A 70,767-nucleotide genomic window follows, 5' to 3' on the forward strand; every position below is an offset into this window, starting at 1 on the left:
TAAATGTCAAAAATAAGCAATCAGTTTATTTGTTATAAGATGAAGTCAACAAAAAGGTTGTTTTATTGTTTTTGGTTAAGATTAAGATTTTTTATTAAAAGCTGAACCTGAAAACAATTGTTTAAATGCTTTGATCTGTTTACAGAATACTTACCTCACAGGAGCCAGGCTGCAGTATCTGTAGAGTGACAACTAGTTTCACAGCTTTTCTAAACCAGGGGTAGAACATAGCATAGATCAAAGGGTTTAGACATGAGTTTAAACCAAACAGATAGGCCACAAAAGAAGCAGATGAACTATTGATGAATTCTTCTCCTACAAGAGAAACACAGTAATAAGGGCAGAAACACATTAGAAACACAAGAACAAGAACACCCAGAGTCCTGGCTGCTTTTAGTTCAGACTTTTTTGTTAGAGTCACTGGAAGGTGACTTGTGACAGCTGTAACATGAGAGCGCATAGCACGGGCCTGAGACACAGCCACCACAAATACTCTCATATACAGAACTATGATGACACTAACTGGTACAATGAAGGTTAAAATGAGGTCAACAACTCCTGCAATGTATTGAACAACAACTACACATTTTCCATAGCAGGAATTTTGTTTTCTTGTTTGATGCAGGTCATCTCTTACAAGGAAACAGCTGAAGGCAATGGAGCAGAGCCAACACAGACAAACACAGAGTTGAACTCTTCTGTCAGTGATCCTGATGGGGTAATTCAAAGGGTCACAAATAGCCACATAGCGGTCAGCTGATATCAGCACCATAATGCCCACTGAGGCAGAGGTAACAGTCAAGGACACAAAAATATACATTAAACATGTGAGCTGACCAAGAAACCAACAGGCTGTACTTCGGAGGATTTCTGCAGGTGACAATAGGAGGCCAACAAGAAAGTCTGAGACAGCCAGAGAGAGGAGCAGGATGTTAGTGGGTGTGTGGAGCTGCCTGCAGGGAGACAGAAAAATAACAAGTCCTCAAACCTCTATAATGAAACAAGCCAAAGAGCTATTAAATGTCATACAGCAGCATATTATCAACGTTAAACTGATTCAGAACATAGTATTACTTATAAGACAATGAGTATAGTATGTTTTCTGGTATCAAAGTAAAATTGATGAAATGTAAATATTCTCAAGTATAAATCTGTACATGTGAAGAATCTTTTATTACTAGCTCAAATATTTGAAATACTAGAATAGTGTAGCTAGTAAAAAAAAAAAAAAGTTGTTTCTACCTGAAGTGGGAGACTGAGATGATGACAAGCAAGTTGAGAGCCACCGTCAGAAAAGAAACTGAGGACAATACAATATGAAGGAACACAGCTTTGGACCGAGCAATTGCAGGCTTTTTGCAGGACATGTTGAAGAGTTGTGGAAAGCAGAGCTCAGATTTTTCCTGTGTGCCCATTGTCACAGACTAGTGAAGAACTGCAGCTCTGGTCGCAGCATTATGAACAAAAAATAAATTTTATAAGTAGCTGATACTCCTTCTCTTAACTCCACCCTTTCTTTCCCCCATTGCTTGTTGAATATTTATGCCTCCTCCCTTCAGACATCACACCTATAATATTCTTTTTACCCACAGTCCTGCCCCGTCACTGTTTCTCTTTCTTTTTGTCCTACCTCTCTATACTTTTAGCTAAGATATATGAGTAACTAACTCTTCTCTTCATTATGAGTCGTGCATTTAGGAAGAGAATCCAAATGTAGGACTCACAAATCCCAAAAATGTTTTATTAGTTGGAATGCAAAATTACATAAACAAATAAAACAAAACCCAAAATGGTAAAACAAATTTAAATCATTCAATATAAACAATGAAGATGAGATGTTAGGTAATATCTGACAAGTTATGTCTAACGTGACAATAATCACACATTGTAATCAAGGAAAGTTGACGCAGGAGGATAACAAGACACAGCTGAAACTAATAAAGGTAATCAGACAAGCCAAGTAAAACTACATATAAGACACAGGAGATATACACAATAAACATCAGCAAGAACCCTAATCCTAACCCATGAGACACAGACTCAAAGTAAAACAGGAAACATAACACAGAGACGCAGACCTGACAAGGGGATACAGCTGACAGGAGAGACAGAGCAACTATGGAAGCCTGGATCAGAGACAGAAACCAGAAGACTAAGAACTCTTACACTGAATCCAAAAGATGAGAAATGATAAATACTGACAAAATCAAAGTTCAATAATAATGCAGCACTCAAAACACTGGGTCAATGACCCAGGTACCCTAACAGCTAAAGAAAGGAGGAAAATGTGGATTTCTGCATCAGCCTGAAAGAAGACATAAGTATGTAATAAAATATAATTAAAATAAAAATCGCTCAGATCTCTAGACTAACACAACCCCAACCCAAACAGCCATTACAAAAAGTGTAAACACACCACAGTGTAAACACTAGTCTTCAAATATTATATTGTGCAAAAGTCTAAAGTTTAATATGTATGCTATGAATGCTATCCACCACATGGAGTCCAAAGATACAGTTAGCTTCCACAACAACCACTCTCAACACAAATTAACAGGTCTTGCAATAGACTGATAACCACAAAGGTCCTGATGGTAATAGACCTGTTATTACTCACAGCTGCTTCATAAACGCACAGGAGGAAATGTCCAATGCATGGTAAGCCTCGGAATCTCCAGGTACATCGGCCACTGCGCTACTGTGGCTGGAATGTCAACAAGCCATGTGATGGTGATTAACTTTTTCGCCACAAGGTGTCACTGCTAGGCTTCCAGACAGTGCCTTTCGACCTGGAAAGTTTCTTGACTTTTACTATTGCTTTTCTAAAATTGCATTAACATTATTCAGCAATCTCCAAGTTTGGAAAAATGACTGGATATAGTTTACGTGTTGATCCGTGTGATTAGATGTATTGTCTTGTGATAAACACTAGTTATTTCAGTCAATATTACCTCATCTTGCTGGCAGTTATGTTTGCCTTTGAACAGAAATGCATCCACATACCAGCTGATTTCTTCTTTCTTCCTCCTTTTTTTTAGACTGATACGTGTCACCTCATATCAGATTCTCCTCTATGTTAAACAGGAAAAGACATCTAAAAAAAGGCAAATGACTAATAATGATTTTCATCATATTCTGTCAAAATCTGCTCATTTTGTCCTCTTATTGTCTGGGTTTGGTGTAATATCAGCATACATGGTGACAGGTGGGGGCTAGACTCTATGTGTGCACATTTTGATTGATCAAATGTTGAGCTTTTGGAGACGATATTCCTAGATTCTACATAGCCAACTAGATTAGATCCAGAGTTGAGAAAATGGCCATGTTATCTTAATTCTGAGGACTGTAGAGCTCATCAAAAAGCAGAACCCTGTGTAAGTTTGTCAGACATAACTGAAAAATAAATAAAATTACACTGCAAAATGTATTTTTGTAAAACAATTCAATTGAAAATAGAATCAAAACTCCATTAACAGCTATTACCCTAGGAGATAATTTTACTTCTGTTTGTTAATTTCAGAACTTTAACCTAAAGTATTTTTGTTCATTTTGTTACATTATGTGCACCTCACAGAAGCAAGCCTGCACTATCCAGCATTTGTTGCTGGGACACAAGTCTCTCAATCCAGCATTTTTTCCTACTTTTCATTTTCTTGTAACATTAAGGGAAAAGTGGACATAATAAACTACAATTATAAAATGAATATTTATATTATAAAATGACAATCTAAATTAAATATAACATTAAAATATTTCGATAATAAAATTATTATTTTATAATCAATTTATTATTATTGAATTGTCATATTTTGCCCTAAATATTCTAAATACAAAATAAGTTTACTATTATGAAATTGATAGGACAGAAGAATTGTCACTTAGTTTTGATTATGATAATCTTTTTAGAACAGATTTCTTTCTTCTACAGTATGTTGGCCTCACAGGAGCCAGGCTGCAGTATCTGTAGGGTTACACTTCATTTCACAGCCTTTCTAAACCAGGAGTACAACACAGCATAGATCACAGCATTTAAACAGGAGTTAAAATAAAACAGATAAGACACAATGTATGTGAATAACTATTGATTAAGCTGTAACCTAAAACGGGAACATAGTAATACTGCAAAAACACAAAATGTCCTGGCTCTTATAATGCCGATTTTTGTTGTTTTTAGAGTCACTGAGATCTGCAGTGAGACAGCTGTAACATGAGTGCCCATGGCATGCGCCCTAGATAGCAACTCTTGCAATGAAGTCAACACAAAATATACATTCTCCTGCTAACTATTACCATTTTAGTACCCCCAAAACCTGATGATGGTGCTAAATGTTTAGTGCACTGAAAACAGAAGAATAATAAAGACACAGAATAGGACATACCAATTAAAAAAATTGAGCAGGTATGATAAACAGCAAGTATAAATAACAGAAATAGTAGAAGTTGCACAGAGAGCCAGGATGAATAATCTAAAGTAATGCGCATCACTGAAAAAGGCAAAACGGCTTGATAAAAAAGATTTAGATGGCCAAGCGGGGGAGGCAGCTAATGTTTAATGGACTGGGAGCCCAGAAATTTGAGCAGGATTTGATTATTTAGGATGCCTAAAAAAACCTCACACAAGGTTCACAAATTGATTATCCTGCCCATGTCATGCAATTCCACATACAGTATGATAAGGCCTTTATTCAAATGTGTGATAATCTTGGACCCTGCCAACCAGTACTGTCCATCATATCCAAAGAATGAAGAGGGATGATCATTTTAAAAGAAATGGTATGAGAATAATCCATGGCTAGAGTATTCTCCAAGTGCTGATGGTATGTTTTGTTTCAGCTGCCACAACTCACAAAACCTGGGAAACGGGTTAAATCGGTGGAGAAGGGCTTTAGAAAAGATTAAAGAGCACAGTGCCTCAGAGTCTCACATGTGTGGTATGGTGAGGTGTAACTCATTAAAAAAAAAAAAAAAAAAAAAAACCTTGAAGGCAGCTTTTAAAGTAGCTAACCAAGTGTCACAAGCTGCAAAAGACAAAGAGAGAGGGAGAGAGAGAGAAATGTTGTCTTGTGTCATAGCCATCATTCTTTACCTAGCAAGACAGGGTACGCCTTTCAGGGGAGATGAAAATTGATGCTTCTCAAAAGCATCAATTTTGAATTCATCCTGTGTCTGGAGATCACCTGTCCCAACTTCCAAATGAATGCTACTGCATCTGATGCATTGCAGAAGAAAGACATTGACCTGGCTGCAGTATACAAGATTGTTGACGGAGTTCTGAAGAGGCTGACCCACAGCAAAATTCACAGGAGTTAGAGGCCAGTTTTGTAAATAAACAAACATATTTTAACTTTGAACTGGATTCTCCTGTACAGGGATTTGAGTTTTAAAACAACTACAACAGTATCTACAATCATTCCAGAGCATTATTTCTGATGGCCAGGGGTGTTGGGTTTTTCCAAGAGAGAAGACAAAAAGTTGAGTTTCGTTCTAGTTTTTGTTCATCTATGTCTCCTGATTTATGAGTCTTTTCCTGTCCTCTATGTAGTCCATCTTGTCCTCAGTGTTTTACTTTCAGTATGCCTGTGCGTTAGTCTCTCCCCGTGTTCCATGTTCTAATTGTCAACTTTGTGTTGTCATGTTGAATCTCTCCATGTTTCCTGTTTCCATGTTTTATTTTTTTCCCTGTGGCATTATGATCATTTGTGGCAGCTGTGTCTCCCCAGGTGTTTCCACTTCCCTTGTTACCCTCCTGTGTATTTAAGTCCTCTGTCTCCTCTGTTCAGTGTCGGGTTGTCTGTTTGTCTTGCTTCACGTTTCTCCAGGTTTCTTGCTCCTGTCCAGATTCATGTTTCTTGTCACAGTTTTCATAGTTAACCTTAATTTATCCCAGGATAGGTTTTAGTTTAGCTTTTCCCTCATTTTCCCTTGTTTTCTGTTCATGATATTCAGCCAAAATAAAGGCTCGCTTTTTCTTATACTGTGTTTTCTTCCATGCCTGCGTTTTTGGTCCGCTTTTTAAACACACGGCGATACCTGCTGTCAAAATCTGTATCAGAATACACAATTCAAGTCATTTATTATTCAGGAACTAAAATTAACATCTTTAAAATAAAATCACAGATCTTTTGTTTCAAAAGGAAAGGGGGAAAAAATGTAACAAAACAGACTGGATTTCTGCATACCTTAAGGCTACATTCAAACATACACAGGTATTTCTGAAAAAAAAAAAAAAAAAAAAAAATCCCATCCACACGTGCAGTTTAAAATTAAAAATATCTCTGTCCACATGAAATCGAAGTCAAACGCTGTCAAGAACATGCCAAATCCTAACCGTGTAGATATGTTGGACAATCACAAATCTAGAAGCCTGGGAGGAAAAGAGTAAACAGGGTTTTGTGTCACACAAAACCTAAAGTACTTCTGAAAAGTTTTTGTGTTTTTCTGGAAAGGCAGCTAATTTTGTGTTACTTTTCAAGTGCCTTCATCATTTTAAATGTAAATAACTAAAGACAGTATTTTGATTTTTGTCTCACTGGCTCGCTTGGCCAGATTCATAGCGCTCTGAGATATGGCTGGTGTAGACTCAACTTCGAAATGGACAAAATGCATACAGCATGAATTTAATGTTAAAAAAAATATTAAATTTATTCAAAACCGAAGATGAAGTTGCCGTTGGGATTTGGGTTGTGAGAGTGTCTGTGCTGAATGTAGAAGCCACATCTGAAGTTCACTCTGACGCCTCCGTCTTTCTAAACGGAGGGACAGTAACTGTGTAAGCATGCAAACACTGCAGAGAGTAAGATTAACAGCAACAGTATTTCGTCTCTATCCGCCATTGTAGAAATTTATCTCATGTGAACAATACCATGGCACACACCTTTGACGTTGCGTGACTAGATCTCAGTTTTCCTCATCCACATGTAAACGCAAAAACTGGGTTTTAAAAAATCTTTGTTTTCAGTGACCCGAAACAACGTTTACGTTAAAGCTGTATTTTAAGGAGTTTTTTTTCTAACAGATGTCCATACCAAACTAAGATAGAGAAAGCAAAGAGGATGGCAGTGGTCATACACTTTTGAAATAAAAAGTAAAAGCTTAACTTTAAGGGCTAAAACCTTAGGACTTCTCAAATGGGCTTCTATGACGTTTTATCTTCTAACTGCAACTTAATGAAATTAATGAATGAAAACTACAAAACAAAAAAAAAAAAAACACACAGCACGGTAGACGGTAGATCGCGACACAGACAAAGGAAAACACAGGGCTTAAATACACAGAGGGAGGAATCAGGGAATGAGAGACAGAAGGAAAACAAGGCTGGGGCAAATCAGGGCTAACGAGACAGGGGAAGCAAAACCAGACACCTGAGACACAGACTTCAAAAGTAAAACAGGAAATAAAACACGGAGACCTAGACTTGACAAGGGGATACAGCAGACAGGGAGACAGAGCAACTAAGGAACACAGACAGAACCCAGAAAGCAGAACTCAAAGAAACCAAAAGATTAGAAAAGATAAATAATATCTAAAGCAAAGTTCAATAATAATGTAAACTCAAAACTCTGTGTCGACGACCCAGGTCTCCTGACAGTAACTTTAACTGGCGGACAGTACAAACCTGAGTCTTCAAGGTTCTGTAAAAAGTCTTGGAAGAAGGTGAATGTAGTATTTTCTTTTGCATGCGTTGGTGTGGCGGTGTGTGGCTTGGGCACAGCTGTGCAGGGGAGGCTGAGACACACCGGAGCTCCATCAGCTCATCACGCCTCCCTGCATAAAAGGTTGTTGTCGTCCGTGGGTTTATGGCTGAAAAGCTGCAAAAGAGTGTCATACACAAGCATCCGGTTCAGAGCGCCAGATGCAGCTTGATAGTAAGTCTGGCAGCTCGGGTCGGTTCCTGGCCAACACCGGCGTTCCTCGACCACGTGAGAGGGAGGCGACCACCACACCATTCCAGAGGTCAGTGCATGGGAAGCATCCGCTCAGTTCGAGCCAGAGGTCAGCTGTCTGGTCCTGCCTCATCTGGTCCTGCGCGCTGACCGCCTGCCAAGACAACTCCACAGTGAACACTGTTAAGTTGTCTGCCAGTTCCATTTATAATCATATAGCATAGCATAGCATCTTTATTTATAACGCACTTTACATCCAACAAAGTGCTACAAATATAAAACAAAGAGAAAACAGTTTAAATTACATTTAGAATATCTTAATATTAAAAATAATATAATTTATAAGAAACACATTAAAAGACATCAACAAGTCCTGCTGTGCTGAAAGCCAAGGTAAATATGTTTTAAGACATGATTTAAAAACAGATAAGGAAGGTGCCTGTCTAACATGTAAAGGCAACTCATTCCACAATTTTGGTGCTGCCACAGCAAACGCCCGATCCCCTCTGAGCTTATAATTTGTCCTGGGCACGCTCAGGAGGAGCTGGTCTGCCGACCTGAGGGACCGGGAAGGTATGTATGGATGAAGAAGCTCAGAGAGGTACAGAGGGGCAGCATTTGACAAACATTTAAAAACAAATAAAAGCAGCTTAAAATGGATCCTAAAATGCACGGGCAGCCAATGAAGTGAATATAAAACTGGGGTGATATGCTCGCATCTACGAGTGCCAGTTGAAAGACGTGCAGCAGCAATCTGAACTAGCTGCAGTCAAAAAAATATACACACAGGACAAAAATAATAAATTATTTGAAGTTTTTAAAAGTAGATAACTATACACGCACAAACACAATCCGCATTTTCACAACTCTGATGCTCTTCGGCTCGCCAAAGACGATGTAGAATATAGCCTTCTAATTGAAAAGGTGAATCCTGGAAAGTTTCTTTCATCAGGAAACTTTGCAAATACAGCTCATGGTGATGGACCTTCCTGTGCAAGGCTGACTGAAAACACTTCTGCTGCAGTTCTGTAAGACACAAAGAAATGTTTAACATGTGTCATACACTACATAATGCTGGGAAATTTATGAAAACAGACAAACTGTATATGAATTTGATTTGGCTGTATTCAGTATCTGAACTGTCAGTACAAACTACATAGCTTTACCAGTCAAAAATTCTTTGCTTAATGCACCAGTATTAAATCCTGCTTCTCCAATAAAGGCCAACTGATAGAAATCCAACCTGAATAAATCAGCCAACGTATTTGCTCTTTTTCTACTGACTCTGGGAGCAGTGTGACAAGTACTGACTTAGTTGTCCTGTGAGTGGAAGTGTCCTCAGATCTAAAAATTAAAAACAGTTCAAATTAATGTCTCAACATTTCACAGAACGGTAATGATAATACTCTTATCAGTACTAATATATGAAAAATTAGTACTGTCATTTGCATACCTTTGCATACCTATCACTATCATTTGAGATAGAAAATGTTTTTTTTAATGTACATGCATTTCTCTAATATAAGTTAAATTAAATTAAAACTGTGAGACCATTGTGTGGCTCATATGATCAGTCAAGATGAGGGACCTCTTTCCCAGCCCTGCTTGGCTCAGCTGCAGCTCCTCAGGAGTGTTGGTACAGCCCTTATTCACTACATCTATATACACACCAAATGGCTTGCTGGATTTAGGCTTCAGCAGACTACTTTGGAGTGGGGAAAAGCAATTTTCACCCCTTTTGTGATTAAAAAAGTCCTGGGAATTACCTATATGTGAGAAGCAGTAAAAACTTTTCAAAATGCAGGAAACTGATTTTTTTTTTTTTTTTACAAATCAAAATAATTAAAAGTATAATTTTCCCATTAAATTACTAACCTTCCATCTCCTCTTACACTGTCTGTTTTAGGGTCTGGGCCTGTCCATCCCAGCGCTCATGAGACTGCTCTGCATTTCGCTGCACTGCAGTATGAGGTTGCTGAATACTTTGTGCTAACCTGTTCATAAGATCTTGTTCCGCTGCTACAACATTGGCCTCTTACTCCCAAAAGACACTAAACTAAGCAAATATTAACTGCAGGTTAGCTTGCTACAATGACTAGGCTAATGTTAGCATTTTACCACAACTTGACCAGATATAGCTAATAAAAGCTAAACTTATGTCCAGTCCAGTGAAATAGCAAAGAAGGATGATGAAAAATGGTTACTTACCTGCGGTTTAGAGGGTCCACCTGAAATTGAAGTAGCCACTGCATATTTTTAGGCAGGGAAAGCGAAAACGATGGCAGTATGGTCTAGTGATGGGAATTCTGGCTCTTTTTAGAGAACCGACACTTTGGGCTCAACTCACTAAAAAGAGCCGACTCTTTCGGCTCCCAAGCGGCTCTTCAGGTTGTTTTGTTGCTTTAATTAAATTATTATCAACAACAATATAAAATTATGTACAAACTGAATTACTAATGTAAAAAATGTGTCTTTTATTTATATATGTTTATTATATAAATATTCTTTTATTTATTCACACCACACAAAATGTAAAAAAATAAATTATAAAATACAAAAAACAAATATTTACAATTCAACTTTTAACTATTTAAATTTTCAGATTTTTCCTTTTGAACACATTTAAAAGGAAACAACACAAGGCACTGCAAACCACAACACAATAAAAAATTTATTAAAATATGCAAAACAAAAAGAAAAGAAAATGAACGCTCCTCTTTAATTAAGGGAAAGGTTGTGCCTCAGCTTTGAGGAGCTGATCCGGCTTTTTCTGTCAGTAATTATCTGTCCTGTTTTGGAGAAGATTCTCTCAGAGGGGACTGATGTTGCCACATGCACAGTCCCCATGTCATCACCTGGGTAAGACGTGGATAAATTGAAGCCTTGGTCTCCCACCAGCTCAGTGGGTAGACACACTGGCACCCTTCACTTATATCACACTCAACTGACTGTGTTTTATCTTCCCATTGCACTGATGGGTGGACAGTTCTCAGGTGCCTGTGTTTGTGGAGCCGGCTCTATATGATACTCTTCTTGCAGACTCTACACTCTGCCTTTGTATTGTCAATGAAATTTTTCCAGATTTTGCTTCTTTTCTGTGACAATGTTGTCTCTTGTTGTTGCTCCTGGCTCTCTTTCTTTCACTCTACCTTCTGCTCTTTTCGTGTGCTACTGCTGTTGCGAGAGCCTTGCGTTTGCGCCCCAGTTACACTAGAGGGCGCACACGCAAGGCTTTGTTTGTGCCCCTCCTGTCTCTGCTCAGCACAAACACAAGGCTGAAGCGTGAAGCGAAAAAGGTGAGAGAGAGAGAGAGGGCAAGAGAAAGAAAGAAAAAAAAAAAAACCCACGGCTCCCAATAAAAGAGCCAGCTCTAAGAGCCATTTCGTTTGCGAACGACACATCACTATTACACGCGGGAGACAAAAACAAAGTCCACCATGTTGTTGTTCAGAGTCACGGACGTGACTGAAAGAAGTGACACAAAGTTTAATGTGCAGCCTCGGCACAATGAAATCTAATATTGAATTTATTAACTGTAGTCGTAGCGTGGTGCTGCTGCTGTCTGAGGTGGCTTTACCTTCCAGATGGGTTTGTCTTTATCTGAATAAATTCAGATCTGAGATCAGTGACTGATACAGCTGAACTCTCACATTCATGAGCGACGCAGTTATGCTCAGTGTAGGGACTAACGCGTTACAGTAACTATGTTGTTATTATTGTGGTAACGCGCACGGTAACTAGTTATTATGCCAAAATCAGGAAGGCGTTAATCGTTACTGTGATTTAGATAGGATCGTTATTCGTTACTTCGTGTGTTGTGTTCGACTTAAATCGGAACACGGACCTGGGAATGATGTCACACCCGAGTAAACGGCGTTCTGGTTAGCCTCGTCAGAGAAGTCGGGATTCCAATATGGCAACGCCCACGAAAACGGTTGATTTGGTGGATGGAAAGGTGGTGGATTGGCCAGATGCTGGCAGATGTGTAAAAGTAACTCTGTTTATCTCCCACTTTGCGCCAGAAAGAAGAAAGCAGCGGAAGTTGCATTAAACAACAGCAGCACGTTTAAACTTGATAAGCTGTTGTTAGAATTTATTTAATATTACCTTCTAGTATCAGCTCATGTTTGTTGGAGCCACAGCTGTAAAGCTGGTGGTCACAATATCGGTTTGGATATGTGGTGAGAGGGAAACATGAAGATGAAACCAGGAGATGTCCTTACTGAATCGTCAGAGCTGAACAGGTGATGGAGAAACAGGGTTACCTTTTAGGTGACATGAATGAGCTGAAGGGAAGTTATGAACTGTTTCTGAGAGACAAATAACACCAGGATCCTTTTCTACGTAGCTGACAGCTGGTAACTGTGCAGGGGTGGGTCTAGCAAAGTTTTGCTAGTGGGCCAGTTAGGGCATTAACAGGGAAAGGGGGGCACAAAGAAATACTTCCTTATTCTCATTTCATATGTCTCGCTTTTAATAAATAATTATCTGAATCTTACAACAAATGTTTTCATCTGATGTAAAATGTATAGAAATCCATTATTGTACATAGTAATTTTTTTTTCAGGATCCCATCATAATTTCTTCAGAAGTACTGTATATGATGCCAGTATTTTCCCACATTTTCTAGATTCTGTACCAGTACTGTGTGTAAAATGCCATCAAAAAGTCAATTAAGTTTTATTCTTTCTCACCTGTCTTTCCTTCTCCTTTCATTTTTTAAAGGTTGCCATATTAGAAAAAATATTTTACCCTGCCATGCTGTTTATTGATGTGGTAAATAAATAGTTTATGAAAATATCAATAAAGCTGTCATTTATTAATTTTAATATTCAGTAATGATCATGTCTGTCAAAAGAAAATTGTGTATATATGATCAGCTACATGAAATGTGCTCTTTTATTAATCAATAATGTTACGTTCTTTGTCTAGGCGTGTATTGAACGCAACAAGAAATTGGCCCACTCCCGCTCCACCAAAGCAAGAACCCAAACAATAGTATCTTCTAAAATGCTAAGCAGCCATTTATTTGCTTCAGCAGTGAGCAGTGTCAAAAATAACAAACAAAACTCCCTAATGGTCCCTACGCTTTCCTGCACAAAACGAAAACCAAACAAAAGACAATTCACTTACCTAACTTTCTACATGAAAAACAGGCGAAAACTTTATCAACAAAAATGGCTTCTCACGCCTACTAGGCTGCTGCAGTGAACAATATATACAAGGTGAACAAAATACACAATTGCTACTTTACAAATCTATTTACAAAATTAAGATACTAACACCAGACACACACACACACACACACACACAGGGTTATACTTGCAAATCACTGGGCACAGACACTCTATGAAACAACGACTCAAACACACATGCTCTTTGTTGGATGGTGGAGGCTAGTAGAGAGGGAGGGGGCCAGGTGGCTGTCATCTGGTGGTTAAATACTGGAGGTGATCAACCAATTATCCAATCCGAGGATAGGCAGAGACTCCACCCAGCTACTCAGCAGGCACGCCCAGATGTCCACCACCTGAGAGAGAAAAGGGGAAGAAACCCACAGCCATCCTCTGGTGGGAGGAGTCACGCATAAAACAAAACACTGACAACATTGGATCATAACATTTCCCCCCACCCAAAAATCAAACATTTAATCCCAAATGAAATATTTGATTCATGACCTAGAGAGGACATCAGCCATGACGTTCTCTAAGCCCTTTTGTACCGGATTTCAATGTCGAAGTCCTGGAGGAGTAAGGACCAGCACATAAGGCACTGGTTGCTGTTCTGCAGGCAACGCTGATGGCTGGACGGGCTCCTCGAGCCCTCCAGCCGGAGCAGGCTGCTGAAGCGGTCCCTCGGACCCTCCAGCGAATACAAACAAAGGCCGGACGGGACCTCGGACCCTCCAGCTGAGATGGAAGCGGTCCCTTGCACCCTCCAGCGGAGACAGAAGGCTGAAGCGGTCCCTCGGACCCTCCAGCGAAGACAGACGAAGGCTGGACGGGCCCCTCGGACCCTCCAGCTGAAACGGAAGGCTGAAGCGGTCCCTCGGACCCTCCAGCAGAGACAGACGAAGGCCGGACAGGCCCCTAAGACCCTCCAGCTGAAACGGAAGGCTGAAGCGGTCCCTCGGACCCTCCAGCGGAGACGAAAGGCTGAAGCGGTCCCTTGGACCCTCCAGCGAAGACGGAAGGCTGAAGCGGTCCCTCGGACCCTCCAGCGAAGACGGAATGAATCCCGGACGAGCCCCCAATTTATGTTACGTTCTTTGTCTAGGCGTGTATTGAACGCAACAAGAAATTGGCCCACTCTCGCTCCACCAAAGCAAGAACCCAAACAATAGTATCTTCTAAAATGCTAAGCAGCCATTTATTTGCTTCAGCAGTGAGCAGTGCCAAAAATAACAAACAAAACTCCCTAATGGTCCCTACGCTTTCCTGCACAAAATGAAAACCAAACAAAAGACAATTCACTTACCTAACTTTCTACATGAAAAACAGGAGAAAACTTAATCAACAAAAATGGCTTCTCACGCCTACTAGGCTGCTGCAGTGAACAATATATACAAGGTGAACAAAATACACAATTGCTACTTTACAAATCTATTTACAGCTATTTACAAAATTAAGATACTAACACCAGACACTCTATGAAACAACGACTCAAACACACATGCTCTTTGTTGTGCAAAGAGGAAAGGGGAAGAAACCCACAGCCATCCTCTGGTGGGAGGAGTCACGCATAAAACAAAACACTGACAACATTAGATCATAACATTAAGCAAATGTCTACATGACTTCTGTCATAAACTCTTCTGTGATAAACAACTTACAGCTTCCTCTTCTTCTAAGAACACGCAGATTTAGAAAAAGGGGAACCTCAGCTCTGAGTTCTTAGAATAACTCTGTTTTATTTGTACACACACACACACAGAAAAGTATAAATAAAGCACGCAGACAGTGATGAGACGCAGGTGTTGCGTTCCATGACTGCCCCTCGCGAGTGAAAGACAGCTGCAGTGTTTGTGTTTTCTAACTCAGGTGTCTCAGCTGAAGAACTACGGGGTGATTTAAAGAAATCCCCTGTCAATGTTTCACCGCTAGTCTTCTCTGTCTTAATGTCAGGTTTCCACCATGTGTTGTAGATAGTTCAAGAGGTTAACTCGACCAAGCAGCCTTTGGGTTTTGGCTAAGACAGTGGTTCCCAAACTTTTTTTGCCAGGCCCCCCTTTGTTTTACAAGAAAAATGTTCGCGTCCCCCCACAACCTAAACACCCCCCCGCACAAACACATCCTCCAAACACACACCCATATTTTGCTCCATTGCGCTTTATTTTACACCTCAAACATTTAGTAAATGATTAAGCAAATACAAGTAATCTGCAATAAATTACAGGTAGTAAGAAAATATACTACTAACTCTCTTACGCTACGTCCACACCTACACGGGTATTTTTGAAAACGCAGCTGTTTCTATGCGTTTGGGCCTTTTCGTCAACACGTAAACGGCGTTGCGATTCACCAAAAACGGAGATTATTTAAAACTTTTTTGCGTTTACGTGTGGACGAGGATTACAGAGTTCGTCACGCAACGACAAAGGTATGTGCCTCTTTTCACGTCACGCTGTGCGCCACGTTATTGTTTACATGAGATGAATTGCAGAATGGCAGATAGAGACAAAATACTGTTACTGTTAATCTGACATTGCTGCCAATACATTTTTCAAAAAATGCCTCTCTGTGCAAAATGGGTTCAAAAACAAAAACAGCTGTGGGATACTGTTTGTCCGTGATTTGAACCGGGGGGAACAAATTACGGAAGGATCAGTCTAATATTATTTGTATCCCACTGTAACTTTACTGCATAAAGAGCTAACATGTCCAAAATGTCAGGAGTAGTCATTACAAGAAGTGTTTGAACTAAAAATCAAGAATGTGGGATCCTGTTTGTCCGTGATTTGGAGAGCCCAGCGCGTGCTCCCGACGCAGGGAAACTAATTTTGCAGGGGAGACCTACCTTGGCACTTGTGAAGGTGAAGCCAAAGGGAAGATATGCTTCACCATATTTTCTAGTCTTTGGCTTGGAAGGAAGTTGGGTTGGAAGCATATTTGGCGATGCTTCATCTCCTGCTTTGCGTTTGTGTGGGGGCCCCGTCAAAAACCTGTCCATTATGCTAGCAGTGTCCAAGCTTTCTTTTTATTTTTTTTTATTTTCATACCGTGCCCCCCCTGCAGGCGGGCCCCACACTTTGGGAACCTCCTCTGGGCTAAGTACTGTTTAGAATACCAGAATAGGGAGGATGGTGTAGGTTTAAGTTTATTAGATTGATGCATATATGCTGTTATGGAAATTTTAACAATAACCTGCAACACACCCAATGAGCTTGATTTGAAGTGAGTTTAATAAACACATTGAAATGTGGAGAGAGCATCCTAGTGAAACACCAGGACATACAGAGACACAGACAAAGAGCATTCCACAAACTCTTACATGTTGGCCCCTCTCACGGGGGGCTATACCTTCTCCCTCAAAGAGAGAATTATGAACTTGTTTTCTGCTTGGCCGTCACCTAAGGATTTACATCCCTGATAAGCAGAAGGAGTCCCACTATCTGTTTAACGTCTCCCATTACAATGGCCTCACTGTGTTAACATTCCACATGCATGTAAACTAGTGACAGGAGTGCTCTTACTATAGTAAAGTGAGAAAGTGATATTACTATAACTAATGTGATATAATTAAATATGTGATTAATATATGAGAAAAGAAATCTGCCACCACAATACCAATATGAAAGTTTACATCACTGTCACAGCAGCGTTGGTTTTCATTCAAAGGCTTTATGGTTTTTCCTACAATGGTGGGCTGGTATCTAGTCAAAATGCCCGGGACGATTTTTTTGTCCCAGTCCAGCCCTGTATGCAGCTCATCTGCAGTCTGGAGTTACCTACATCTTCCTACTCGGAAGGCCGAATTTCCGAGTTCCGAGTAAAATCGAAAGCACCACGACTGCAGTTTTCGTGTTGGATGTAAAAAGTGCACGTGACGCTGTGATGTAGGCTAGAATCACGGCGGCAGTCGACTACGGTCCAGGCGTGGGATTTCTCTTGTGGAAATATGCACATTATTTTTCCTTTCTGTTGGTAGGCGGCACAGTGCACTTGTGGCAGGATAGTGCTAATATGCAAGCAAGCTAGAAGACTGACATCCTTGCTGGGTATCCAGTTAGGGAAGCAACACATTAATAAGAGAATTCTGAGTAAAACCAAAGTTACTTTCCCTAGTAACTAGTTACTTTGAAAGTAACAAGTAACTTGAAGTAACTGAGTTACTTTTGATAGAAGTAACTAGTAATGTAACTAAGTTACTAATTTAAAGTAACTTACCCAACACTGGTTATGCTGTAAAGTCCTGTTAATGTTTCTGTGATTGTGATTTCTTTCTTCTGTTCCTCCAGACGTCCCACAGCAGCATGTCTGTGAGGAGGAGGAGGTTCTCCCTGAGCAGCAGCTCTGGAACCAGTAGAGGATCTCCAGTGTGGACCAGGAGGAACCAGAAGCTCCACAGATTAAAAAGGAACAGGAGGAACTGTGCAGCAGTGAGGAGGGAGAGCAGCTGGGATTGAAGGAGGAGCCTGATATGGTGACTGCTGCTAAGGAAGGACACAACAGTGAACCAGGAGGAGACGGGGAGCAGCTCCTCTCTGATGATTATCCTCAAAGTGAAAGCACAGATGAAGAATCCAGCAAGTGTGAAGAGTCAGGGTTAAGTGAAACTGTGGCCTCAGTGCCAAAGAAGAGACAGAAGAGAGACAGAAGTCACGATGGTGTGGAGAGCTCAACTGTGTCAGAGAGTCCCTGCAATGCGGCCACAGGTAGAGAGTCTGAAGTTTGCCAAAAATCCATCAGGAATCAGTCCTAAAGAAAGAAACCCCACACTGATGTGAAACTGTCTTCCTGTGATACATGTGGTAAAAGCTTCAGAAATAAAGATAACTGGAAATGCCACCTTAGAATTCACACAGGTGAGAGGCCATATCCCTGTGATACATGTGGGAAAAGTTCCAGTCGAAGCAGTAATTTGCATACTTACATGAGAATTCACACAGGTGAAAGGCCATATCCTTGTGATACATGTGGGAAAAATCTCAGTCAAAGCGGTACTTTGTATGATCACATGAGAACCTACACAGGTGAAAGGCCATATGCCTGTCAAACATGTGGGAAAAGCTTCAGAAATAAAGGTAACTGGTAACGCAACCTTAGAGTTCACACAGAAGAGAGGCCATATCCCTGTGATATATGTGGGAAAAGTTTCATTCAGAAAACGAATTTATCTGTCCACATGAGAACTCACACAGGTGAGAGGCCGTATCCCTGTGATACATGTGGTAAAAGCTTCAGTCAATGCACTAATTTGTATAATCACATGAGAACCCACACAGATCGTATTCTTGTGAAACTTGGGAAAAGTTTCCATCAAAAAAGTAGTTTGATGGTCACAAGAAAACTCACACAGGTGAGAAGCCAGAGGCTCGTAAAACGTTTCAGTATGAGTAGGAATTTGATAGACTGCATGAGTACTCTCACATGTTGTTGTTTTCCAGAAATATCTGTCTTTTACGCTGTATTCGTGTTTGTGGTCAGCATTTTATTTGAGACTTTGAAGTTCGTTTAGAGCACGTTTTTTCTTCTCATGCGTTCATGTATTTTGTGATTTCATCCACTTGTTATTGTTTCAGCCTTCAGAGGTGATCCTAAAAACCTGTAACCTTATCTTATGTATGTATAACACATAAGGGTGAACTGAAACTGTGGAGTCTGTTCCAAAGATGATTAAAACACTGTACAATTGTGCATATCCTGGCAGAATTCATGATTTCTTAACCATTTGTCAGACAATGGTTGGCTGAAGCCATTTAGTATCAAACAACTGTGTTTACTCTTTTTAAATCACAATCACTACACGAAATACCTAAATGACCCTGATCAAAGGTTTACATACCCTGGTGAGTTGGCCTGATAACATGCACACAACTTGACACAAAAGGGTTAGAATGGCTATTAAAGGTAACCGTAGAAAGGACCGTGACCTGACACACTGTTCCTGTGTTAGTGTTCTCCTGGTTTGGCACATACGTCCACCGGCTTTCCAGCAGGTCGATGCGCTCTGAGGTCATAGCAAATTAGAACAAACATCCTACTGAGTGATTTTGCAGAACTACCTTCTCTTTATAGAGTTTCTCATTATTTGGCATTATTGCAGCAAACCAGCCTATGAAATGGATGAAACACATCGTGACTGGGTTCCAGCGCTACATAAGGGACCTGCTTCAAACATACCACCATGCCAATCAGATTACTTCTTCCATGTGAGGGTGAAGAGGTGACCCTTCTGGATAAGATGGTGAAGGTTTGCTGCGTTTGGTGAACAGTGTTATAGTAAAACCAGGGAAAATGAAACTTGCTCCTGTTAAATATTCTTAAGTCTTTTGCTGTATAAATAGTGGTATTTTTTTTTTTCAAAAGATACAGTAAATAATGTTAGTAGTGGGTGATATCATGTAAACACTGTCATGATTTTATGTAAACATTTTGTCTTTTGTAAACTATAAATGACATGGATTCTACTGATGTGATGTTCTATAAAGTGGTTTTAATAATAAAAAAAGAGGCAAAAATTAGTTTGTTTCTTTATTCAATTTTTGAACAGTGGTACTCAGTCAGTACATATTCAGTAAATGCAAATTATTTACATGGCAGTGCACTTCAGGCATAAATCTAGACCCCTATATAAAACATTATGGCATTATAGCAGTGACAACTCCTCCACAGTAGCAGGTGGGATTTTTCTTTTTGAGGACGGCTCCTTTTACCTTTCAATACGGATGGTCTGTTTATGTTTTGATCAAGAGCCTTTTTTGGGCAGCTGAAGAGGAGAAGTCTATCTTATGGCCAACCACTGACTATATCTTGGTCACATAACCCAGCAAAACCCAGTATGCAGGTTCATCTGTAACAGGCCTTGTGCCACAGATCCACACTGTTGCTTCTACATTAAACAGAAGAGCAGCGACATGGGTGCAGGTCTCCACGACCGGCCATACAGGTGCAGTGGGCGGCTTCAACCTTCCTGTGATGCTCACAGTGACCCATGGCTGCAATGCTGGTTCATTCAGTCTTTGAGAGTGCAGTACCTGAAACACACACAGACAAAGTTAATTTAAAGACAAGAACTATGAGCCAAGGCCGACATAAGTGTTTTATCTACTTTATCATAAATGTAACAGTGTTTAGAAAGTTAGCACATACGTGTAATTTTTCATTTCTTTATGTGTCCATCTATAGAACGCTGCATGTTCTATTCTAAATCTGCCTGTTCTCTCTGCAGAAAATGAACCTAAAGTATGTAATGCAAGGATGTAATCACTTTAGAGATGGAGAAAGCATAAAGTGACAATTATGAATCACTTAATATGATAAGGAGATTCTGCAGGTCATTAATCAATGTATAAAATTAAAATAAAGTGTATTTTTAGTGACACAAGATACAAATATTGAAGCAAGATCTATAATTAGAATTATTTATAATAAATATGAATAAATCATTGCAATTTCTTTGACCATAAAGAATAACTAAATCCTTCAGGACAATGTCACATCAATGCACTGAACTCACTATGTTATCCACCTAACAGCCTCCACATGTTCTCACTGTAATTTCCCCCTCATGAATGAATTTATGCTGCACTAATCTCAATGTTTGCAGGGAAATCAAACGCATTTCACACGCAGTACTTGAGCTGACTTACCTTTGTTTGAATGACGACTTGTACGCGCTGACTCCACAGATAAGGTACGAAAATATGTCAGGCTATAGCGGTTGGTCTTCAGGGTTTCTACTCCACGGCCGTGTTTCATACGGGTCCACATTTCCAATGCACGCTATTTTCTGCAAGTACCGCTGCTTCGCCTCTGGACGCAATCGGTCTCTATACCATCCGTTTTCTTTGGAGCTGCTTTTAAGCATGATTCTTGTCGTCGTCGTTCCAACACAGTGTCTGTTTTGATACGTAGACCCCGAACACAATGCATTGCGGCATGACGTCAACTCCAAAGCCGTGTACCTCCTCTGATGTTCTGTCAGCTTCCGACTGATTTACTGTATTTTCCGCACTATAAGGCACACTTAAAATCCTTTAATTTTCTCAAAAATTGCCTTATAAGCCACCTTACAGGGAGTGCAGAATTATTAGGCAAATGAGTATTTTGTCCACATCATCCTCTTCATGCATGTTGTCTTACTCCAAGCTGTATAGGCTCGAAAGCCTACTACCAATTAAGCATATTAGGTGATGTGCATCTCTGTAATGAGAAGGGGTGTGGTCTAATGACATCAACACACTATATCAGGTGTGCATAATTATTAGGCAACTTCCTTTCCTTTAGCAAAATGGGTCAAAAGAAGGACTTGACAGGCTCAGAAAAGTCAAAAATAGTGAGATATCTTGCAGAGGGATGCAGCAGTCTTAAAATTGCAAAGCTTCTGAAGCGTGATCATCGAACAATCAAGCGTTTCATTCAAAATAGTCAACAGGGTCGCAAGAAGCATGTGGAAAACCAAGGCGCAAAATAACTGCCCATGAACTGAGAAAAGTCAAGCGTGCAGCTGCCAAGATGCCACTTGCCACCAGTTTGGCCATATTTCAGAGCTGCAACATCACTGGGTGCCCAAAAGCACAAGGTGTGCAATACTCAGAGACATGGCCAAGGTAAGAAAGGCTGAAAGACGACCACCACTGAACAAGACACACAAGCTGAAACGTCAAGACTGGGCCAAGAAATATCTCAAGACTGATTTTTCTAAGGTTTTATGGACTGATGAAATGAGAGTGAGTCTTGATGGGCCAGATGGATGGGCCCGTGGCTGGATTGGTAAGGGCAGAGAGCTCCAGTCCGACTCAGACGCCAGCAAGGTGGAGGTGGAGTACTGGTTTGGGCTGGTATCATCAAAGATGAGCTTGTGGGGCCTTTTCGGGTTGAGGATGGGTCAAGCTCAACTCCCAGTCCTACTGCCAGTTTCTGGAAGACACCTTCTTCAAGCAGTGGTACAGGAAGAAGTCTGCATCCTTCAAGAAAAACATGATTTTCATGCAGGACAATGCTCCATCACACGCCGTCCAAGTACTCCACAGCGTGGCTGGCAAGAAAGGGTATAAAAGAAGAAAAACTAATGACATGGCCTCCTTGTTCACCTGATCTGAACCCCATTGAGAACCTGTGGTCCATCATCAAATGTGAGATTTACAAGGAGGGAAAACAGTACACCTCTCTGAACAGTGTCTGGGAGGCTGTGGTTGCTGCTGCACGCAATGTTGATGGTGAACAGATCAAAACACTGACAGAATCCATGGATGGCAGGCTTTTGAGTGTCCTTGCAAAGAAAGGTGGCTATATTGGTCGCTGATTTGTTTTTGTTTTGTTTTTGAATGTCAGAAATGTATATTTGTGAATGTGGAGATGTTATATTGGTTTCACTGGTAAAATAAATAATTGAAATGGGTATATATTAGTTTTTGTTAAGTTGCCTAATAATTATGCACAGTAATAGTCACCTGCACACACAGATATCCCCTAAAATAGCTAAAACTAAAAACAAACTAAAACTACTTCCAAAAACATTCAGCTTTGATATTAATGAGTTTTTTGGGTTCATTGAGAACATGGTTGTTGTTCAATAATAAAATTATTCCTCAAAAATACAACTTGCCTAATAATTCTGCACTCCCTGTATTTCTGGACATGCTGACGTTGTTGAAGTCCTGCACTTTTTCCGGGAACATTATTTCGGTGACTTTAACGAGGCAGCGTTTTATGAGGTCTCCATCTGAAAAAGACTTGCCATGTCTTGCGATGAGTTGGGCGACCTCATAGCTGCTATTGTAGCCTTTTCCTGGACAATTTGAGCACGAACAAAATACTGTTGCTGACCCTGCAGGACAGCTAGCATTTGCTTTAATTTCTGCTCTCGCTCAGCACCAGTGTAGGATGCATAGGCCTGATGTTTGGTTTCATAATGACGTCGTACATTATACTCTTTCATAACTGCCACAGTTTCAGTGCAGATCAAACAGACACACTTTGTCTTGAATTCTTTGAAGAAATATTCACTCTCCCACCGTGTCTGAAATTTTCTGCACTCACTTTCTACCTTTCGCTTCTTTGGTTCTGCCATGTTTAGTAACTTGGAGGTAAATTTCTTCTGTGATTGTCCTTTTTGGTAGAGCAACTGCCTTGATCATCAGTAGCTCCCCCTCGTGTTAAAACTAAGAAGTGCATTACACTCAAGCAAAAGTTGAAGTGCGGGCCATTTTCTATTTATAAAATTACTTGAGGGCCAAATAAAAATGGACGGCCCGCGGGCCGGACTTTGGACACCCCTGCAGTACACTGAATGTATTTACCTACAGTATGTTGACCTCACTGGAGCCAGACCGCAGTATCTGTAGAGTCACAATGTGTTTCACTGCTTTTCTAAACCAGGAGTAGAACATAGCATAGATTACAGAGTTTATGCATGAGTTAAAGTAGAACACATATATCACAATAGCTGCTGATGAGCCACTGAGAAAGTCGTCCCCTATGAGAGAGACACAATAATATGGACAGAAACATAATAGAAACACAACTATGAGAACACCCAGAGTTCTGGCTGCTTTCATCTCTGATTTCTTTGCTGTTAGAGTCACTGATTGCTGAAGTGTGACAGCTGTAATGGAGCAGAGCCAGCACAGACAAACACAGAGTTTCACTCTTCTGTGAGTGATTCTAGTGGGATAATGCAGAAGGTCACAAATAGCTACATAGCGCTCAACTGATATCAGCACCATAATTCCCACTGAGGCAGAGGTAAGAATCAAGGACACAAAAATATACAGTAAACATGTGAGCTGACCAACAGTCCAGCAGGCTGTGTTTCTGAGGATTTCTCCTGGTATCACCAAGACACCAACAAGAAAGTCTGAGACAGCCAGAGAGAAGAGGAGGATATTAGTGGAGGTGTGGAGCTGCCTGAAAGAAGACAGAAAAATATTATTAACCCTTTAACTACCACGGGCCCGCCGGCGGGCCCAGTTTACAGGCACTGTTTAAATGATGCTAACTCCGCCATCGTTTATGCTAGAGCGAAAATGCAAACGGTTTTGAAAAGAAGAGAAGCAGGGCTTTACGGGGATATGCGGTGCTTTACGCTAGCATGAAGCATACACAAGCTAATCCTGTTTGAACACGGAAGGAAAACTCAGCCTCCAATTTTACCAAGTGCGCATTACGCACCGTAACTCTTCAAGCTTTTGAACGAGTGAAAGCTGAGAAGACGAGCTTTACGAGACTTTACGAGACTTTAGGGGACTTTACGAGACTTTACATTGCAAAAGACTGTCCAATCTCAGACAAGTATTGGTGACGCACAGAGCAGAGAGACCATTGGCCACCTGAAGGATCCAAGGAAAGCATGGCAACCTAGGGAAGGTGAAAGTGCACTCTGTGCAAAAGAAAAACTCCCTGGCAGTGTGAGCAGTGCAGTGTGGGTCTCTGTCTCCAGGTGGATAGGAACTGCTTCAGAGTCTTTCACACAGGCCCAAAAACGCCTGGACATTTGTAATATAAAAAGGCCAAAAAATGAAAAACTGAAAGAGCAGGGCTAAACAACTTTTTTGTATATATTTATTATAGTTCATATTGCAAGTTGATGTTGTGTTATATTTTGTTCATGTTGACTATCAGTTTCCACTTAATTATAAATCTCAAAAAACAAAGTTCATTTTTGGGTTTTTTTCCCTTTAAACTGTTGTTCCATTGTCATAACAATAAAATAATGTAAAATGTCTGCCAGGTATTGAAAGCTGAGGTTATTCTGAAAAAAGGGGCAAAAGCATTCACTTATAGTATGATTTCTGGCCCTTTTACAGCCAAAAATTCCAAATAAGTCCCTTATTATCACTAGAATGAAAAAAAAAAAAATAGAAAATAGCTATAGGTACTATCTCATCAAGTAACACTTAAAACCTAGTGAGGTCACACTGAATTGGATCTTCAGATTAATAACAGGTAGAGGATTGTGGCCAGTGGTTTCTAGTTTTAAACTCATATTTGACTAGCACTGTGCAAAAATAGTCTACAAGTTAAAGTATACATGCAGTGTGCCCACTTGAGAAATCATTCATCACCAGTTCAAATTTGTATTTCTACAGTATCTTTGAAAAAAAAAATACAAAAGGTAATCTCTGCCTGTAGTGGGAGACTGAAATGATGACTAGTAGGTTTAGAGCCACAGTTAAGAAAGAGATTGACGACAGCACAATGTAAGAGAACATATGGACCGAGGAATCGCAGGCTTCTTGCAGGAGGTGTTAAAGAGTTGTGGAAAGCAGAGCTCTGCTACGTCCTGTGTGTCCATCTTCATTGACCTGCAGAGAGCTGCAGGTGTAGCAGCATTGTGAACAAAACCTACTTACGTAATTAACTCCTCCCTTCATCTTTCTCTCAGTATCTGTTGGATACTGATGCTTCCCTTCCTGCCTTTCTATAGACATGAGAATAATCTCAAGATAATTTTTTCCTGAAATTTTGTCCCTCTCCATATCTCCATCGCCTATTTCTATCAGAGTGGAGTACAGAAATGGAAGACACAAATGCCAGGCAAAATACTAAACAAAGGTCAATCATTTGTGACTAATCAGAAAACAAAATGCTATGTATAAATACGGCTGTAATTTCTTAACAATTAATTTAGTACTTTCTGTAAACCTTTGAATTAAACTGGAATGTGTGCACTACAATGGCATATTGATTGTTTAACTTAAATTCCCCTGTACTGATACAAAAATATGGTACTTTTCCAAAAATTTGTTAATCAAATTTGCCCCTTGTTGGCACTGTCAGCAGTGGACAGGGGTCAGCATGGACACCTTGAATGGTCTACAACTATGCAGCTCCATATGCAACTTCAGTGCACTGTGTCACTGTACCAAATGCTGTTTGTTCCCTTGAAATGTCCTGTTACACCTTTACTGCAGCCACCCTTAGTTGCTACTTATTTGTGAGTCTCTCTGCCTTATCGAGATATTTATAACTGTATATACAACTACTACATACAGAACAGAAATGCAAATAAAGCAAAACACACACACTTGCTATTTATATCTCAGTGAAGACATCTAATTGGCATAATTAATTGTAACCCTGACACTAAAACCACATTCTGAGCTTCAAAAATGCCTTCAAACTTGTGGGGCCTGGAATTTGGGCCATATAAGAGACTGCTGGTTCCTACAAGTATAGTAACAGTCAAATTTTTGGTCCTCACAAAGATGTATGAGTGTGAACACACACATACCCGTTTTTACTACCTGGTGGGACCACCTGACTGGGAGGGTTTTGGCGGGATCAACCTTTTCTACATGGTTTACAAAATTGATTTTAATTGCTAAATTCATGTAATTTTTTTGTAAAGAGGAAAATCACTTTAAATATTAAAAACACTCACATGAAAAAGAAAAAATCCTAAATTTTGCTATTCCCGTGGGGACCCTCCTATTTAAAATGAGCAACTTCGTTTTTCACCAGAAATTCCTACCATGTTAAACTGAACAGCTATAATACTACAGCAGCTATGCTGACAGTGTAACACAACCACACTTAAACTTCTCAATCCAAACAACAATTCTTGTGTTTAAATTCTTTATTTAAACACATTACCTCAGGAAAAAAAAAAAAAAAAAAAAAAAAAGCAAATGGCAGTTTTATTTCAAAATAATCAAAGGCCAAGTGTTCACTTAATCCAAAATTTTAACAATGTTAAAATTTTTACACTGCGCAACATTACAAACAGTAAAATACAGAAAACCAGAAAAGTACAGGAAAATAGGGCAGGTTAAAATGTAACACTGCTGTTATGTTTGTAGATTTAAAGCAAATTTAAACCGATGAGTCTTGAGTGAGGATTTGAAAAGAGAAAGTGGAGTAATATTTCTGATGTTAGTGATTTCCAGCTTAGTAGTGAGACCGGTGTGAGGGACAGACAAGTAAATAGGAAATACAATACAATACATCAAGACTGACAAACGTCCCAGGGTGGCAGGGGTGTCAAACTCCAGACCTCGAGGGCCAGTATTCTGCTTGTTTTTGAAATATCCCTGTCATACCTGCTGATTACCTGGATCAGGTGTGCTTTGCCATTAAGAAGCTACAAGGGCAGGTTAGTTGGAAAACGAGCAGGACAGCGACCCTTGAGGCCTGGAATTCGACACCTGTGCTGTATGGTGTTATGCAAATGCTGTAATCATTCAAACATACATCCAGAGCTAAATGAAAACCTGTACAGTACCATGAGAATCTTTGGACTGTGTTCAACAAACTTATCAACTGAAGATAAAATCGTTTTAGGCAACAAGGAACAATGAAATCATTGAACTGATTTACAGTCCCCTGCAAAAGAATTTGGACAGTTAGGCCAAGTTCGTTGTTTTTGAGTCAGTTGAAGAGGTTTGATTTTCTTTGCTGTGGACTTTAGGTTTCACTTCAAAAGATGAATATCAGACAGCAGATTTACCTGCCAGCTTTGGATTTCAGGTTTTTACATCGAGATCTGATGAACAATTTAAAAGATCACGGTTTGTTTAAACCCACCCATTTTTCATATAAGCAAACATATTGAACAGAAAGATTTAACATTGAATGAAGTAAATAACACTTAATATTTCATTGCATAATAATTGATATCGGCCCCGAAAAAAACATATTGGTGGATCTCTAGTTTAAACAAACGATATCATCTAAGTTGATTGTCTGATTCAGATGTAAATAACTGGAAATAAAAGCTGGCAGGTAAAACTCTTGTCTGATTTTCATCTTTGAAGTCCAACCTACACTAAAGGTTTTTGTCCACAAAAAAAAGAAAAAAAATATCACCATGGCTCTTGAGGTGTATATGTATTGTAAAAATACCTTTCACAAGAGTATCACTGTCTGACTCAGTCCGCCATGTTGTGAGCGAAGGGCCTGTTTAAAAAAAACCCAAACAAAACATTAAATTAGAAACTTCTCTCCAGACAGCTTAGACATTATTGACTATGTCTGCACTACTAATATCTCAAGTTACATAAAGGTAAACAAAATGAAACCGAAATCTATAAAAGTTAATTTTACAAAGAAATCTTTACATTTTAACACTGACTGCTAGACTGATCTAGCACACTTGATAACTTTTTGTTTTTGTAGTGGCGATGAACTTCCCCCTGTAGTCATTAAATATGGGTGGCTGTCCAATTAATTCTAATGTGTGAAGTGGGAGCAGTTTGAGTGAATGGATGAAAGAGCAAACAATTCAAATGTTAATTAGGTTTTGCAGAATGTGTGTGTGAGCCTCTAAATGCTGGATTCTGCTTGAAGATGCAGGTTCTCTCTGATGTCTAAAGATTCTGTGAGCTGAAAGGCTATCACATATTTCTGGATAAAATTGTTTACATTATTCACTTATAAAAATTGTTTTAAAAACTATATTATTAGCACACAATAGCAGCCATTTTTGAGAAGCACTTAAAGTGTAGTATAAAGTTTGGGAAATACAAGTTCTGGAGGGACACTTTTCAGGCTCCATTGTATTCTTTTTTTTTTCTTCACTCTGGTGGTTCCTGGTAATAAAATTAAGAGTATTTTACAAGATGTCAGAGAGAAAGATAAAAGCACTTCTTTTCCTTTTGGCTACTCTCCTCAGGGGTCTCCACAGCGAATCACCTGTCTCCATCTAATCCTATCGTCTGCATCCGCCTCACTCACACCAACCACCCTCATGTCGTCCTTCACTAAATCCATGAACCTCCTCTTTGGTCTTCCTCTAGGCATCCTTACTGGCAGCATGAACCTCAACATCCTTTTACCAACATAATCACTGTCCCTCCTCTGAACGTGCCCAAACCATCTCAATCTGGCTTCCCTGGCTTGATCTCCAAAACATCTAACCTGAGCTCTCCCTCTGTGTATGTCATGTCCCTCATCACTCCTAAAGAGAACCTCAACATCTTCAGCTCTGCTACCTCCAGCTCTGTCTCAGCATTTCTGTACTGCTCAAACTAAAAATAGCACAAGAGAGAAATTCACTTTAAATATTTCTTTTCTCACTGTTGCTAATATTAGATGGTATTGTTGGAAAGCATGCTTATTATTTCTGTGTGTCAGCAATAAAGCTGCATTTTGAGTTATTCCTGTGTGTTGTGAGTTCTGCATTTTGGGTCCTCTCGCTGCCTGCACACAGCCGAATCATGACAGAAGGACGCGACCACGAAAGGGACTCAGCAGACTCACGTTTTGCCCCGGAGGAGGAATGGTTAGAGCAGCTAGGGGATTACTACCGGAGGATAATCCACGCTGCAGATCCCTACAAGAGGCAACTGGAGGTAGTGTTTGTTGATCACTTCTTGTCGTCCACTATGTGTTCTGTCACTTTCTTGGACATTAAAGGATTAAAACAAATTATCACAGACTTGAGAGCAAGCCTCTGTTTTAAACTGTTTGGCATGGGTGGCCCAGGCAAGGAGGACTCAGCCACCCTTCTAAAAACCCTCGCAGCTTGGTTTGCTCAATCGTTAGCTTTGCCATTAGCCACCTGGCCTGTAACCCAGTTAGATGCCTGGCCTCCTGTTCAATCGCCCTTAGCAGCCCAGTCATTAGCTCTGCTACCAGCAGCTCAGTCTCTAGCGCAGTCATTTACTCAACCACCAACTCCACTTTCACCAGAACCGTCACTACAATCACTAGCTCAGGCTCCTGCTCAGTTGTCAGTTCAGTCAGCTGCCCAGCTAACCTCAGTTCAGTCACCTGCGTCTCCCGCAGCTCAGCTGCCCCTAGCTCAGTCTCCAGTGTCTCCTACTCAGCAATCAACTCCGCCACTAGCTCCATTTTCACCTCAACCATCACTTCAGCCACTAACCTAACCTGCTATTCAGCCTCCTGTGTTGCCATTAGCCCAGTCTGCTAATCAGTATGCAGCTCAACCTTTAGTTCGGCCGCCTGTGCAATCCCTCGCTCATTTGCCTATTCAGTCCATCGCTCACCTACCTGTTGAGTTCCTAGCTCAGTTTCCCGCGCCGCCGATAGCTCATTCAGTAGTTCAGTCCCCAGTAGCTCTGTCGCCCATCCAGTCTGCCACTTGGCTACATATTCAGCCAGGGGTCTCAATACCTTCTGGTCCTGCATCAGCTCCTGCTGGAAGCTCGACTGAGACAATCCAGTGTTCCGCAGCTCCCATGCCACTGTCTGTCGCCGCTTGCAGTTCAGGAGAACTGTTCCAGCAGCTTGCCCCCGCTGGAGGGTCCGAGGGGCCCGTCCAGCCGTCTCCTGCCTCCGCTAGAGGGTCCAAGGGACCCGCATCTTTTTTACATCTTCTGCGAAAGGAAGAAGCTGTGGTGTGTTCCAATTCCCTTCACTCAGAGTTTGGAGCGCATGTGATGAAATGCACACATCCCACTTCTTTTCCAGTAGACTTCTCGACCTCTTTATGTTTTCAAAAAACTGGTCATCAACATGCTCTGACATCTGTGTCTCAAACTCCAGAATCTTTTCAAGCTATGACCTAGTTTGAGAGCCAAAGATGGAGTTTTGTAAGTGTTGGTGTCATTATCAAAACCAGACACCTTTTTTACCATTTCCACAACCACATTGAAGTTGGAGTGTTTAAAAAAAAACAAAAAACTCCTCCATTCTTTGAATTTTACCCCCTTTTCTTGTGCGAAGGCACAGACTGAATTCGACTTCTGCCTGGCTTCTGTTTACTGCACTTTTGTGAGAGTCTGCATCGTAACATGTGTCTCCATAATGCTTTTCTTTTGAGCAATGCCTCACAGTTAATACAGTGCATGTATTCAGATGCATTCTCTGGTTTGGAAGCCTGCTCACTTGGGATCAGGGTATCACTTCCTTATTTAAAGACCTCATTATGAGCATGATGTCCTTTATTTCTGATGAGGTCAAAATGTAGTTTTCTTTGTTTTGATTTCAAAGGGTAACTTATTGCTTTTGCAACCGCTGTTTCAGAACTGTGCTTCCACAACAAGTGCCTTGCCATTTTATGGCAACTAATCGGACAATAAAGACGATAATGCTTCTTACTGTAAATTCTTCCACCATCCTCCTTTTCCTGAGGCTTCATGACAGACACCTTGCCTGTGTTAGTTTCCTCCTCATTCTCCGTGCTCCTGGAATCTTTGTCTGAGCAAGTAATCATCTGTTTGGCTCTTTTGGAAGTCCTTAGAGTTTTTTCTTTCTTTTCATTGGGGCCTAAGCAGGAACATCAACAGATCCTTCAGAACTGCTTTCCTCCATCAGCTCCTGTGGTCGGAGAAATTCATCCTGAGTCAATTCGATGCAGCTTGAAAGGAACTCAGATTTATCCGACACCTTGGATAGCTGGTCAAGGTAGTCTTGTAGCAGCTGGAAAATGTACAATAAAAAACCCCCACATTGTTCCAATTTTTTGCAGTAGTTTAGGTACAAACAATTAACAGGACCAATGCTCATGTTTGTGCAACAGTGGTAATTTAAAAAAAAAAATTTTTGAAAATCAAATTAAACATGTTTTTTCACAACTTAAAATTAAACAGTAGCGTTTGTAGAAGTCCACAGAGATGACTCAAATGTAAGACATGTTCAAACTAAGTTACTTTTCAACTCAAACCAAGGCCAACAATTATTTGACCTTGTATTCTAAATGCTAAACTTTAAAGCATAACAAAAACAAGGATGTTCAAGTACCAATTTAGCATTAACAGTATTTCATGGACTAGGCATTATATCTAAGAAAAGTAAAGATAATCCTGGTGTTGTATAGATGTCATAACGCAAACTTACATAGATGCTGTCTGTTCTCATCAGCGGGGGAACCTCAGGATCTTCCAGCACAGGAGGCGTGCTTCTCTGGTTACTGCCATTACATTGCTGTCAGAATCTGAGTTGTGTTCCTGTAGTAAGAAAAAACAAAACAGGTTACTTCAAGCTCAGAAAAAAATAAGCCTTTAATAACTTCACATTAGTTTAAAAATGTACTTTCATTTATCTGGCATACAAATTAATTTTTGAATCAAATGTGATTTTAAAAATGACTCCAAAGCAAAATTTGTTTTTTATTTGTAAGACATTTACTTTACCCAGTGTTGCCCAACCCTGGTTCTTGAAAGCTACTGCCTTGCTTGTTTTCCAGCTAACCATTAGTTAAAAACAGTGATGGTAAATGCCATTGAAGGTGGAGCGATGTCAAATATTTTGAAGTCTGTGATCACAAAACTAGCATGCAGTGTATTTTGCCTGAAACAAAAATTGTGGCAAACGGCTTATTCCTTGTAATCTATCAAGGTCTTCCTCTCTGGAGGATTTATTCTTTATCTTGTAAAGAAATATGTTTTTTTAAAAAGTACAACATGTCCTTCTACCTGAGCAAAAACATGCTACTGCTCTGGTGACCTGCACTGGGCAGCAGATTAGCAGTCGTGTATGGAAATATGGGAAAGAGGTGAGGCCCATTCAAAACTGTATGCATTGTACGCAGCTTTAAATAAAAACAAAACAAGCACTTTATTCACACATGAGCACATGTTAGAGCCTCAAAGAATGCAGGCCTCTGGATGAAGATCAGCTTTAAATCAAGCAAGCACCGCTTCAAACAGAACAAAACTTCTGCAAAATAAGCTTGCATCACTTTCTCAGGAAACATGAAGCTAAACCTACCTACAACTGATCAAGTGTTCTGTTGATTCAGAACACTAAAGCATGCAGTGGTATATTTCAAAAGTGACAAATATATTTAACGTATCTTATCAAATGAGGTCTTGTGGTCCAAAGCACGTACAAATTCCAAAGCATGTGTAACCTCCAAAATATGTACAAACTCCAAAACACAACAGAAGTGCTCCAGGATGCTAGGGGCAGTGTTGAGCTTTTGTTACCTAGTGGCTACACAAGCCAGGAACTACCAAGGACCGGATTTGTTGTGTGGTAGTAACAGGTAAATGACTTTTTTTTTAAAATTATTTGAATATATATATATATATATATATACATATACATATATATGTGTGAGTGTTTGTGTATAAATACACAAACAATAGACATATGCTTTCCACTGTGTAGTTTAAGTGATCTAGATAGCTCTGTTTTGGAAGTTCAGTTAATGCTAGTGATGTGTTTTGGAGTTTGTACGTGCCTTGGAGTTTGTACGTGCTTTGTCTCTAGGGGCCCCTGTATATATTTATATATAAACCTATATAAATAAAACCATGTTGTTGTTTTTTTTACATTAGTAAAAAAAACTGGTGTTGGCCAGAGGGGCCGATGGCGCGATATGGCAGCCTCGCCTCTGTCAGTCTGCCCCAGGGCAGCTGTGGCTACAACTGTAGCTTGCCTCCACCAGTGTGTGAATGTGAGCGTGAATGAATAATGGCATTGTAAAGCGCTTTGGGTGGCTTGAAAAGCGATATATAAATCCAATCCATTATTATTATTATTAGTAGTAGTAATTCCTTTTGTGCATAATTTTATATTGTTTTTGATATTAAATTAATTAAAGCAACAAAACAACCTGAAGAGCTGGTTGGGTGCCGAAAGAGCCGGCTCTTTTTTGTGAGCTGAGCCGAAAGAGTCAGTTCTCTAAAAAGAGCCGTAAATCCCATCACTATTAGTTGGAGCACGGTGCTTGTGGATCCATGTCTTTCCTGCCTCTGGCTGCTGGGTGGTGTTATTGCGGCTTCCCACCCTCATTTTTAAGTACATACTCATACTCGACACTCTTTCTCTTCCTCTTTCACTCAGACACACACCCCACAAGAACATTGTTGATTTGTGTACATGTGCAACTGAAATAACATAATTGGAAATTAAGAAATAAACAGCTAAAAGAAACACCTGAAGAAGAGGAGCCTATAAAGAATTTTTAGAGCTGGTCTTGGAAAAGCAAAATGTGTTTGGCACAACAGTGTATTCAGATCCTAATTCTGAATACAAAAGCTGCCAGACAAAATAGGATTAAAAAAAGATTTAAAAGTTCAAAAATTTCACCCCTTTTTAACATGTTCTAAAGCCATCAAGTAGGCTGGACTGGCAGCTTTTGCCAAGCCAGTTCTGGTCCCTGGGCCTTATGTTTGACACCCCTGCTCTAGACATTTGAGTGAATTGTGATTTTGGATAATGTGGTTTTGGGGTGGCTGTAGCTCAGGAGGTAGAGATACTAACCCCAAGTTGCTCTTCGATGCATCCATTGGAGTGTGAATGTGGCATGTTTAATAGAACGCTTTGAGTACTCCGGGAGAGTAGAAAAGCGCTATATAAGACCATTTACCATAACATTATTTATGTCATTACATTTCTTGAAGACTAGAACTGTAATTTAACTTCACAAACAGAGCTCATTTCACTGCATGTTGTACTCTGTATGATTATGTATATGAAGCTTGTTTGTTGTTATCCCACTCAGTTCAGTTCTGTGTAGTTATGTAGCACCATTTCACAGCACAACAGTTGCTTCAAGGCAGTTTTTTATCTCTTATAAAACAAGACAGAAAATATAGAGTCATGTAAACATCACTCCCACTGTTTAGCCATGGTTTTATCATATGCAAGCATTTCCATGCTAATATGTTTACTGTGTCAAGACTAATAAAATGTTTTCCAACACTTGGACAGGCCACCAAAGCATGTTAACAGTCACCTATGTATATTTTGTGACTTATTTTGGTTTTTTTTTTTCAATCCATGGACAATCTTATTTTCAGAGTTCAATTCAATTCAGTTGAAATCAATTTTAGTTATATATCGCCAAATCACAACAACAGTGCTTCAAAACAGTGCAGAGTTCATCTCTGCTAACAACCCTTCTTGTCATCAGCTGTTAAAGCCTCTTGTCTCTCTGGTCCACAGAGAGACAAGAGACAATTACTGTGTAGCAGTGGGCAATATAGCTTGAAAAGTATATCGCAATACTTACGCAAATTTGCAATATTGATAATTCTGATGATATACAAACAAAATGCTAATTAACAATGGGTGAGTTCAGATTACAGGTAGCAGCATTTAATAGTGCAAACATGAAAAACATTTTCCATCCTTATTTTCCAACAAGTTACTGTCATTGATGACACAGTGATACTGACACAGCATCATTTCCGGTGCCACAGAATAACCCAAATGGAAGCCCAAAAGTAGCCAACCAGTAGGGCAACAAAATAACTCAACAATTGTTCAGTGTACCTTTTATTTATTTATTTTTTTACAAAATGCTAATCTCACAGGAGCCAGGCTGCAGTATGTGTAAAGAGATTATGAGTTTCACAGCTTTTCTAAACCAGGGGTAGAACAGTGCATAGATCAAAGGGTTTAGACAGGAGTTAAAATAGAACAGATAGAGCACAAAGGATACAGATGAGCTATTGAGTGGGTCATCCCTGGCAAGAGTAACACAATAATAATATGGACAGAAACACAGTAGAAACACAACTACAAGAACACCCAGAGTCCTGGCTGCTTTTAACTCTGATTTCTTTGTTGTTAGAGTCACTGAAAGCTGCAGAGCAGTAGCTGTAACATGAGAGCGCATGGCACGAGCCTGAGACACAGCCACCACAAATACTCTCAGATACAGAACTACAATGACAGTAACTGGAACAAAAAAGGTTAAAAGAAGGTCAATAATTCCTGTAATTAAGTCAACAACAATTGTACATTCTCCATAGCAGGAATTATGCTTCCCTGGTTGAGTTAGATCATCCTTTACAAACAGGCTGCTATAGAAGACAGAAGAGAGCCAACACAGACAGATAGAGAGTTTCACTCTTCTGTCTGTGATTCTGGTGGGGTAATGCAGAGGGTCACAAATAGCCAAATAGCGGTCAATTGATATTAGCACCATGTCTCCCACTGAGGTAGAGGTAACAATGAAAGACATATAATTGTACATAGAACAGGTGAGGTCACCGAGAAACCAGCAGGCTGTATTTCTGAGGATTTCTCCAGGCATCAACAGGAGACCAACAAGAAAGTCTGAGACAGCCAGAGAGAGGAGGAGGATGTTAGTGGGTGTGTGAAGCTGCCTGCAAGAAGACAGAAAAATTATTAAATTAACAGTCCTCAAATCGCCAAATTAACCCTCTCGAGGCAGGCGTTGCCGATTTGCAACAGTTAAAAACTAACAACCTGATTACCCCACATACATATTTTATGAGGGGTTTTTTTTGATAATTTTGCCCAAATATCAGATTTTTCCTGTAACTAAAACTTAATTTGAGCCTGAGAGGGTTAAAGCAACCCAACAAACAGTTTTGATCATTTCTAATCGACCACTTCTATATCAGATGGTTTAATTGTAAACACCACTGAGGTCACAGAAAAATAAAAAGTTAATTAGCTTACAGAATGTATAAGCTACACACAGCTATTAAAAAAATAACAACAACTCTGCCTGTAGTGGGAGACTGAGATGATGACGAGCAGGTTGAGAGTCACAGTTAGCAGCGAGATGGAGGACAACACAACATGAAGGAACACAAATTCTGACAGAGGAGTTATAGGTTTCTTGCAGGAGGTGTTGAAGAGTTGTGGAAAACAGAGCTCTGCCACATCCTGTGTATCCATTTTCTCAGACCTGCAGAGGTCTGTAGCTCTCTGTAGCATTACAAACAGAATTAGTTATATAACTCACCCCTTCTCACTCCGCCCCTCGTCTTTTTCTCAATGTCAGTTGGATATCTGTGCTCCATCCCTCACTGTGGATTTCAATTTCTTTTCTGCAACACCCTTAGCAGTGTGTCTCTCTCCTATCTTTCTAACTGGTATACTCAGCCTTCTTCACCATTTACAACTTCTTTTTCTTCTAATAAGAATGTCCTGTCTGATGCCAATATTTTCAGACTGACTTCTTACATTTGTGTGTCTGTGATGCCTGCTGAGGAGCCCTACCACTTACATTACAAATTTATGTTTGCCAAGACCAGGGTGCAATTTGTGCCAGAGTTAAATCCTACTTCAAGTTGGCACTGTTTGCCAGCTGTGCCATTTGACTTACAATGAAATAATGTTGAATTTCAAAAGCAAAATTGTCTTCAGTAAAGAAAACCCATATCAAACTTGGAAAACAGGCTACTTTAATGGTGGACTATTTCTGCTTTTTATGGCATATCATGTGTAGTATCTATACTCCTCTTTTACCCATCTCTAAATCTCTGTACAGGAAGTGAGTAAAGTCTATTTACTGAGATCAGCAGCAGCAGCACTTTCAGAGTTTGAGAGCTACTAAAATTCAAAAACAATCCAGAACCTCATAAGTCAAGACTGATGTGGCCAAATAATGTCCTCTGTTTGAAAGTACGGCTCTTACATTATCTGATTTTTTTTCATTGGGCTGGGCAGAATAAATGTTCGCAATATTATTACAGCATCTAGAGAAAATGTAAAAGATAAAAATTAATTTCACCCATAGCATTTTTTTTAAACTTTGTTTATTGCAATGTTGGATGGATCAAGAGGTTTTGCCTGGGGCTATCTGAGCTGGTTAAACACATATTATCAATTGAAAATAAACAACTTAACAGAATGTGTTGTGTTCTGTTTGAAGGTAAAAAGATAAATTCTATGACGACCACCAAAATATCCAAAAATATGTTGAAATTCTCTACAGTCCTTTGTTTCTGCTTTTTCCAAAAATATCTTGTGTGCCCCGAAATCAGTTGTGATTAAAAAAAGAAAAAACAAACAAACAATGAACTGTAGTGGCTATATTCAGTGTTGGGGAATAACGGAATACATGTACCGGCGTTACGTATTTAAAATACAAAATATGAGTAACTGTATTCCATTACAGTTAAAAGGTGGTATTCAGAATACAGTTACTTTGTTGAAATAAATGGAGTACACGGGGGTCTTTTCCTGTTTCATATGTTAGTTTGTCCCCTCTCTATTTTTGGTAATTCCACGCCGGTGGAAACCCAAACAAAACACGCATTAAGAGGCTCTAATGCCTGTGACCATGTCACCTCTACTTGCGACCCGCATAATGCTGTGAAGAAATATTTTTTAAAATTATTGTTCAAAAGATTTTTTAATATGAAGGCAATAGGCAGAGTGTTACAGGCATAGCACTAAAGAATGTACCCTCATGGGCAGTGTAGCCCAGTTATAAGTAAGCTATTAAGACTCAACTGTACACTGTGTTCGTGTTTTCCTCCAAAACAATAAGTTCCATTGGAGCAGCCTTTCAATGCCTCTCTCTGTCTCTCGCTAGCAAAGTTGACCCAGACAACAAAGTAAAGCTAGTTTTCGATTACGAGCCCGACATGGAACCCGAGGTATTAGCTAGAGGTCCCTTTACTACGGTTCGGAGCTGCGGACCTGTTTTATATACAAGCAGAATAGTTTTCTATAGGAGATCGCTGCAAAAAGTGCAACCTTACCTAATGTCCACCCTACTGTTACTCATTTTATATTAAGATTTAAAAATCTAGTTGGTACTGTATGGCGAGTAACCTTCAGTGATAGTAATAAATCACACAGCAATAGTACATTCATGTACTTGTAAAAAGAATGATAATATATTAAGTAATCCAAAGTATTCAGAATATGCTACTCTCAATGAGTAACGGAATACGTTACAAAATACATTTTGGGGCATGTATTCTGTAATCTGTAGTGGAATACATTTTAGAAGTAACCTTCCCAACACTTGCTATATTATCCTTGCTGAGTTTTCACTTTATTGTACATTTATAATAATCACATTCAGGACAGACAAGCAACTATTTTTATGCCTCGGTTTGTTAGCAACAATGACGGTGAAACCATTGTGTAGGCGACTTGTTTATTTTCCAGATAAACCTTTCACAATAAAGCTCAACATCCTGTTGAGACTTTTCAAAATAAACTAAAATAATAACAAAAATATAACATATTCTCAAACATCAAATTTCAGAATATGCATCAAACAAGTTTCCTCAAGTACGAACATGAAATATAAATTTAAATGGCCCTTATACAATCAACCCAAGCAAACAAAACTGAAAAACATTTTCTCAGGCAGGCAGAAGCATAGAGTAAATTCATATGTCAGTTTGTGACTCGTTTCAAAGACAGTGACATGTACAAGCAAGCTAGCAGCTTTACCCTCTAATAGTAAGACTCATGTCAGTGGGAGTTTAGAATATGAGATCACATAGACTTCGGATAGTTTCCAGTTCTCCTTAGCAAGCAATTGGAATGTGTTTCAGAACTTGTTTCTTGGGTAATTAGTAGTTATTAAATACATTAGACGTACAAACCATTAAACAACTCAGGAGGGGAAAGCAGTACTCTACCTGCACTGTGTATAGTGCACGTGTCGCGCTGCTGACTTCGACTGTGAACATTGTCAGGTGGTGAAAAGAATACCACTGGCACGTCTTCTGTGGAGGAAGCAGAGTCTAGGGACAAGGGCGATGACTCGTCTATCTCCGGGGGTGAGGTCACTAAGGCAGTTAAACAACAACTCCTTGGTGGCAGGGCCCTTGGGGTTGATGAGATTTGTCCTGAGTTCCTGAAGGGTCTGGATATTGTAGAATTGTCTTGGTTTTTTGCACCTCTACAATGTTTTGTGGAGATAAGGGGCAGTACCTATTGATTGCCAGACTAGGGTGTTAGCAGGAACACGGGAGGCTGAGCTAGTGGCTGCTGAGCTGCAGAAAACACTGGAGACTGAGCTGAGGGCAGCCGAGCAGCTGACTGAACTGGGGGCAGCTGAGCAGGTGACTGAACTGGGGGCAGCCAAGCAGGTGACTGAACTGAGGGTAGCTGAGCAGGTGATTGAAGTGGAGACTGAGCTAGAGACTGAGCCGGTGTTTGAGGTGAAACAGGGGCTGGAACACTGACAGGCAAAGGAGTAGGCTTAACAAAAAAATTTGTGTAAAACTGGTTCCAGTGCGGTGCATTGAAGCAGCAGATGAGAAACAAGTCTCTGAATCCTCGGTCTTCAAATTAGCAGTCCTAGTTAGTATGTCTCCGGGCTCGAAGAGAGCAGAGCGAAAACAGTCATCAGAATTTAATGTAGCCCTGGAAAAGGCAGTCTCAGTAATTTCAGTGGCAGGGAAAACAGGAAATCCACTGTTATTATTACCACCTGCCACACAAAACACAGCCCCAGAATAAATTGTCCCAACATTGGAAGAGGTGGAAAAAGTGTCTCTTTCACTCACCACCACAGGAGTTTGCTCCGCAGCTGTGGGCGTGAGCGCCACTTTCGCCGGGATGGAGGAGAACCGATCCACGAACCTTCCAGCGGACCGGGCTGGAAATCTTCTGCTGGACAGGATAGTTTAGAGGTAGTGGCTGGGTGCAGATGTAAAGTGTTAAGGATGAAATCCTGTGCAATCTGGGGAAGCGAACCCAGAAACCACAGAAGCCCGGAAATAAGCCGCTGTAACCGGGCCTCCACAGCCCGACAAAACGCCTCCCCTGAATGATCCAGCCAGAGTTGGAGAAGATTCTCCACATTGTAGATAATGTCGTCTTTAAGCTCCTCAGAAGGATTGAAAGCTGCTGGGTCCATGGTGGCTGGTTCGTACTGTCACAGCTAGCAGGGCAAGCTGTGTGGAATTTAATGAAGGACCCAAGATGCAGGCAGCTTTCAGATGTGAGTGAGTTTTATTAGGGAGGTGAAACCACCCAGGAAAATGCAGGGAAATACACAGACGAACCAGCAACACACCGGGCTTAAATACACACAGGGCAATCAGGGAATGGAAGACAGGAGAGAGACACGGCTGGGATTAATTGATAATTGATAATACCGAGATAATAACATAACATAACATGATAATAACATAACATGATAATAACATAACGAGACAAGGGAAAGCGAAACTAGAAACAGACAAGAGAAATGTACCTTCATAATAAAACAGGAAACACACCGAAAAAACTCTAAACATGCAAACTTAACACAGACTGGGGAAACAGAACATAGGAACTTGAAACGTGGATCAGGAGAGCACAGAGGACACAAAACACTAGGGATAGTCTCAAACAACCCAAAATAAACAAAACCACAGAATATTAATAAACTTAAACATAAACACGGAGTCCACAGACTCCAGACCATGACAGTAACAGGCTTCACGCTGGTTGACACATGCACACAAAATCTATATCTGGATGCTCAATCATCCAGATAAGTAAATCCCAAATGGTTGATGCGGTTCATCTGGACGTAATGTTTTCATTGGGAGAAACATTTTGTTACTCATCCAACTTCAGTCTCAGCTGACTGCAGGTTTCCCCAACCTTCCCAAAGTTTCTCCCATTGAAAACGTTACTTCCAAATGAACAGAATCAGCCTTTAGTTGGAACACACCCTCTGCTAGCTCAGCCACGCATTCGGCCATCATTCTCACCAATTCATTCCTTGCAGGGAGAAAATTTCATGTTAACCTGTGGTGTTTCCCATCAACTGGCAATTTAGAGATAGGAACTCCCTCCAGGGCCTCCCCAGAGGCTGGGTATCAGCCCTTAGCTGACTCTGGATGCCTGAAGGCCAAGAAGCCCCCTGAGAACTGCACTGTGTTAGCGCTGCCTGGGCAGAGTCAGTGCCCTGCACAGCTCCAGTTACCTTCGTGTCTGCCACAGGACCTCGTGCCTGCTGGTTTTGTGCCTGTCTCCACTGGAGGATCCGAGGGGCCCGTCCAGCCTTCGTTTGTCTCCACTGGAGGGTCTGAGGGCCCGTGCAGCCTGCAGCGCTCCCACCTGCGGGTTCCACGCCATCGCCTGCAGCACCACCACCTGCGGCTTCCACACCGTTGCCTGCAGTGCCACCACCTGCAGCTGCCTCGTCTGGTCCTGCTGCCACCACGCCGCCGTCTGGTCCACAACCTGCTCGGACGCCACATACAGGTCCAGGACACCCAGCTCTTCTAAGGCCGCCTCCTCAACGTTGTGATCCACTTTCTGGACCTCCTTCGCCTGCGTGGCCGCCGCTGCCTTCCGCGCAGCTGGCCTAAGGACTTACTTTGCCTGTGTCGCCGCCGCTGCTTTTAGCACGGTTGGCCTCCTGAATTGAACTGTGTGTTGGCTCTGTTTTCTTGTGTTCCTGTGTTTTTGATTTTGTGGCCTGTTTTGGTTTGTTTCCGGACTCGGACTGGATTGCTGGTTCGTCTGTGTATTTCCCTGCGTTTTCCTGTCTGGTTTCCCCGAGTTTCCCTGCATCTCCGTTTCAGGTCTGTTGTTGTTAGTTTTCTCCAGTTTAGGTTATCCTTAGGTTCTGTTTCAAGCCCACTGCGTTTCTGTTCACATCTGAAAGCTGCCTGCATCTTGGGTCCTTTATTAAATTCCACACGGCTTGCCCTGCTAGCCATGACAGTTACAATTGCTCCTGCTTTTTCTCTTTAGTTTAGCTTTTTTCTTACTTATTCTTTTTTCTTTACTTGGACTTTGGTCTGTTTGAATATCTTTCCTTCAATCATGTGGATCGAGAGAATTTTTGTTCTGCCTGTGGCCGTGGAACTGTTACTTTTACTGAGCAATGAGAACGCAACACAACTGCTTTTTACTCGAGAGATCAGCTGATCGCCCTGATGCTGGCTGGCTCATCAGTCAGACCCACAGTGTACCAGCTGAAATCTGCAGGAAAACACACTGAGGATGCAGAGGTGGAGGACAGAAGAGGAGCAGGAAGGAGACTGTGAGACAGTGGAGGCTCGAAGTGAGGAGGAGGTACAAACCGTGTCTGCCATCTATTATAATGGGAAATGTTGAGTCGTTAGCAAATAAAATCGATGAGCTAACAGTGCTAGCATGGAGTCTTGGAGGGAATGTAGCTTGATGTGTTTCACCGAATCATGGATGCACCAGAATATTCCCAACGACAACACATCCGTGGAAGACTTCCACATAACAATCAAAGAAAGGATTTGCTGCCCAGTTATTGAACTGTGCACGGTTGGACTCAGGCCGTATTATTTGCCCAGGGAATTTACCCATGTAATCTTGGTGGCTGTTTACGTTCCTCCCTCTGCTAACCCCACAGCTGCATGTGACATTATCCACTTTGCTATAGCCTGATTACAGACTCAGCACCAGAGTGCCTTCATTGCGATCTCGAGGGACTTCAACCATGTCACCTTGGACAATACACAACCAAAATTCACACAATATGTGGTCTGTCCCACCAGGGGGGAGAGAATATTTAGATCTCATGTTCAATATGGGACTTTAATAGGAAAAAGACAGTCCATAGACACAATTAATAATATTATCCTGTTAAATTAACACCTTCCACTATAAAGTCACAGGACTGATAACGTTTGTTACCCAGCTCCTATATTACCATCTTTGTTAGCCACTAGCCACTAACTTATGATAATAAAACCACAAATACTTTTATATGGGGAATAATAACAGTAGTAGAAAGGTTGAATTCAGTTGGTTAATTCAGCAAAGTGTAGTAGAGTAGTAGTTTTCTGAGAAAAATTAGATATTTTGTATATAGTGTTGTAAATACAGGGAGTGCAGAATTATTAGGCAAGTTGTATTTTTGAGGAATAATTTTACTATTGAACAACAACCATGTTCTCAGTGAACCCAAAAAACTCATTAATATCAAAGCTGAATGTTTTTGGAAGTAGTTTTTAGTTTGTTTTAGTTTTAGCTATTTTAGGGGATATCTGTGTGTGCAGGTGACTATTACTGTGCATAATTATTAGGCAACTTAACAAAAACTAATATATACCCATTTCAATTATTTATTTTACCAGTGAAACCAATATAACATCTCCACATTCACAAATATACATTTCTGACATTCAAAAACAAAACAAAAACAAATCAGCGACCAATATAGCCACCTTTCTTTGCAAGGACACTCAAAAGCCTGCCATCCATGGATTCTGTCAGTGTTTTGATCTGTTCACCATCAACATTGCGTGCAGCAGCAACCACAGCCTCCCAGACACTGTTCAGAGAGGTGTACTGTTTTCCCTCCTTGTAAATCTCATATTTGATGATGGACCACAGGTTCTCAATGGGGTTCAGATCAGGTGAACAAGGAGGCCATGTCATTAGTTTTTCTTCTTTTATACCCTTTCTTGCCAGCCACGCTGTGGAGTACTTGGACGCGTGTGATGGAGCATTGTCCTGCATGAAAATCATGTTTTTCTTGAAGGATGCAGACTTCTTCCTGTACCACTGCTTGAAGAAGGTGTCTTCCAGAAACTGGCAGTAGGACTGGGAGTTGAGCTTGACTCCATCCTCAACCCGAAAAGGCCCCACAAGCTCATCTTTGATGATACCAGCCCAAACCAGTACTCCACCTCCACCTTGCTGGCGCCTGAGTCGGACTGGAGCTCTCTGCCCTTACCAATCCAGCCACGGGCCCATCCATCTGGCCCATCAAGACTCACTCTCATTTCATCAGTCCATAAAACCTTAGAAAATCAGTCTTGAGATATTTCTTGGCCCAGTCTTGACGTTTCAGCTTGTGTGTCTTGTTCAGTGGTGGTCGTCTTTCAGCCTTTCTTACCTTGGCCATGTCTCTGAGTATTGCACACCTTGTGCTTTTGGGCACTCCAGTGATGTTGCAGCTCTGAAATATGGCCAAACTGGTGGCAAGTGGCATCTTGGCAGCTGCACGCTTGACTTTTCTCAGTTCATGGGCAGTTATTTTGCGCCTTGGTTTTTCCACACGCTTCTTGCGACCCTGTTGACTATTTTGAATGAAACGCTTGATTGTTCGATGATCACGCTTCAGAAGCTTTGCAATTTTAAGACTGCTGCATCCCTCTGCAAGATATCTCACTATTTTGACTTTTCTGAGCCTGTCAAGTCCTTCTTTTGACCCATTTTGCTAAAGGAAAGGAAGTTGCCTAATAATTATGCACACCTGATATAGTGTGTTGATGTCATTAGACCACACCCTTCTCATTACAGAGATGCACATCACCTAATATGCTTAATTGGTAGTAGGCTTTTGAGCCTATACAGCTTGGAGTAAGACAGAGGTTCCCAAAGTGTGGGGCCCTAGGGGGCCTAGAAGGTATGAATGAAAAAAAAAAAAAAGAGCGCTTGGACACTGTGGACAGGTTTTGACGGGCTCCCACATAAACGCAAAGCAGGAGATGAAGCATCGCCAAATATGTTTCCAAACCAACTTCCTTCCAAGCCAAAGACAGGAAAATATGGTGAAGCATATCTTCCTTTGGCTTCACCTGCACAAGTGCCAAGGTAGGTCTCCCCTGCAAAATTAGTTTCCCTGCGTCGGGAGCAGCGCTGGGCTCTCCAAATCACGGACAAACAGTATCCCACATTCTTGATTTTAGTTGACAAACACTTCTTGTAATGACTAACTACTCCTGACATTTTGGACATGTTAGCTCTTTATGCAGTAAAGTTACAGCGGGATACAAATAACATCAGGCTGATCCTGCCGTAATTTGTTCCCCCGGTTCAAATCACGGACAAACAGTATCCCACAGCTGTTTATGTGTTTAAACCCATTTTGCACAGAGAGGCATTTTTTGAAAAATGTATTGATAACAATGTTGAATATTATTACACAGGAAAAAAAACAACTACACGTAAAATAATCACACCGTGACGCCTCTGCCTTTCTAAATGCAGGGACAGTAACTGCATGTGTATATGTAAGCGTGTAAAACCTGCAGATAGTCAGATTAACAGTATTTTCTCTCTATCTGCCATTCTGCAATTCATCTCATGTAAACAATAACGTGGCGCACAGCGTGACGTGAAAAGAGGCACATACCTTTGATATTGCGTGACGAACTCTGTAATCCTCGTCCACATGTAAACGCAAAAAGGAGTTTTAAATAATCTCCGTTTTCGGTGAATCGCACGCGCCGTTTACGTGTTGACGAAAAGCCCAAACGCATAGAAACAGCTGCGTTTTCAAAAATACCCGTGTAGGTGTGGACGTAGTGTAAAAGAGTTAGTAGTATATTTTATTACTACCTGTAATTTATTGCCGTTTACTTGTATTTGCTTAATTGTTTACTAAATGTTTGAGGTGTGAAATAAACCGCAGTGGAGTTTGTAAACAAAATATGGGGGTGTGTGTTTGGAGGATGTGTTTGTGCAGGGGGGGGCGCGAACATTTTTCTTGTGAAAAAGGGGGGCCTGGCAAAAAAAGTTTGGGAACCACTGGAGTAAGACAACATGCATGAAGAGGATGATGTGGACAAAATCTCATTTGCCTAATAATTCTGCACTCCCTGTAGTCCATTTGTAAATAAGCACTGAAGCAGAAGGGGTGAACTACCTATTTGTTTTTGTATGTTTTATTTTGCTTGTTAAATTAGGGAGTTAACATTAGTGCTTGTCTTTTGTCTGGTTTTGTTTCATGCAGGGTTTAGGTAGCACTTCTTTGGAATAGCTTCTTTTGTTTATTATTTTGAACCTTGGTAACCCTCGAGTTAATGCTTTCAGTTTTGGTAGCAATAAACCTCACCTTTAACAGTATATTTGCTATTTGGGTCTGGATTTGGGGACCCTTTTTAACCTTTATGTTGCATTCCTGTGCCCCTAGACCGTGACGTAACTTTGAATGAGGAAACTGTTGTATAAAAGCGAGCAAAAAGTGCCAGCAGTGCAATGTAGGCTTTTGCCTACAGCTTGAGAGGAGCTTCATTCGGGGCCAAAAACAAAGTGACTTATTTAAAAAAAAAAAAAAGAGATTCCCCAAAACAAACCATAGACACATACTTGATATTGTTCAGTATTTTATAGCTTAGAGTTCAAATTGAAAATGATAAATTTTTTTACACATTTATTTACATTCTGAGTGCTTTATGCAGGAAAAACTGTAAAAATTTCAATTTTGGTTTTTGTGTTTTTAATCATTGATAACACACTGGTAGTGTACACTAAAGCCAAACAACGACATACCAGGTGTTGAAAAGGGACCAAAGAACATACTCACAGCTGATTTTACAACAGTTTTAGAGCTAAAACAACAAAATAATGCCAGGCAGCTTGCTTAACATAATACGGGTTAAGGGTTAAAATATATGTTCCGCAGATATCATTCATTCACTCATTTAGGTCCTCTCTATAGTATGTTGGCCTCACGGGAGCCAGTGTGAAATATCTGAAGCATGACAATGTGTTTAATAGCTTTTCTAAACCAGGGGTAAAATAGTGCATAGATCACAGGGTTCAAACAGGAGTTAAAATAGAAGAGATAACGGACAAGGGATGTGGATGACTCACTGAGTGAGTCTTCCACTGCAAAAGAAGCGCAATAGTATGGACAGAAACACATTAGAAACACAACTATTAGAACACCAAGAGTCCTTCCTGCTTTCAACTCTGATTTCTTTGTTGTGAGATTCACTGAAAGCTGCAGTGTGACAGCTGTAACATGAGAGCGCATGGCACGGGCCTGAGACACAGCCACTACAAATACTCTCATATACAGAACTACGATAACAGAAATAGGAACAATAAAGGTTAACAAAAGATCAACAGTTCCTGCAATAAAGTTGATGACAAAAACACATTCTCCATAGCAGGAATTATGCCCTCCTGGTTGAATCAGCTCATCTTTTAAAAGGGCACTACTGTACAAAACACAACAGAGCCAACACAAACAAACAGAGCGTTTAACTCTGGTCACAGTAATTCTGGTAGAGTAATGCAGAGGATAACAAATCGCCACATAGCGGTCAACTGATATGAGAACCATGTTTCCCACTGAAGCCGAGGTAATGATGAAAGACACATAATTAAAGAGAGAACACAAAAGGTTACCGAAAGCCCAGCAGGCTATTCCTAGGAAGATTTCTCCAGGCAGCAACAGGAACCCCACAAGAAAGTCTGACACAGCCAAAGAGAGGAGGAGGATGTTAGTGGGTGTGTGGAGCTGCCTGGAATAAGTCAAAAAAGCACCATTACCAAAAAAATCTTCCCTTAAAATTTATGTTAGTCCCACATAACTTGCCATAACATTATGTTAAATTAAACTTTGTAAAACAATTAAAATAACTTGTTTTGGAGAAAGGTGTAGCGGTGGTTTTCTGTACATCAGGTTTTGCACGATCATATTTCAAAACTTAACAAATTAAATCTAATAGAAAATGGAATCTGCCTGAAGTAGGAGACTGAGATGATGACAAGGAGGTTCAGAGCTATAGTGATCGCAGAGATGGAGCACAGCAGGATATTTAGGGGCACAGTTTCAGACCAGTGAAGTGCTCGTCTCCTGCAGGAAGAGTTGAAGAGTTCTGGAAAGCATATACTGTCCTTGTTCTCCATCATCTAGATGAGGACAAGAGTAGCAGCAGACACAGTCTGTTTAAGCTTTCAAATCTGATGAAATTGTCTGTTTCTGGACCTTCATTTCTCCCCTCCCCCTTTCTTATGTGTTCTCAATGGACACTGATGTAACACAGCAGCGTGACTTCAATTATTTTCTGTTCAGTGAACTCTCTTCTCCATCTTACACTGGCTGTTGTTCTCCAGCATTAGTGCCCATGGAATTGGCAGTTTGCACATGTGGAAACACACCATTAGTGCTGACATGTATGTAAAGGTTTTAGAGCAACATATGCTCTCTTCCAAATGACATGTTTTTCAGGACAGGACTTGTATATTTCATTGAGACATTACTAAACCATATACTGCATGTATTACAGCAGCATAGCTTGGTAGTTGAACAGTCCAAGTGCTGAAGTGACTTGACTACAGTACAAACCGTTCACGAATTTAAATCATTTGGAGCATGATGAAATGAAAAATACAATAGTCATGTTCTAGGACTTTGATGGAATGCTATCGGACAAGGATAGGATAAATCCTTCTCCCAAGATCCAGCAACCGGTTCCCAGATGTTTATCTATTTTTTTTAAGAAAAGGGGATGCAACACTGTGAGATTTGTAATTGATTCATTCCAATTTTATGTACCTTCATACAGTGTACTCAAACATAAACAGGGGCTCAAGGGCTGAAAAAAAAAGTTCAAGTGGAAAGCTTATAGGTAGCGCAGGATTTGGGAACAGTTCAGCCTATTAAGAAGAGGAGATGTCTCTGGAGGTTGATCTGGGGGCAAGGCAAAGCAGAGGGACAGGATACTCTATAGTCTAGATACTTGGGATCAGATGACTCAGGCACAGTACAAACACACTCAAGGTTGGCTAGCTCAGCAAGAGGAAACACATATTTAGTCTCTTGAGCAGCTTGCACAGGTTCAAGAAACAAAACCACAAAGCTGACATCCAGAGTTGGCTTTGGGACTCTAACTTATGGTTTGTGACCTCAGACTCTAGGATAATCACCTCTGAGGTGTCTGGCAGAGCCACAGTTACAGAGGAAGCAGATTATAGCATCACTGTTATCCTGGATGGCTCAGAGTCCGTAGGCACTAATAATACCAAGAGTATCAACATTAAACCAGTTTATCATATGTTACTACTGAGATCCATGTTTCTTTTTTGTGGTTTGTGGCTGACGGGAAGAACATGAAGACAGCTGCAAATGGTTGCAGCTATGGAGAGGAGCTGGATAGCCTCAGCAGCAGTTAGTAGATGGCAGGTGAATCATAGAGGCGGGGAGTGTAATCCAGTAATCCAGGGCTGGTAAGAGAGCACAGAGGGTTAAATTAAGTAGGTCTTTTAGCTACTGACACACAAAGGATTTCTCTCAAGTTTTTTATTTTTAATTATTTATTTATTTTTGTCAAAACAGCTTCAGTAAGGATGTATGTCCTTTGAAATTTGAGGAAAGAGCTTGAACATTGGGCCATTATTGTATTTAAAGAAATTGTAGACTGCTGGATCTATAGTTTTATTCATGTTCCACATCATTTCTTATAGAAAAACAAACAGACTTTATGGTATAATTATTTTACATGTAGTTGGGGTTTTTTTTACTGTGTAAGAATATTCAAGAGTGCTATAAAAAACATTTTTCAAAAAATGCCTCTCTGTGCGAAATGGGTTTAAAAACATAAAGAACTGTGGGATACTGTTTGTCAGTTATTTGGACAGGAGGAACAAAATTTGCCAGGATCAACCTGATATTATTTGTATCCCACTGTAACTTTAGTGTATAAAGAGCTAACATGTCCAAAATTTCAGGAGTAGTTAGTCATTATAAGAAGTGTTTGTGAACTAAAGATCAAGACTGCTGGATACTGTTTGTCTGTGATTTGAACAGTCCAGCGTGTGCTCCCAACACAGGAGAATCAAATTCTACTGGGGAAACCTACCTTGGCACCACCGTTGTGCAGGTGAAGCCAAAGGCAAGATATGCTTCATCATATTTTCTATTATTTCGTTTGGAGACATATTTAGCGATGCTTCATTTTTTGTTTTGCATCCATTATGCTAGCAGTGTCCAAGCGTTCTTTTTTCTTTATTCATACCACGCCCCCTGCAATCGCTCTGCACCCCCCTCCAGTGGCGGCGCCGCCCACATTAACATATTTTATTGTGAAAACTGTTGTCGGAACCATACTGAATTTAACCAGATAAATATTTCATATAGTGAGAGAGAGATTATGCAAATGGCTAACAAAGAGCCATTATAATTCATCATACATTGAAATAGCAGACAAATCAACAATACAGCTCTTCCAATTAATGGCTAATTAATACTGTGCTGAACACAGTCCAAAAGATTCATAAGCCACATCAGTGTCTACTGACTGTCTACTGTTTGCTATCATAGCCAAGCTGCTAACAAAGGTAAACAGAAGTTTTCCTACTAATGAATGCTATCCTGTTACAGGATACAAGCTCATCTGTAACCGAAAGGTTGCCGGTTCAATCCCCCTGCTCTCTCTGTCCTCGTCGTTGTGTCCTTGGGCAAGACACTTCACTTACTGCCTACTGGTGTTGGCCAGAGGGGCTGATGGTGTGATATGGCAGCCTCGCTTCTGTCAGTTTGCCCCAGGGCAGCTGTGGCTACGACTGTAGCTTGCCTCCACCAGTGTGTGAATGTGAGCGTGAACGAATAGTGGAATTGTAAAGCGCTTTGCGCTATATAAATGCAATCCATTATTATTATAATTATACCTGCCATTATCTAAAGACACATCTGCTTACCTGTATCTTTTGCTCGTTTCTCCTCTTCTTTTTTCTTTTTTTCTAAACTGAGGACCTGATGGCTGTGACCTTTCTTGTCCATCTTCCATCAGTATTTTTGGACTCCAGTATCAACATCCTACACCATTATGAATGAAATGAACAACCATTATGAATGAAATGTGTACTATTTGGAAGCAGCATGCCCCCCTACCCTTTTGACCGGTTGTGTGTGAGCAGCAGCAGCAAGCAGGCGCACCGAGGGCCCTCACGCTCACTTTTCACGTGTAAGTGTGTGATGGAATTTAGAAAACACATCTATGCAAGTCTATATCATATTGTCTTCTGTTTTTGTGTTTGTTGTGGGGCTGTCAATGTTAACGTGTTAATGCCTTCATCACAATTAACGCGATTAAAATTTTTAATGCAATAACCCATCTGGAGCTCAGAATGGACAAACTTTGGACAAACTGACGAAATTGGTTGATAGAGACCAAAATGGGTTGATAGAGAAATTTCAGGGATTTTGAGTCATTTTGCGCCACATGGATTAATTGCATTAAAAATTTTAATCTGGTTAACGGGTTAACACTGACAGCCCTAGTTTGTTGGTTTGTTTTTATTTAGTTTTATTTTGCAAGCTGGTTATTAGCTCCAGCCAGCCACCGAATACCCCACCGTCATGCCCCTCTCTTCCCTGTGCAGCAAGCAGTGGGCGCACCTTGTAGATGGAGGGCATCCTTACTTCTCGCAAATAGGCAATAGAAAATCGTTCGATGCCCATGCAATCCCCAAAATGCGCTGGCATGTTGTCAGGCCAGCATGGGTTAGAGCAACTTTTTTTTGCCGATGCCATGATGCCGCCCCCACCACGATGCCGCCATGGGGAATGGCCAGTGTTTCCCATACCAAAAACCGCCACTGGGGGGAGGGCTAACAGGGGTAAACTACCTTCACCCGCAGTGAAAACAGGGGTCTGGCCAGCTACAGGATTTTCAAGGATGCAGACTGGGGTCTCCAGTTCAGTGAGCCTGGCCTCCAGATGTATAAACAGGTTCCATTACAGGTATCATTATTACTAAAGGAAGCTGAGGAGTAGTTTGAAATTTTACACACTGAACAGGAAAGGAGGGACAGGCGAAGAGGCCTTGCTATTAGGAAGTTGGCTACAAGCTCAGCTAAGCTAGTGAATCCCTAAAGAAACCATGAATGAATACTGTAAATAAAAACTGTAAAAACAGATTATGCTTCAGATAAAGTATATGAGTATGAAATAAGTTCTTATCTAAAAGTTTTTAATTAAATGGGCTACACAATTAAACAATGCAAAACATCGTTCTGCATTGTAACAGGAACTGAAAGTCGTACTATATGACAGAGAGATCCAACATCAAGTTAGAGCACCTGTGTTGCATGTCTGTTAGTATAATTTGAATGTGTTAATGTTCTTTTGTTTTGTATGGTTTGGCGCCCCCTTGTAGTCACAGTTGGGAAACTTGTTATGCCCAGCTATTTCCGAACAAGTGTGCAGTTAGAGGTGAAACCTTGGCCCACGTATGCCTGTAAGTTTCCATGGTGTAATATAACCTTTCGATCTGATTTGTGATCCATGTATAATGTAAGTATATTAGATACTACTTCAATGGTGTGGCTATTACTCATATGTATATCATAGTGTCTGTGTGGGACTATTTGGTCGCTACCACTGCTGGGTGTGATGCTTTACAGTTTTTCGGTAACGCAGTACCGTAACTTTTTACTATACTAAATTCAGTTTACATTACAGTTAAAATTATACTGCTACCTGCCTTTCAAAGCTAACATTCTTTAACTCTTTCCCCATAAAAATAATATTTGATGACATACCCTTAACCCTTACTAACAGTTTTTGACATGTTTATATCACTAAAGATTATTTGTGATTAGAAAACATTATGAGTTTTTCCAAGGGTAGTCACAATTAGTTTTCTAGGTAGATGGCACTGTAACATTTTTTTTCTGTAACAAAGCCTGAAATATGATTAAAAAAGCTCAGTTCTGAAAAGAGAAACAAGGTTTACACCTAGAAGGCATTCAAGAAGGAAAGAATTAAATACTTTGAGTGAAAAGCTGAATTCAGTCTTACCTGGTGAATCTTACTCATTTGTTTTTCAATTACCACGTAGAATATCTTCAGTTTCCTAGTTTTTATTAAAAAGCTATGAAATTATCAAACTACTTCAGTAAATATGTCTGTGAAGGTTCTCAGTCATCCAGGTCATCGTAGTCAAAGGAGTTTGCAAAGAAAAGCGTCTGGACTTCTTTAAGTTGCTTGAAGACGTTTCACCTCTCATCCGAGAAGCTTCTTCAGTTCTAAGGTCAAATGGCCGAGAGTCCCAGATTTAAACCCAGTGGGAGAATCCCCCAAGGAGGGACAAAGGACCCCTGGTGATCCTCTAATCACATGCGCCAAGGTGTGAAAGCGGGTGTGGGACCTAATCAGCCAGGGTTTCAGGTGAGCTCATTGTGAAACCTGGCCCCACCTTGTCATGTGAATTCCTGAGGTCAGATGGCCCAGGATGTGAGTGGGTGTTAAGGCGTCTGGGGAGGGAACTCAAAACTGGATTATAGATGGCAGACAGTTGGTGTCGTAAACCACCGCCTCTGTTCAAAGATGGTCGTTCACAGTGGACATAGATGGCCTCTTTCACTCCTCTTTCAAACCATCTGTCCTCTCTGTCCAATATGTGAACATTGGCATCCTTGAAAGAGTGACCTTTATCCTTAAGATGCAGATGGACTGCTGAGTCTTGTCCTGTGGAGGTGGCTCTTCTATGTTGTGCCATGCGCTTGTGAAGTGGCTGTCTGGTCTCTCCAATGTAGAGGTCTGGGCATTCCTCGCTGCACTGTACCGCATACACCACGTTGTTCAGTCTGTGTTTCGGAGTTTTGTCTTTCGGGTGAACCAGTTTGTGTCTGAGTGTGTTGCTGGGTCTGAACTCCACCGACTTCACCGACAAGGTCCAGAAACTTACCCTGGATCCAGATGAAACCATGGTGTCCTTTGATGTAGTCTCTCTCTTCACTTGCATACCCACCACGGAAGCAGTGGAGACTGTCAGAAAACGACTACAAGAAGACAGCTCCTTGGAAGACAGGACCAACTTCACACCCGATCAGATCTGCACACTGTTAGACCTCTGCCTCACCACAACATACTTCAAATACAACGAAGGCTTCTACAGACAAAAACATGGCTGTGCCATGGGCTCCCCCGTGTCACCTATTGTAGCCAACCTTTACATGGAGGAAGTGGAAAGAAAGGCTCTTGGCTCTTTTAAAGGGAGAGTACCCAGCCACTGGTACAGATATGTAGACGACACCTGGGTCAAAATCAAGACACAAGAAGTGGAATCCTTCACTCGCACATTAACGCCGTGGATAAAAACATCAAGTTCACCAGGGAAGACACAAAGGATAACTGCTTGCCTTTTCCTGGACTGCGCTGTGCACATTGAAGAGAATGGCAACCTCAACATTGAAGTTTACCGGAAGCCCACACACACAGACCAGTATCTCCTCTTTGACTCCCATCACCCTCTGGAACACAAACTTGGAGTAATTAGGACCCTACACCACCAAGCAGAACATGTTCCCTCTAAGCCTGAGGGAAAAAAGAAGGAACACACACATGTAAAGGAAGCACTGAAAACATGCGGTTATCCTAACTGGGCGTTCATAAAGTCAGCAAAAAGGCACAGAAAAGGAGATCAGACACCAGCGAGGGAGGATAAGAAAGACAGACGCAACAACGTTGTCATCCCCTATGTGGCCGGTGTATCAGAGAAACTCAGGAGAGTTTTCTCCAAGCATGACATCCCAGTGTACTTCAGACCCAGCAACACACTCAGACACAAACTGGTTCACCCGAAAGACAAAACTCCGAAACACAGACTGAACAACGTGGTGTATGCGGTACAGTGCAGCAAGGAATGCCCAGACCTCTACATTGGAGAGACCAAGCGCATGGCACAACATAGAAGAGCCACCTCCACAGGACAAGACTCAGCAGTCCATCTGCATCTTAAGGATAAAGGTCACTCTTTCGAGGATGCCAATGTTCACATTTTGGACAGAGAGGACAGATGGTTTGAAAGAGGAGTGAAAGAGGCCATCTATGTCCACTGTGAGCGACCATCTTTGAACAGAGGCGGTGGTTTACGACACCAACTGTCTGCCATCTATAATCCAGTTTTGAGTTCCTCCCAGACGCCTTAACGCCCACTCACATCCTGGGTCATCTGACCTCAGGAAATCGCATGATAAGGTGGGGCCAGGTTTCACAATGAGCTCACCCGAAACCCTGGCTGATTAGGTCCCACACCCGCTTTCACACCTTGGCGCATGTGATTAGAGGATCACCAGGGGTCCTTTGTCCCTCCTTGGGGGATACTCCCACTGGGTTTAAATCTGGGACTCTCGGCCATTTGACCTTAGAACTGAAGAAGCTTCTCGGATGAGAGGTGAAACGTCTTCAAGCAACTTAAAGAAGTCCAGACGCTTTTCTTTGCAAACTCCTTTGACTACTTCAGTAAATTTTACATATTTTTAAAATTTTATTTTTTTCCTCAGTCTATACTGCAATCATAATTAATAATCTATTACTAATCTAAATGATTATAATCATTATATTCAATAAAACTGTGTTGTGAAATAAATAGGATCGAATTTATAATTAATCTAATACATTTAGAGTCGTCAGTCTAATCATATTAATCTCTCTGTGCACTTTACATAGCAGGCCACATTCAACATATGCATTAAGTGTTACTAGTTAAATAATGCCACTCAATTACGTCATAATGACACTTTTCTCAAAGTTTAAGAGATTCTAGGAAGGAAGGAAAGATTTTTAAGGAATGGAAAAGAGGTTTGATCTGCTGCTGTTTCTAAAGACAGCCATAATTCAAAGTCAGTTTCAGCAACATAGTGGAAGTGAATATAATTATTTCTTTAAACTGAAATTTGCACTCTTGATGTTTAGATTTATTTAACTGTCATAATTCAATAATACAATTTTTATTTAAACAAAGTGATAAAAATGTGTATTTCCAGACTATTGGATGTATCAGTTGACTGGTTTAACATCTTACTGGAACAGGTTTCACCATATTTCTATAGTATGTTGACCTCACTGCTGTCATGCTTGAATATCTGAAAAGTGATGATGACTTTAACAGCATTTCTAAACCAAGGGTAAAACAGGGCATAGATTAGTGGGTTTAGACAAGAGTTAAAATAATAGACAATGACCACAATAGAGGCAGATGAATCACTGACTATGTCTTCTACAACAAGAAAGTAACAATAAAATGGACAGAAACTGGCCAGAAACACAACTACAAGAACCCCCAGAGTCCTGGCTGCTTTCAACTCAGATTTGTTTGTTTGATTCAATGAACTCTGAAGTGTGGCAGCTGTAACATGAGAGCGCATGGCACGAGCCTGAGACACAGCCACCACAAATACTCTAATATAAAGAACTATGATGATGGAAACTGGTACGATAAAAGATAAAACAAGGTCAAGTATGCCAGCAATATCACTGGTGATAAACACACACTCTCCATAACAGGAATTATACCTGCCTGGTTTAATCAGGATATTCTTTGTACAAAGAGTGCTATAGAAAGCCGAATAAAACCAACACAGACAAACACTAAGTTTGATTCTTGCCACAGTAATTCTGCTGGGGTAATGCAGAGGATCACAAATAGCCACATAGCGATCAACTGATATGAGAACTATGTTACTTATTGAAGATGTTACAACAATGTAGCCTAGATATGTATAAAGTGAACACATGGATTCACCAAATACCCAGCAGACTGTGATTCTAAAAATCTCAGCTGGAATTAACAGGAGACCAACAAGAAAGTCTGACACAGCCAGAGAGAGGAGGAGGATGTTACTGGGCGTGTGGAGCTGCCTGCAGGGATACAGAAGAGAAAATAATAGACATTATTCTTTTCAAAGTGTCTTAAGTAAGAAAATGATTCATTAATAATGAATGACACAATACAGTTTGGTTAAAATACATGAAGAATGTGTCAGATTCACTTCATTCGTCCATCAACAAATCAAATGACATAGATCATACTCTTAAAGTTTATAAAATTTAAGCTGTAGTTTAAGTCAATCTCTGCCTGAAGTGGGAGACTGAGATGATGACAAGAAGATTGAGACCAGCAGTGATCAGAGAGATGCAGGACAGCACAATGTTCAGGAGCACAGCTTTGGACCAGTGAAGTGTTGGCTTCCTGCAGGAACTGTTGAGGAGTTGTGGAAAGCAGAGCTCAGCTCCTTTCTCCATCACCAGGCAGCTACGCCTCCCACTGCTCTTTGACCAAGGCTTCTCATAGAACTAATTTATCTCTTTCTGCCTTCCCTCCACATCATTACCTCTTTTCTTTTCTATTAAATGACGAAAGAGGGCTTTCTCTCTCTGTTGCACTTCAGCTGTTTCACACTTGCTGTGTCATAGACAGTCGATTCATATTTTTGCAGTTGTTTGGCACTCATGATATGTATTATGTTTTACACTTGAAACTATCTTTGTTAAACCTTTGTGTAACATGGACACCCTCAAGGGTTTCCATAGCCAAGAAGCTTTAGTAGGCATAATGTGTAGGTGGTCCAATACTTTTGACCATGTAGAATACCACGAGAAGCTTGACCAGACATGCCCAGACACACCCCTTCCCTTTGAAGCTGCAACCATGATAGCCAAATGTGCTCAATCAGCATTCAGTAAACCTGAGCTTTAGAAGTAGGAAATTAGAGGTCACCCAGGTCTTTGTGTCTTAAAGGCATATGACCAGGATATATCCTTCAATGCGCATATTAAACTAATATGTAGGACTGCTTTCTTCCATTTGTGCAGTCTCCCTAGAAATATCCCTTTCTCAGAGGCTGAAAAACCTGAAAAATCAATTTATGCATTTTTTACTTCTAAGCTAGACTGCTATAATTCATTTTCATCGGGATATCCTTAAAACTGCCTACTACAGTACTGACAGGGACTAGAAAGAGATAGCATGTTTCTTGATTCCCTTCACTGGCTCCCTGTTAAATCCACCATCAAATTTAAAATCCTCCTCACATACAAGGTCTTGAATAATTAGGCCCCATTTATCTTAATGGCCTTATACTAATGTATCACCCCATCAGAGCACTTTGGTCTCAGAAGTGCTCTAATGGGGTGATATAGTAGTATCACCCCATTAATGGGGTGATACTACTATATCACCCCGTGGGGTGAGTGTTTAAAAACTAGAACAGGAAGCAGAACCTTCAGCTTTCAGTCCCCCTTCTGTGGAAGGGGCTCAAAGCTTGGATTCGAAAGACAGATACCTCGTCTACTTTTAAGATTAGGCTTAAAACTTTCATTTCCCATAAAGCGTATAGTTAGGGCTGTATCAGATGACTCTGAATCCTCCCTTAGTTATGCTGAAATAGATCTAGGCTGCTGGGGGACTCCCTAGTGTTTCTTCTTCAGTTATCTTTTTCACTCACTATATGTTTAAATACCTCTCTGCATTTAATTATTAGTTATAATTAATCTCTTCCACAATGTGCCTATGTCTTGTCTTCCTCCCCATTACCCCCAGCTGGTCGCAGCAGATGGCAGCCCCTACTTGAGTCTGTTTCTGCTGGAGATTTCTTAAAAGGGAGTTTTTCCTTCCCACTGTCACCAAACGGCTTGCTCAGAGGGGTCATATGATTGTTGGGGTTTTTTCAGGTTCTTTGTATTATTGTATGATCTTCACCTTACAATATAAAGCATCTCTGAGCAAATGTTGTTGTACCTAAATGTCTTCTTTTTTTGTAGTTTTTATTTATTACAGCAGCAAAATGGGGACAAAAAACATAGACAAAATTCCCCCCACACAATATTACACATAAAACTGAGGCATGTTGAGCAACCATGTGGCCATTCCTCATACTGTAATTGCCTCATTAAAAACCATTAACAGAGGAATACTCTTATCCAGCAAACCACCTGATTGGCAGCAATTTGATTAGAGAGTAAAGCAGCTGAAAATAGACATCCATGTAAGGTGATGGAAAGCTGCAGTTGTAGATGTGCTGATTCATTCAGGGGTTAGACTGCACCTAAGACAAAATCCATGCAGCTTAGAGGATAACCACAATTTCACCTGTTTGCAGATATTGATGCTGAATAGAGATAGCAAATTTCGCGCTAAGCAATAGAGTCAGAACATTGTCATGAAAGAGAAATTAGTTAGACTAACTGTTCAAAATTCATGACTTGGGTTTGGTTTTAAATCACAGATGGTAAGAGTGTGTCTAGGATCACAAAATGCTGCTCTCCCATGACTGTGTGGCCTCACACAGCTCCAACACCATCGTTAAATTTGCAAACAACACCACCAGCATTGGTTGTATTTTAGATGCTTACAGAGCAGAGGTGAAAGCCCTGACATCATGGTGTCCGGATAACAACCTGCTGCTCAACGTCAGCAAGACAAAGGAGCTCATTGTGAACTACTCTGGTAGCAGTGTTGGGGAGTATATGTACCGATATTATGTATTTACAAAATATGAGTAACTGTATTCTGTTACAGTTACCGTTTAAAAAGGTGATAATTAGAATACAGTTACTTTATTGAAATAAATGGATTACACAGCGGTCTTTGTTTCATATGTTAGGCTATCCCCTCTCAAATTTTGGTAATTCCACACATTGCTTGAAACCCAAACAAAACACAAAATAAGAGGCTCTAATGTAAGTGTCCTGTTACTGTCGGTGGCATCAGTTACACAATGGACCTGGAGCCAGCACAACAGAGCCAGCAGTGCACGGGCAGAAATGCATTTCTTACTTGGAAATTCCCACAGCATTTCACATATAAAGAAGAAAGGCATGGGTGAAATCTGACCGTTCAGTGCAAAGTGTGTTTGCCAGCAACCAAGCTGCTCTCAGCGTCAAAAGGCTCCAACCTAAAGAAACATCTGGAAGTAAATTAAAAACAACAACAACAACAACAACAAAAAAACTAACATTAGCCTACTGCAACTACCTTGTTTTAGTGTGTTCATTACCTGGGTTATGTGCCACTTCAGGATCTTCAATGTACTATTGCTGTGTGATTTATTACTATTAGTGAAGGCTACTCGCCACCGCGCAAACATTGTTAGCTGGCATTAGCTGAGGTTAGTTCATAGACTGCAGACTGTTAGAGTTGATGGATAGCATTGACAACCTGCTATCTGCAAATAATCATGCAGTTCTGAAAGCAGTCTGTGGACTAACCTCAGCTCCTATCTTCCACTCCTATCTTATGGCAGGAGGTACAGGAGCATTCACCTTCACAACAGCAGATTCAGGGACAGTTTTTACCCTCAAGCCATCAGGCTACTCAAGTGCTAAAATATTGGACAGTTTATTTTGCACTGTACACACTATACATGTATATATCACTACCTCTGCAGTACAGCTGCTACAGTATCTTTAGTAATGTATTTATTCTACTCTTTTTTTAATAAATCTTTATCAATAGAGTTTGTTATTTTTTTAAGTTAAGTTTTAAGTTTTACCTGTGTGCGATAAATAAATTCAATACGTGTTAGAAATAAAACTAGAAGGCCATTAATAGAACTGTTTTGAAAACAAAATGAAAAACAGCTTAACCCTGATTTTGATACCATCTTGTACAGTAAAATATTGAGAGCCGGTCTTTGGTTGTTGTCTGGGCATAGGCCATTTTAAGACCACTAAGATCAACAACAAATTGTTGGAATATTTAATAATTTTTCTGTAATTAGAGGCAAAGAACAGCAGTTCTCTCTGAATGTGTCATTTGATAGAATTATTTTTCTTTAAATGAAAATAGCTAGCAGAATAAATGTATTCCAAACATATGACCAAATTAAATGTCACATGAAAATGTCTATCACGGTACTTAAGCAAACCAAACAATCATCATGACTGACATTGCATTGCCTCCTAGCTATTGTCACATGCAGCCATCCTCTGTTTACTGCTTTATGTGTTATCCTCTTAAAAGCAAGCAACAGGACTTGGGTAACTCTTACTGAGCATTTTTAACAACTGGATTTCAACTGGCAAACCACTTACATTAGTGTTTCAGTTGGTGTAAAACTGACTGAAACAGCAAAAGACTCTGACAAGTCTGCAAAGTCATTATAAAAGAAATGCCATTGCATTTCACCTACACTGTTTTCAGGAGCTTGAATGACATATGTTCTGCATGTACAATGAAATTGTGGGTCCACAATGAAATTGTGGTTCAGTGGACTGTGATTTCTATGAGAATGTACGTTGGGTTTTCAATAAGCCCATTTTTATTGTTTTTAACACATGGACTTTTGTACAGACATAAGGACTGAAACATTTTCTTAGGATCAGGGATTGCTTGAATTTGTGACAAAAATGTTGATGCTCAAATGTTTAACAAGTGAGTTCGTAACTTTATTAAATTGTCACACATGTTCATATTAATAATTTTGAAACATGCCTCACATAATCAACAAATTCATGCAAAATAAGGGGTGTCTAAATAGAGCCGTAATTTAAAGTATGTTTCAGTAACACGGTGAAAATCAATTTGATTATATTGTTAACCAGAAAATTGCACAAGTAAATCACACTGGATGTTTGCATTAGTTTAAGTATCATAATTTGCACAGCATTTGAAAAGTATGTCTTTTTAAAAAAAAAAAAAATACATTCTTGATACAGTCAAAAGCATTTTTCCCATTTTCAGACTTCTGGATCAATTTGTGCCTTCAAAATCTTACTGCAGCAGGTTAGTCTTTTTTACAGTATATTGGCCTCACTACTGTCATGCTTGAATATCTGAAAAGTGATGATGAGTTTAACAGCATTTCTAAACCAGGGGTAAAACAGGGCATGGCTCAAAGGGTTTAGACAAGAGTTAAAGTAAAAGACAATGATCACAGTAGATGCAGATGGATCATTGACCACATTTTCTTCAACAAGAGTGTAGCAATAAAATGGACAGTAGCTTGCCAGGAACACTACTACAAGAACCCCAAGAGTCCTGGCCGCTTTCAGCTCAGAATTGTTTGTTTGATTCAGTGAACGCTCAAGTGTGACAGCTGTAACATTAGAGCGCATGGCACGAGCCTGAGACACAGCCACCCCAAATACTCTCATTTATAGAACTATGATGACAGAAACTGGAACCAAAAAAGTCAAAACAAGGTCAATCATACCTGCAATATTATTAATAAGGAATACACACTCTCCATAACAGGAATTATACTTTCCTGGTTCAATCAGGACATCCTTTGCATAAAGACTGCTGTAGAAAATTGAAAAAAGCCAAGACAGACAAACACTCAGTTTAACTCTTTCCAATGTAATTTTTGTGGGATAATGTAAAGGGTCACAAATAGCCACATAGCGGTCAATTGATATTAGAACTATATTCCCTACTGAAGCACAGATTAGAATGCCAGTTAAATGGATATAAACAGAACACATAAGATCACCAAGTACCCAACATGCCGTGTTTCTAGCAATTTCTAATGGCATCAACAGGAGACCCACAAGAAAGACTGAGACAGCCAGAGAGAGGAGGAGGATGTTACTGGGTGCGTGAAGCTGCCTGCAGAGAGATAGAAACAGCAAATATTACACATCTAGAAAAATAAACTTTACAGCAATGTTTAAAGTGCACCAAGAATGTGGCAGATTCACTTCTTTCTTTCATCACTAAGTCATTAGATGTAAATTGAAGTTTTCATATATCTAAAACTTAAACTATAGTTTCAGTTCATAAGTTAATCTCTGCCTGAAATGAGAGACTGAGATGAAGACTGAGAACAGCAGTAATCAGAGAGATGCATGACAGCACAATGTTCAGGAGCACAGCTTTGGACCAGTGAAGTGTCGGCTTGATGCAGGAATTGTTGAGATGTTGTGGAAAACATAGCTCGGCTCCTTTCTGTATCTCCATCACTAGGCAGCTACAGCTCCTGCAGCTCTCTGAGGAGAGCTTTGCTCACAGAGCTGTTATATCTGTCCCCCACCCCACTAATCTCTTAAACTCAGAAAAATAATAACCCACCTCTTTCTCTCAACTCAACCACACGATCACTCCCTCTCTCAAGTGGTTAATAGTTTGTCATTTATCTAGGAGATGTTGCTGATTTTTTTTATTTGATTATTTGTCATCATCCTTAGTCTTAGACCCAGAGTTTTGGGCTGTTAAATGCTTCTTTGTTTATCATTGTCTGTTTGGCAGTTCATTTGTTTTTCGCTTATCCTGTCACCTTCAAGTATTTTCAGTGTTAGTATAAGGTGGATGAGAGGGGTTTTTTCCCCTGTGCCATCAGGTTGTGGAACAGGTGGTGACTGTTGTTTATGCTTACATGCCAAATGACAGTACCCAGCCTTCCGTGTGTTGCTAATGCAGTGTTTAAAGGTGCTCCACCTGGTGACCCTATTGTCATGCTGGGAGAATTTGATACTTCATTGTGAGACATGAATGGTAAACAGAGTGATTCTTATATAGCACTTTTCTACTTTCCCGGAGTACTCAAAGCACTCTATGCAACATGCCACATTCACTTTCTTCTAAATTTCGGGTGTGTCCTAACTACATTCATACACATTCATACTCCAACGTATGCATCAGAGAGCAACTTGGGCTTAGTATCTTGCCCAAGGATACTTGCCATGCAGACTGGAGGAGCCAGGAATCAAACCACTCACCTTCCAATTAGTAGATGACCTGTTCTACCTGAGCTACAGCCACCCCACCTGATGGGCACATTATTGGACTAATATACAAATCACAGTTTTTCCATAACAAACACTGTGTTCAAACATAAGGGTGTTCCTAAGTGCATATGGCACCAGGATAGCTCAGTCAGTTTTGTAATCATTTTAGCAGATTTGTGGTCATGTTCTCAACACTTGAAGAGAGTAGCTGAGCTACCACCTGATCACTACCTGCTGGTGAATTCTGATGCCAGACAAGTGTGATGTACCCAAATTATAGTGTGGGATTGCTGGCAGAGAACTTTCAGTTGTGGTTTGATGAAAGGGTGACATGGACTATACATATTCGGAAAATAATAGACAAATGCAAGAAAGTGTTAAATATAATGAGGTGCTTAGTGGGAATTGACTGGGGGGCTAAGAGGAAATCTTTAAAAGCTATATATACTGTGTTAATTAGATCAGTATTGGACTATGGGTGAATAGTATATAATTCTGCTGCCCGAACAAGTCTTCGTAAGTTAGATAGTATCCAATATCAAGCGCTAAGACTTTGCTCAGGTGCATTCAAAACAACATCTGCAGCAGCAGTACAGGTAGAAATGGGGGAAATACCATTACAAATAAGAAGAGAGCAACTGACATTGAATTACTGGGCAAGTTTACAAGGACATGGTCAAGATCATCCAACAAAAACTGTTTTCCAACCATGCTGGGAAAAAGAGAAAAGTGAATTGAAGAGCTTTGGGTGGACAGTGGGACAGAAGGCAGCTGAACTTAATCTGCACAAGATCAACGTAAGTCAAACAGTACCGTTGCCTACAATACCACCATGGATGCTCCCTGATGCAGTAGTAGATTTCACGTTGTTAAACAAAAAGAACAAGGAGAGGTGTTTTATCTTAAATTGAGATACAGCACAGGAATATATTAATCAGTATTATAGTTATGTCAAAATCTATACAGATGCATCAAAGAATACAGCCAGCCAAAGCGGGATAGCATTTATTGTTTCTGAATTTAATATCAAGGTAGGAAAAAGGATCAGTGACGATTTATCAGTATACACAGGAAAAATGGTTTCAATATTGTTAGCAGTCAGGTGGATTGAAGACACAAGACCACTAAGATCTGTGATATGCTCGGACGCAAGCTTATCACTGGCCAGTTTGCAAGATAGTCACTCGGAATGCAGACCTGACATTCTGATCGAGATCCAGCAAACATTATTCAGAGTTATTATGACGGGGCTTCTGGTCACATTCTTTTGGGTACCAGTGCATCATGGAGTTAAAGGGGATGAAATGGCAGATAGGACAGCAAAAGAAGCAACAAGGAGACCAATGGTAGATATGGATATTAGTGTTAGTAGGACGGAGATGAAGAGTAGAATACCATACAAAATTAAGGAAAGGTGGCAAAAGCAATGGGAGAAAGAGAGGAAAGGGCGATGGTTTTACAAAATCCAAAGGAAAGTAGGAGAAATGAGAAGTACATAAGAAACAGGAGAGAGGAGATGGTTATATCTCGACTTAGATTCGGACACACTGGTTTGAATAGCACATTACGTTTAATAGGAAAACACTGTACAGGGGAGTGTGACTGCAGTAGGGAACAGGAAACAATAGAACATATTTTATTGCATTGTCAGAAGTATGATGTTGAAAGAAGAAAACTTATCAAAAAGCTGACGATATGAGACTGAAACTGGACTTGATTGATTTATTTTGCAAGAACTCTATAAGTGAAAGTTGGCGGTAATGCCCCATTTTGCTGTTTGCCAACCACCAATAAACCCTGTAAAGAAGAAGAAGAAAACTTCCAGCTCAACTTCAACAACATTCTGGGGGAGGCTGGGGATATTCAGGCTGAATGGACCATCTTCTGTACCTATATTGTTTAGACGACTGCTCAGAACTGTAGCTGCAAGGTGATTCGAGCCTATTGAGATGGTAATTCTCAAACCAGATGGTGGATACTGAAACTGAAGGGAGCCATAATAGTTGTATGAACTAATAATGAGTAGTATGAACTACAGAACCAGGAGGAACAGCCAGGTGTTGATAATTAGATGCTCTTAATTAAGTGATCATCAGGAAGTGTGACCTCCTCTAAAAGAATAGAGGTTCTGGCAGTTTGCTGGTCAGCAATCAGCTATCTATTAATACAGTGCCTAGAAGGAAAGACCAGATCAGGATTTTAACCTCTATCATTCTACAAAGACTATTTACAAGTGGAAAACAGCAGCCAACCTAGTCAGGAATTGCCAGTTTACCACAAGTTCAGACCATGCAGTCCTCGGGGAAACTGAAAAATGCCTGTAGGTCTAAGTTAACATGTTCAATATTATAGTTGATGACAAATAAAATTAGAAAAAGGCTGAACGAATATGTCCTGTTTTTAAGGGTTGCCAGAAGAAAGTCTCTTCTCTCTAAAAACAGCATGACAGCACAGCTTGTTTAGTTGCATAGCTTCACCTGTACAAACCACAACATTGACTTGGCTGATTGTTAAATTGTATGAGCGTATTTTCATCTAAAAGAAAAAAGGGTATAATTAGCCTCTACCTTTGTGTCAAAGCTCAGCTTGCAAGTCTTGGTGTGAGTCCGTAAAGTCTATTTTTAATCAAATGATATGTGTGTGACATTATATGTGATTATATTGTGTTTATGAAAGATACAATATAACTAAACTAAACAAAAACTTCCCTTAATTGAGGAACAGTGCTTCTTACACTGACAAAGTGTCCTACCCTTTCTCTGGAAGCAAATGGAAAACCACCCATGGGCTCGCTCCAGTGTTCTCCTAGGACATCATCTGTCCTATGAGGGAAAAAGGGTGGTTGGGTCTTGTAAACATCAGGGCTTCTGGGGCCTGGGCATTAGTTTTCACTCTAACACACAGTTTGCCCCAAAACAAATTCTGCAGTCACCTGGGGCCAATGAATGCAGCCTGTAGTTTCACATTAACCTAAAACAGATTTTGTTTCTTTTCATTACATGATGTAATAAAATAAATATTATATAAAGCTTATCCAAGTTTTAGCCAATGCAGGTTTTTTGTGTAGTTTTAGTGTAGTTTGGGGATTCTTTGTAGTGTTTTGTCTGTTGTCTGTATGTTATTTTATTTGTATTTATTCCTCTTTAATTTTACATGCATAACATCATAAACACTGTGGTGTTACAGGAATATATTGTATATTGGTCTAAGGACAACAGCCACCTGGCAAAATTATGACATGTAAATAAAGTTTTTTTCAAGTGCACTAAGCACTGCTTGAACTCTGATAGTCCATATTATAAAAATGCATAACAGTAACAGCAGAAACACACAAAGAACTCAATATGGCCTTTCCCCCCTCACTTCCACATCGCTGACACAGTCAAAAGCAATTTTACATTTAAAATTTTACAGACATTAGGCGTGGATTTTTTTTTTCTTTTTTAAGTTTGCCTTACCTGGACAAACTTAACCTACAGGGAAGTCCTGGCCTCCTGAAACTGAACTGATGTTAATTTTACCCATATCTAATATGGTGTTGTAGATCAAACCTCTCATATCTACGGTGGCCCTGTGAGGCCAAACGGACTGCAACTTAAGAAAACACCAGCAATAAGAAAAACGCTGCAAAAGCACACAAAACACAATGGAAATAGGAAAAACGACAACAGAAATAGGAAAAAACAAAACACAAATAGGAAAAAACAAAACAGAAATAGGAAAACAGAAATAGGAAAAAACTGATTTCCAAAAGTACAAGGGAAGTGTTTCTGGGGAGACAAAAACCTGACAGACCAGTTGCAGGAACCAAAATATGCTAAGACCCCATGTGACTACCAGTTGTCAGGTGGCCATTTTGGCAGCAACATGAACAGTAGTGGTGGGCGGATCGATCCAAATATCGATAGTATTGATCGCAAGTCGGGATCGGTATCGGATCAATACTAGCCTGGTTAGATCGATTCTTTACTTTGAGTTCTGCTTGTTTGCTATGCTGTGCTTTTGGCAAAAACGAAACAGCCAGGTCGCTGGACTAGCCGCTCCTGTGTCAGCGGAGAGCAGGCACACTTTGCTCCCCCGCCCCCCTCTCTTATGTTTCGGTGTTGCGCTGACACGTCACGTGACTTAGACACTTTGGGGGTTATTAAGTTGTTTACATATTAGGGTCATTCTTACTATTCGGTGCCATTTGAGTCCTAATGACATAATATGGTATATTTAGTGTAAAACTTGTCTAATGCTTATTTCTAAACCATTTTCTTGTATGTTTAACCCCTCTACCATAGAACACATTGATATATACACAGGATAAATACATTAAAAGTAAATTACTTTTATTTTAGCACAAGTCACTAAAGTACTATGTCCCCAGTCATGCTTGCTCGACTTCAGTTACAAATATAAAAAAAAAAAAAAAATCTAGATTTTTCATCATTTCTGGATTGGCTTATTTCTAATGTTCCTCATCAAATGTTCTTTTTATTATTAATGCATGTTTAATACTTAAAATCTTTAAAAATGTTGTGTCCCTGAATCAACTGTCACCCCTGTTACTCTGATAAGAATTCCATAGAACACATCACCTGATTATTCTTTTAGTCACATGACACTCCCGGATGTAACATATTTTGGAGGAAAACTTTCAAGAAGAAGACAGTAAGTACCACTCTTTAATCAACCCTTTTTCAATGTTTTAGCAAGATTTTGTAATGTGGCAAAGCATAACACGTCCAACCTGTTACGCTTATTAATAGTGGAAACAATTTTTTTTTGTAATTTTAATAATATGGCTAATAAACATGTTAAAATGGTTCTTAGTGGTCACCATGTACTAGCTTGTTGTTCATCATACTAGTAGTAATGGCTAAGTTTAGCATAAAATCTCCCCCTGTTACCGTCCACCCTGTTATTGCCAGTGTTGGGAGTAACGGAATACATGTACCGCCGTTACGTATTCAGAATACAAAATATGAGTAACTGTATTCGTTACAGTTACCGTTTAAAAGGTGGTATTCAGAATACAGTTACTTTGGTGAAATAAATGGAATACACGCGGTACTTCCTTGTTTCATATTGTCATGGGTCAGGATTGTTTGGGTTTGTTTGACAGCTATGCTCTGTTGTTCCAGGCGGCAGCATTATGATTGCCATGGTTACAGGTGACGCGCTCTCTCTGCGTGTTTCCTGGGTGAGAGAGCGCTTTTTGTTGTTGTTGTTGTGCTAAGCTAAAAGGCAGAATGCTACAGGCATAGCTCTAAAGCATGTAGCCTGATGGGCAGTGTAGTCCGTGCTGCAGGAGAATGGACTGCCATACACGTTATGTGTCTGTGAGCAAGGGAGGGAGAGAAAGGAAAAGTCCGAGCTGTCACGGAGCAAAAACAGGAGCTGGAAGCATGTAAATATAATAATAACCACTGCAGCCAAGAAGAGTGCCTGAGGAGCCCATTTGTAAGTAAGCTATTAAGACTCAACTGTACACTGTGTTCGTGTTTTCCTCCGGAAACAATAAGTTCCGTTGGAGCAGCCTTTCAACGCCTCTCTCTGTCTCCCCGCAAGCAAAGTTGACCCAGACAACAAAGTAAAGCTAGTTTTCGGCTACCAGCCCGACACTAACCCGACGTATTAGCCAGAGGTCCCTTTACTACGTTTCGGACCTTCAGTAACAGTAATAAATCACAGCAATAGTACATTCACGTAGTTGTAAACAGCATGATAATATATTAAGTATTCCATAGTATTCAGAATACGTTACTCTCGTTGAGTAACGTAACGGAATACGTTACAGAATATATTTTGGGGCATGTATTCAGTATTCTGTAGTGGAATACATTTTAAAAGTAACCTTCCCAACACTGGTTATTGCTATGCACTGTAACAGGGGGGACACATGGTAACAGGGGGGACGTAAGATGATAGAAGTTTAGTGTTTAGGGTTATTTATACAAGTGTGTATTGGTAATTATTATTAACCTGTATATATATACTTTTAGAAGATTTTGAATAGTATACATTTTTCAGGGAATGGCACCAATGTCTGCTGCGGAGAAGCAGCGGCGCTACCGAGCACGTCGTGATGCTGACCCTGAGAGAAGACAGATATATCTCAATAAAGAGAAAGAGAAGTGGAGAAAGGACAGAGAGGAAGGGAAAAAAAAGAAAGTGGCAGATCTCAGTGAACGACAGAAGAGAGCACAGAGAAAGCAGTGGCGAGAAAGGAAAAGAAAGCAGAGGGCTAGTGCCAAAGGCAGGACAGAATTTGAGGCTATGAATACTCCTCCCTAAGTCCAGAATATTCCCTAGAGCCAGAAAATGCCCCGCAACCAGGACCCTCAAGGTTAGAAGAAGAGTTGACAGTTCAATGCTTTGCTGATTAGGTAGATTTTGTATTTGAATGATAAAACACCTTCCAGGCGGCATGATCCCCCTGCGATATGGGCCCATCTTGACCCTGTGTTAGACATGATCAGAGAAAGATACCCTCTTATCAAACACCTCCATGTCTTCAGCGATGGTCCAGCTACACAATACAAACAAAAGGGCAACTTTTACCTGCTCTCAAAAGAACCATTCAAAAAAGGGTTCAAAAACATCAGCTGGAACTTTTTTGAGGCCAGCCATGGAAAGGGGCTCCAGATGGTATTGGAGCCACCCTTAAAAGGTCAGCTGACACAATTGTCCGCCATGGAGGAGATATCCCCAACGCAGAAGCTATGTTTCACAAGCTGAGAGACATGGGCACTTCAGTGGAACTTTTTTTTGTGGGAGAAGATGATGTTGAGAGGAAAGTAAAAGAAATTATTGATGGACCGACACTTGTGCCTGTCAAAGGAACCATGAAAATCCACCAAGTACTCAGTTTCTCTCCAGGAACAATAAAATACAGGGACATAACCTGCCTTTGCCAGGCAGACAAAGGTGTACTGGACTGTGAATGCTATGGCCTGAAGGAGATAAGCCTTAGTCAAGAGGCAAGTCCACATTGCACTGAGGGACCAACCCGGCCTGAGAACATCACAAAAGA

General features: G+C 40.4%; 2 protein-coding genes across 2 annotated transcripts; both read right to left on the bottom strand.

Annotated features, from left to right (window-relative positions):
* Window positions 1-35,192: 35,192 nt before the first annotated feature.
* On the bottom strand, window positions 35,193-36,553 carry LOC116320182 (trace amine-associated receptor 13c-like). Its single transcript, XM_031739717.2, has 2 exons — window positions 36,381-36,553; window positions 35,193-36,012 (listed from the first exon to the last, which is right to left on the bottom strand). The coding sequence occupies exons 1-2, from the start codon at window positions 36,551-36,553 to the stop codon at window positions 35,193-35,195; spliced, it is 993 nt and encodes a 330-aa protein (XP_031595577.2).
* A 10,444-nt stretch (window positions 36,554-46,997) lies between these two features.
* LOC116320183 (trace amine-associated receptor 13c-like) lies at window positions 46,998-51,710 on the bottom strand. The gene is made up of 3 exons (XM_039599804.1): window positions 51,693-51,710; window positions 48,036-48,205; window positions 46,998-47,814 (listed from the first exon to the last, which is right to left on the bottom strand). Exons 1-3 carry the CDS (start codon window positions 51,708-51,710, stop codon window positions 46,998-47,000), a joined length of 1,005 nt encoding a protein of 334 aa, XP_039455738.1.
* Between the last annotated feature and the right edge of the window lie 19,057 nt (window positions 51,711-70,767).

The sequence above is a fragment of the Oreochromis aureus genome, linkage group 16 (genome assembly GCF_013358895.1).
Source record: "Oreochromis aureus strain Israel breed Guangdong linkage group 16, ZZ_aureus, whole genome shotgun sequence".
NCBI lineage: Eukaryota > Metazoa > Chordata > Actinopteri > Cichliformes > Cichlidae > Oreochromis > Oreochromis aureus.

Coding starts and splice junctions, on each gene's coding strand:
- LOC116320182 (XM_031739717.2), bottom strand. CDS start 36,553: ATGGATACACAGGATGTGGCAGAGCTCTGTTTTCCACAACTCTTCAAC. Junction 36,013..36,380: donor ATCTCAGTCTCCCACTACAG/GCAGAGTTGTTG, acceptor GTCTTCTTGCAG/GCAGCTTCACACACCCACTA.
- LOC116320183 (XM_039599804.1), bottom strand. Junction 47,815..48,035: donor ATCTCAGTCTCCTACTTCAG/GCAGATTCCATT, acceptor GACTTATTCCAG/GCAGCTCCACACACCCACTA.